At 38.9% G+C, this 72089-nt stretch overlaps 1 protein-coding gene across 1 annotated transcript; it reads right to left on the reverse strand.

The window, feature by feature from the left end:
• Positions 1–5145: 5145 nt before the first annotated feature.
• On the reverse strand, positions 5146–59670 carry ADAM28 (ADAM metallopeptidase domain 28; the record flags this gene model as incomplete). The annotated part of the gene is made up of 23 exons (XM_054716799.1): positions 5146–5269; positions 5824–5886; positions 6733–6798; positions 7281–7346; positions 8008–8086; positions 9464–9572; positions 13062–13140; positions 15788–15868; positions 17201–17360; positions 21246–21348; positions 29802–29997; positions 32558–32647; positions 34014–34191; positions 36732–36862; positions 38238–38322; positions 40432–40601; positions 44709–44780; positions 45709–45780; positions 48441–48633; positions 51337–51413; positions 52732–52810; positions 54245–54321; positions 59557–59670. Coding segments are annotated over 23 exons (2361 nt in total), but the record flags the coding sequence as incomplete, so codon positions are not given.
• Between the last annotated feature and the right edge of the window lie 12419 nt (positions 59671–72089).

A 72089-nucleotide genomic window follows, 5' to 3' on the forward strand; every position in this document is an offset into this window, starting at 1 on the left:
TCTTGAAGAGTTACTTTCAATCCCATGTTTGTTGATTCACAAGAGAAGAAATGTGGAAACAATGCAAATGCACATGAATGGATCAATGGATTTAATTAAATACTATGGTATATACATACAATGGAATATTATTCAGCCTTAAAAAATAAATGAAATATGTCAACAACCTAGGTGAACCTGGAGGGCATTATGCTAAGTGAACTAAGCCAATCATAGAAAAACAAATATTGCATGATTTTATTTATATGAGATATCAAAATAGTTAAACTCAGGGATTGGGAAGGGGAAATGGGGATTTGTTACTCAAAGGGTATAGCATTTTATTTATTCAAGGTGAACAAGATTAGAGATCTGCTGTATACATTGTGCCTATATATGTCAATATTGTATTGTACACTTAAAATCTATTAAAAGGGTAGATCCAATGTTGTGCTCTTACCACAATATATTCTTTTTTTAACTTTTTAAAAATTGATTTTAGATAGAGAGGAAGAGAGAGAGACACACACACACAGAGAAACATCAATTTGTTGTTCCACTTTTTATGCATTCATTGGTTGATTCTTGGATGTGCCCTGACCAGGGGTCAAACCTGCAACCATAGCCCATAGCATATTGGGATGATGTTCTAACCAACTGAGCTACTGGGCCAAGGCATATAATATATTATTTTAATTTATTTTAAAAATAGGATATAAGTTTCAATACTAAGTGTGAGAGAAAAAGAGTTCAATGCCTTCATGAATTACATACCATCATTTTCCTCTGCTTAGAGATTAAGTGTTCATGACACTCTCACTTACTTAGCTTAGTAATAAGAGTAATAGTATTAATTGAGCAACATAGCAAACAACCCAGGCTAATTGTTAAGCAGTGTCTAAAGTGGTCATTACCAAATAAAGGTCTTTTTCTAGAAGCAGCAGAAAAGACTAGGGAAATTCAAGAGCAAATGTGCCAAGATGGTTGCAAATTATATTGTTTGAGACTTTCCCTTTAATGAGTCAGGAGCTTTCCTGATGAGGTGGATCTCAGAATCACCAACGAGACTAAGCCACTCCTTGTCTGGCCCTGGTAGACAGATCTAGCCTACAAAGAAAAAAAACAATCTGGGCAGAGAAGAATATGCAAGATTTATTTATGAACCCACCTCTTCCTATATTACACTCAGAATGCTAGTGTACCAAAGTTCTTTAGCTCAGGGGTTAGCCTATATCATCAAATATATAAAATGTGAGAATATTTTACAGGTTAAAATAAAACTTTTAAAACACAAAGGTTAGCCACCTGGCAATACTTGTGTTGCTGAGTGATCAGGAGCATAGTACTCAAATGGCTGAGGAAGATATCATTTGGGAAAAATAGTTCCTTTGAGACACACTAATAAAGTTTAGACCAAATTTGCTTTGCTAATTTCATTTTAGAAGTAAAATTGTGGAAACAAAAGGAAAAAAGTTAATTGGAAGGCCTTTATAAAACTAATGTGAGAAAAGAAAAGAATGTTACTAAACAAAGATGAGAAACATTATAAAATGCCTTAAAATTAGTACAAAATGAGCATTGACAGTATTGAACATAAAATCAAAAACTTTGCAGCTAAAATTAAGGAACTCGTCAAAAAATGCCCCCAAAAATAGGTAAACAAAAGTGAGAAAGAACATGATATTTGAGAGACTGGATATCAGTGATTCCAAGCAGATAATCAGTACTCATAAAAAAGAGGAAGGAATAAATGAAAGAGAATATGAAGAAAGAAAAACATTTTTTGAGATGATGCAAATCCTATTAAATATAGTAGTTAAGTCTATGTAAACCAGTCTGGAATATTTGAAGCATTTGAACTCTACCCCATTTGTAGAAGTTATCATTTCCTGTACAACAAATTTCCGCAAACCAGAGCAACTTAAAAGAAAACATAGTTTTTATCTCATGGTTTTTGTACTTGTAGAATGTGGACGAAATTTAGCTGAGTCTTCTGCTTCAGTTTCTCTCCCAAGGAGTCAGTCAAGATCCAACAGGAATGAGAGCTCATTCAATGGATGTTGGCAGAATTAGATCCTTGAGGGTTGTTGGACTAGTGTTCACTTTCTCACTGGCTGCTAGCCAGAGGTCACCCTCAATTCTTTACCACATAGGTGTCATTATTACCAACTTAAATAATAGCATAGCTCCATCCTGATTGCAGCTAAAGCTTGCTCTCCTTTTCATGCATACTTCAGGATTTCATACTGAAGTATGTTAAAAGCATTCCCAAAGTCATAAAAGGCAGTAACTGGTTGAAGTGCTAAGGAGTATTTAGAGATACCCCATGGTATACCCGTCCTAGAGTACCTAGAAAAGACCACAGTTTAATCTGTTACAATTTTTAAAAAGTAGAGAAGGTAATAACACTTAATTATAAAAAAAGATTTGGTTGCATACATGAGGTGGTTAAATGTCATATTAGTAGAATTCTCTTCAAGTTAGTATGTTGCAGATCTAATTTGGAAACAGGACTGTGAAATCAAAGTCTTTGCTTTAAACTGTCTAAACTGGGCTACAGTTCATCCCACCAGGAAACTTTGTAAGGCTTCAGTTCAAAGCCTTAGGAAAAGAGAATGCTTTTTCTGTCATCCTCCTGTCTTCCATCTCCATAAACATCAAGGACCTAGTGCCATCATTTCAGAATCTATAGGAATGTCTGAGTGCCACTTCCTTAGAGCATATGTTTTACGTCTAGCTCAGGTTATGTAGGTGGCTGGTTGAAAATTCATAGGTTCAAGATTCCCATTTTATCAATCTTAAAAAAGAATGAGACAGGGACAGGAATGAAAACAAAACAAATAACAACAACAAAAACCAGCGAAGATTAATAGATCGATCACAAGTAAGATTATGGCTTTGCTGAAAATAGGAATTTATTTCTGGTTTAGGGCAGGGTCTTCTGAAACCTCACACTGCAGATAAAGCAATATGTTTAATGTGTTCTTGAGTAAACTCTCACATGGAAAGAAAGGCTGCTACAATGACAATGATCTGACAGATGGACTCTGGGATTGCTGGGGATTGAGCTTCACTTTTGAGGCCAGAATGGACTTATCTAGAAATTCACACTGCAAGGGCAAATGAGCTTCTTGTGGGCAAAATCCATCCTGGAAAGGAAGGCCAATAAGGGCAGATCTGTGCTCCAAATGGGTACAGCAGGCCAAGTATAAAAAAATATGCAACAGTATTGATGAAGTGGAAAGTATGGGCCCTAATAATGGAGCAGCTATTTTCTTAGTTGAGATGACTTCTGTTGCAAGTAAGAGAAAATTCCACTTGAAATTGCTTAAACAATAAGAAATTTTATTGATCATATAAATAGGAAGTCCCAACAAAGTATGGGGTGACTCCAGCAGTTACTAATCTACCACTTCAATAATCCTATCTAATAAAAGAGTAATATGCAAATTGACCATCACTCCAACACACAAGATGACTGCCCCCATGTGGTCAAAGATGGCTACCCCCATGTGGACACAAGATGGCCACCACAAGATGGCCAGCAGGGGAGGGCAGTTGGGAGAGACCAGGCCTGCAAGGGAGGGCAGTTGTGGGTGATCAGGCCAGCAGAGGAGGGCAGTTGGGAGGGACCAGGTTTGCAAGGGAGGGCAGTTGGTGGCCATTAAGCCTGCAGGGGAGGGCAGTTAGGGGTGACCAGGCCTGCAGGGGAGAGCAGTTGGAGGGGACCAGGCCTGCAGGGGAGGGCAGTTAGGGGCAAACAGGCTGGCATGGGAGCAGTTAGGCCTCAATCAGGCTGGCAGGGGAGTGGTTAGGGGGTGATCAGGCTTGCAGGCAGAAGTGGTTAGGGGCAATCAGGAAGGCAGGCAGGTGAGCAGTTGTGAGCCAGCAGTCCTGGATTGTGAGAGGGATGTCCGACTGCCCGTTCAGGCCCGATCCTACTGGGATCGGGCCTGAACGGGCAGTCGGACATCCCACAAGGGGTCCCAGATTGGAGAAGGTGCAGGCTGGGCTGAGGGACACCCCCCCCTGTGCATGAATTTCGTGCACCGGGCCTCTAATATTATGAAAAGACCAGGCTTTATTCTTTTAATCTTTCTGCTCTACCTTGTTCTGTATATCAGCCTTTCCCTCATAGTTGCAACATGGCTGCGACACTACCAGACAGGATATCCAGATGCCAACATCCAGAAGGAGGAACGAGGAGATCTTTCCCAGAAATTCCCCAGCATATCTCCTCTCTTGTCTCACTGGCTAAAACAAGGGGAGCTTACACTCACCTCCAAATCAACCACCAGTAAGGGAGATTAGATTCTTATGTTGACTTAGAATAGTAGAGATTTACCCATTAGGGTGAGTTGGAATTATTCTTTTAAAACATGGACAACTGAACAAATTGGCTGTTATGGAAACAAGAAAGAAGAGGGATATTTGGCAGGCAACCAACAATGTTTGCTCCATCACCAGCCAACTAAGCAGATGGTTGTTATGAGCCTGTGATTAGTGTTGACAGACCATTTGATTACTTTTAATAAGCTGGAAATTTGGATGTTTATACAAGATGTCCCAACTTTTAAATATTGGCAGTAAATTCCAAACACTTAAAAATACTTTGTGGCCCAAATTATTCAGGTCCAATAAGAATAAATCTGCAATTCATACATGTCTGGAAGGCTACCAGTTTAGAACCTCTAATTTTTTTTTTTTATTTAACTGAAAGTTCTTTACTTAGAAAGTGAAGCTCACTTTAACCTTGCCAGTAACTAAATTATACAAATTTCTATGAAAAATATTTTTATTAGTAAAGTTTATTCAATTGTAGTAAACCTCAAACTACACAGCTAATATGGATTATAGAAGATAATCTGGGGAAGATATTATATAAATCAGAAAATGTTTATATACTTTTTCTTCTTAAGAAAGGGTTCTAATTTGACAGGTTAATAGTTAAAACAATTTAGTTGTTGTTAGTCTTCTAATGATAAATGTACTATTTTCTCCCATCCTTCCCAGTTCTCTTCATAGCTGTATCTGTAGAATCATCTTCCTTCCCTATGGAGAATATAAATTTTAAATTCAAAGGTTCTCAAACGTACATCTCAAAAATTTTATTTCATGTCTTCAAAGTATAACATGAATCAAGAAATGTTAACCTCTTTGGGTATCAAGAGCAAATAGTCATGAGCTAGTCCATATATTTCTCCTGTATCCAGATTGTCCCACCTTTCAAGTTGATCATTTACCCATCGATCCTTGCTTTGCCGGTGCTTCAGACATTTGGATTGGAGCCCTAAAAAAGACAATACACTTAAATGATCAACTTTTTCCTAAAAGAATGTATAGACCTCATAATTTTGAAATATGAAGAAATTAAAATTAATTATCTGTAGTTGTACTTCCTACTTTATGGACTATTTGATATATCACAGGGAAGGAGTGGAAAAATGGGAGTGTAAGGAAAGAAGGTAAGAAAAATACCACACTGGGATGCAAATACCCATCTAGCTAATTAGCATAATATGGAGATGTGAGGGGAATCAGGAGAAAAGTTTTGAGATACTAGGTGATTATTATTCTATGGATACTTCCACAATCTCAATATCCCTGGGGAATATTTCTGAGAGAATGAATAATATTGAGATCATCATCACTTCATAGCTAAGACACATCCATCTTTTCCCTCTTGGTTATTGGGCAAACTCAGAAGGAAGACATATGCTAGCACCCATCCTATAATTATACAGATATTATTCTTAGTGAACATCTTCTAGGGAGATATGGCTATTCTCTCCTTGATACCAGAAGTGTTACACGATTATAATAGTTTAGCTATGGATCTCATACCTTAGGTATAGCCATTGGCTTATCCAAGAAAACAGTAGAGGAAAGGACCTTTGTTTCTTCATGCTATATTATGGACAAAAATAATGGTAAGACTTTAGAAATGCTATGCATTTCCCATCTTAGCTATACTTACTTTTTTTTAATCATTCCTGACTTCGTCAGCACTCATTTAAATTCTACCTAACTCTCAAATTCCAGTTCAAATTCCAGCTACTTAGTCAATGGATCCTCTTTCTGTTTTCACCACCCTGACCCCATTCATTTCCCCCTCACCATATTCTTTTCATCCGGATCACCAGCTTTGACATAAATAATATATAAGCAAATAAGTGCTTCATATATATTTGAGTTATTTTCCTACTAAAATTGTAAAATTTCTTTAAAAAAATACCTTAAGTTTTAGTTTTTTCATTTACCCACAGCAGAGCATCAAGTAGGAGGAAATATGCTCAGTAAATATTTGAGTGAATGAATTCTACCTTTTACTTCATGAGTGCCTGACTTTGATTTGATGTTGGCCTGTATGTGGTCTGTTTTCCATCCCCTACCTCCTATAGAAACTATGACTAACATAGGCTTTATTCTATTTACAACAAATAAAAAAGTAAATATATTTTATTATTAAATTTTACATCCTCAAAATCAACATCTAGACACTGTCCTTTGAGGGAGACAGTTTGCCTTCTATAGCAGAACTATTGATCATTTAACAATTATATAACAGAATTGTTTTTAATAATAATAAATTAATACTCATAATAATTTATAGATAATAATTAGAACTTGCTACGCTACCTCAGATTAGCCTAGGGAGCACATATCTTGATAAATAACCCATAGATTTAGAGATACTATTCACATTGGCACAAGAGACATTTTAAAGATCACTGGGGATCAATTGATACTTACAAGGAAGGAAGAATATGACACGGAAGTAGAAATCCGAGGTGGTGGAAAATCTGTCTTTGTAATTAGCTAGTAAGAGGTTAAAAAAAAATTCAAAGGTTGAAATGCACTTAATGGAAAGGCTTAAATTATTTTCAGAAATAATTTTCAGAGAATTTGTGACTTTACCCATGAGAATATTCTAAACCTGTAAGTTCAATTGTTTTCATTTAGGCGTACACATCCAATTGAAAAAATAAGTCCAATGCCAGTAGACATATGACTGGGAGGCCATTCTATGAAGCAGATTGTCACTCTTCCTGTAATGAGTTATCAGTTTTATAGACCTGCTAAATCTGGTTTAACAGTTAAATTTAGGAGTATAATGGACAGGTACACATTCTCAGATTTGACATTTTCAAAATGTTGTGTAAAGAATATATACTTTATATTACATTCACACAGATTTCAACATCCTTCTAAAGAAACAATTGGGCATTGTGGGTTATGTCTTTCACTACTACTTCCTTAAGGTTTGACTGGAAGTGATTTAAGAGAAATTGCTAACTCACAAAAGAAGCTGGAGGCTCACTGCCATCCACTGGCAGGTCAGGGGCATGAAGCTTCATCTGACTTTTCTAAAAAGAAAAAAAAATTTTTTAAATGAATTAATCAGTTTCCTATGTTCATCTTCCAAATAAGCAATCCTTTCAAAGCATTGGAGACCAAGACTATGATGACGCCAAAAGACCAGATGGAAAAATCACCATGTTCCAGCTGCTGCATTCTGCTATGTCCTGAGCTATCAGAGATTGGTAAGTCTCCATCAAAAACATTATTAACAATGTCATTATCACTAACCAACTTCTACTAAAATTTCTAAACTTGCAGGTCACAACCAAGGCATTAGGAATTATACATATTACATATATGGTCATACAAATACACACATTATTTTCTTTACTGGGATATTTTTAAAGGAATAAGAAATCAAGAAAGAGAGAGAGAGAAATCTGACATCTGCCCTCCTTGTTCTCTTATTCTGTTTGCATTTTGTGAATCCCAGCAAAGCAGCCTCTGAGTTTTTGCATTTTAGGGAGACCTTTGCATTTAACCAAAGGCAGAGGACAACTTTCTGAATGTGTAGTTACAGAGCCCACAATCATTGCTGCATACTCAGAAGTGTCATACATTCATAAAACACTGATGAGTAGAAATGATAGATAGGTGGTCAGCACGAGAGAGGGAGAAAATCACAAACTGGGGTCCATAGCAAAGACAGTACAGACTATGATTCACCTCTTTGCAATGAAGAGCCTTCATTGTCTGTGGTTTCCTTTTCTCTCTGGATGGCCTGGTGCCAGGGGCAGACAGTGACCTGTAGGTGAAAGGATAGCATACAAATTGACCAAGCAGTTTGTTCGCCATTAGGGGGAAACTCACGATAAATCTGCCAATTTCCTTTGCCTGTTGTGCCACAATTGGTGAATGACTGGGTTTTCACCTGCTCCCTAGGATGTTCTTCAGGTTTCTGTGTTCTGTAATTCATCATTACCACCACTGATTTTCTTTAAAAAAAAAAATATTTTATTGATTTTGTACAGAGAGGAAGGGAGAGGGATAGAGAGTTAGAAGCATCGATGAGAGAGAAACATTGATCAGCAGCCTCCTGCACACCCCCTACTGGGGATGTACCCACAACCAAGGTACATGCCCTTGACCGGAATCGAACTCAGGACCCTTCAGTCCGCAGGCAGATGCTCTATCCACTGAGCCAAACTGGCTAGGGCTGATTTTCTTTTTTATTCTCTTGCAGAGCCCTGAATCCTAATAATGATGGTGTGGAATACAACTTTTATCTAAATCACGCCATCTAATTAATGATTTGTTTTATTCCTTCACTATTTATTAATAGCGCATTTTAGATAAATAGTTAGTTTTTTTGAAAATGCAAGAAAGATGTTGTAGGGCCAAGACCATTTTCTAAAGACTGACTGATCTTGGTGCATATCAAGACTCCATCACTTACTTTGTACAACTTTGAACATGTTTATTGACCTCTCTGAGCTTCTGTTTCCATATCAGTAAAATTTGAAGTGCCTGTCCTTGCATGATTGTTGTAAAAATTTATATATAACATCTTTTCATCTATAGAATAGAAATAATAGTTACTACCCTCATGATATTCTTGCAAGGATTAAAAAAGATAATGTATGTAAAAGGACTTACTAAAAGTGTTTATCATAAAGATAATAATCAATAAAGATTATATATTGTATTATTATAATGAGTTACAAAATCTTTAATAAGGAGTTATTAATCTTATTATTAAATATATATACAGTAATTACAGGAGAAAAAGACAGGCCTTACTGTGAAAGTTTTCTCAGTAAAAGGAGTACCCAGCCTCTGATCCAAGCAAAATGTGTCTGCACTTGTTTTCTTGTACATGTTTTTTTTCTTAATACATGTTTTTATTAATTTTTTTTTTTAGAGACAGAGGAAGGGAGAGGAATAGAGAGATAGAAATGTCGATGAGAGAGAAACTTCATTGATCAGTTCCCCCCTGCACACCCCCTACTGGGGATGGAGCCCTCTTGGTTCCTGGGTCAAACTTCAACCACTGAGAACACCAGCCAGGCCTGTACTTATTTCTAAGTATTTGAAGTAAACCAAATTTAAATTTGAGAATTTGGGTCACATCTTTTAATTTAAAGTTCATTAGAGGCCCCAAAGTCCCCCCATAAAAGTCTACCTCTGGACTTTCTTCCTCTTTCCTCTGCTGCTTTGGTGCCGGAATACTACAGCACACACCACGAGTATGACAGCCACAGGGAACAGCACCCCGACCACAATGGAGAAGTCTGCAACAAAGAGGACCCAGGCTTAGTGAGGATCTGAGAATCCATACGTACATATCACATTAGTCCTTATTCTTCATTTTGCATAAATTCCATCTACCTTTTCCCTAGAGAAGATGCACTATCTGGAAAATCTCTCATAGCCAGTAAAATGAAGATGTATTTTGATTGAGATTAGTAAAGTATTATTTAGATAGAATAAATAAGGGGAAATCTATATGAAACATTTTGTATGAGATGGGTAGAGCAAATACTCTTGAGAAGTATTAGAAGCAATGATGGTTGTAATAACTGGAAAAAGAATGACTGGAAGATTAGAGAGAATATAAAGTAAGGGGGATGGCAGAAAAGGAGTGAAATATTTTTCAAACTCAAGGCTGAAACAAAACAGGAAAATAGAAACTGAAGCCTTAAAATAAGGTGACCAGATGTCCCGCTTTTGGTGGGACAGTCCCAATTTTTAATTTGTCCCATGTCCTGAGGCGTTTTAAAAAACTCCCGATTTTTGGAAAGAATGCACGACAAGCTAGGGAACGGCGGGAGAACGGGAAGGGAATATACGGTTTTCGGCGGCCATGTGGCTATTTAGCCAGGATATGAGTTTTATATTATTTTTGTTAATTTTATAATGTTAAACTTTAATAATAACAAATCATTGTTGAGAACTGCTTATCAAAGTTCACATTGTTGATCAGTTGTTAGAATTCGACCACCATTGTTGGGACTTAATGAACAATGCCATTGTTTGGGATTGGCAACAACGAAAACATTTTGTAACTGTCTCTCAGACGATACACATCGTACTGCGTGCTAGTAAGCTAGTTAAATAAGTGATGTCATTACAAATTAGCTATTCAGATTATTTAGGTAAGTAATTTATTTATTTATTTCATAAATACATACATTTTCTTGAATTTAGCAGACAGTACTCGTATTATTTATATTTTATAGTGGCGGCAAAAAATGACATGACTTACATTACAGCAAATTCAGAGGAAAAATAATACAAGTTAGTATTGTTATTATTTAGAAAGAAATATAGGATTAAAATTAAAATAATTTTTAAAATATAGTTACTTTATAACAATCAAATTAATTTAATTTATAAACTAACAATATAATAATTTCATGTAATTATGTACCTACTTACTGTGTTTTTAAGCAATATGTATATAATAAGTTATAATATAATTTTAAATTATTTTTTTAGATTTTTAACATAATGAGTAAGAAAAGAGGATGCAAATTCAACGATGATCTAAGAAGTGAATTTCCTGTTATTAAAAAAACCAAAAGCGATTACAATATAGACCAAATTTTTAATCAAGACCCTCCCCCCCCCCCCCCCCCGCCCCCGCTCCCAGGCCAAAACTGGTTTGGCTCAGTGGCTAGAGCATTGGCCTGCGGACTCAAGGGTCCCAGGTTCGATTCCGGTCAAGGGCATGTACCTTGGTTGCGGGCACATCCCCAGTAGGGGGTGTGCAAGAGGCAGCTGATCGATGTTTCTCTCTCATTGATGTTTCTAACTCTCTATCCCTCTCTCTTCCTCTCTGTAAAAAATCAATAAAATATATTAAAAAAAAAAAAAAAGAACCTCCCCCTGCCTCCAGTCAATGGTGGTCAATGGTGTCCCGCTTTACCAATGTTAAAATCTGGTCACCTTACCTTAAAATTATATTCCTGTCAGTAGCAAATAAGGAGCTGAGACATAAGGCAATTAATAGAGACACAACTAAGTATTCTACTGATATTTGCCCTATATTGGAAGAATTATGAACATAAAAGAAATCAAGAAATCATGTGAACTTGTAAGTTGGGGAGTGGTTTAAATAAAATTCTTGGTTCTATATAGTGCTTTTTTCTTTTACCTACTTATCTAAGTAATCACTGTAACTCCAATATTTTGCTATTTAAAATATTCATTTTTCTTATAATAATCAGAAACCACAGATACCAGGAAGTACAGCTTTGAAGAGAAAATCAAACAGGTATTACTCTCTTATTGCAGAGATTAGCAGGTCAATGAGATTATTTTTTTTTATATATAAGAAAAGTTCACAAGTGTAAACACACATAAATGAAGACAGCAGTAGTAGAATTCTAGGAGAGATGATAATTTCACTTCAAATATCTTAAACTTTCCACCCTTCATAAAAATGAAAAGAATTATAAAAATATAGGAAGTAAAGGATTTATGTGGACAGAAACAGAGTAGATTAAAGCTCCAAATATCAGAAGTAGATGTCATTCCTTCTTGGGAAGTCTAAGAAAGAATCAACAAATTAAAAACATAATTAGCCCAAACATCAGAGATAGATGCTATTTTTCTTGGGAAGTCAACAGAGGATCTGAACTTGGGACAGATGATTTATTCAGGCCCTTCCCCATCCCTTGTGTATATAGAACAAGAATGCCTCATGCCTCAAGACAAAGCCCTTCTAGAGAACTCTCTAGAAATAATGGGGTCATAAGAGCCTGAGAAACAGCACAGAGCTAATGGCAGATACCATACTAGATCGGAGAGAGAAGGAAGAGTCAAGGAGAAATTGAATGCAAAGAAAAACCAACTCTCTCAGGAAGTAAATGAAATAAAAACCTCTTTCCTCATGGCAAAGTACTCTTCATCACCCTAGCAACTAGAGATGAGGATCCCCACTTTGGCTGCTTCCCACCCTGATAGAACTCACAGCCAGATCTCCCATCAGGAGAGGTTATTAGTAGGTACAGCAAACACACACACACTCATGCAAAGAAAATCCATGTGAGCTAATTCAAGTTGACCTAATCCTATATGTAACAAAAGATCACATACCCTGAAGCAAAATAACACAATGAAATCCAAGAGACAGGGTGAAAAAACAGAATAGTCAAACTCAGAAGAAATAGAGATAGCCTGGCCAGTGTTGCTCAGTGGTTGAGCATCAAACTATGAAACAGGAGGTCAGGATTTGATTACTGGTCAGGGCACATGCCTGGGTTGTGGGTTCAATCCCCAGTAGGGGCATGCAGGAGGCAGCTGAGCAATGATTCTCTCTCATCATTGATGTTTCTATCTCTCTTTTCCTTCCTCTCTGAAATCAATAAAAATACATTTTTAAAAAGAAATCGAGATAATTCAGTACACAGAATTAAATCTACAAAAACAATCTGTCATATTCTTAGAGAGTTTTATGAGGATGTTATATCTATACTCTAAGTCAAGGCTAGCATGAAAATGGAACAATCAGAAAACAAGAGAATTTTGGAAGTTAAAGTAAGATTACAAATATAAAATTTGAAGAAATCTTTGTTTGTATGTAGAGTAAAATGCATAGGGATGAGGAAAATTGGATTAAAAACCTGTTAAGGAAACTTTGAAGATTAACATTGTGGATTATTTCCAGGACAGGAATTTCAAGAGGAGAGAAAAGAGGCAATGAAATCTTTTGTGATCTGAAAGAAAAGCTTGGAAAAGAAAGCAATTTCTCAGGTTAGGTATGGAATGTTACCTACGGAAGACCAAGGAGGAGTCATCACAGTCAGGAGGGGCCCAGCCCTCTTTACACTGACACTGGAGCTCATGGTCACACACCTGTGGAATCAATGATCTTGTCAGTTTCCATACTAGACTGACCACTGACCTAAGGGCCCACCCATCCACCATTAAGTCCATTCAAAAAATGGAATAACCCCGATTCTGCATCTTTCAGCTATCTACAGCACGTACAAATCAATAATAGGAATTTCATATAGACCAGGTTCTTGAAAGAAATTTTTAATTGAAACACCCTAGTGATGGGTTAGACAAACACAAGCTTTATTTTTTGGGTTGGTGGATTTTAAAAAAAAAAATCTTTATTGATGAAAGTATTGCAAATGTCAACCTTTCCCCACCTTGACCCCTTTCTGTCTGCTCTGTACCCTCTCCAGGCCTTCACCACACTATTGTCTATGTCCATGGGTTATGCATATGTTCTTTGGTTAGTCTCTTCCTGCCTTATTCCTTCCCTCTGATGTTAGACTGCTGCATGCTTCCATGTTTCTGGACCTATTTTGTTTTTCAGTTTATTTTGTTCATTAGACTCTACATATAAGTGAGAGCATGGGATATTTGTCTTTCTCTGACTGGCTTATTTAGCTTAGCATAATAACCTCCAGGTCCCTCCATGGTGTCTCAAAGGGTAAGAGAGACTTCTTTTTTCACACTTACTGAAACATCTATCTATATAAATAAAAATGTAATGTTCGTTTGTTCAAAATCTTAAATCTCCAAAAGTTCTTCACCAATTGCTTTGAAATTTTGACACAATGTTGCATTCTAATATGCGCATTTTTATATACCTTATACCTACTATTATATAGATATCACACCTGTGACAGGTAAAAACATGCTTTTTTTAAAAAAAACAGCGCCATCTGTTGGACGTAAAAGCAACACATGCTATACTAAATATTTTACAATTCCATTTCAATGTTTCCGATTTACAATCCATTTACGACTTCCAAATTTCCAATTTTACGACTCCATTTCATTGTTGATAATGATTGAAGATTTGTGCTTAGAAATCGCGAACAAAGTTCTCAATCAATTGGGAATGCCATCACCGAATCGATCTGCTGCTGCTTCGTTCGATGTAGAATTGCGTCGTGAACAAAATTAAAATACGGGTGATCTTTTGTCGTATATGCAATCAAATATTCCTAAGCTAACGCTTGAGCAAAAAGGCATTTATGATCAAATAATGCAAACTGTCAATAACGGGGTTAGAGAAATCTTCTTCTTAGATGCGCCAGGAGGAACTGGTAAAACATTCCTGATTAGATTGATTCTGGCAGCAATTCGATCCCACAATGACATAGCCTTAGCTCTTGCGTTGTCTGGAATAGCTGCGACATTGCTACCAGGTGGAAGAACTGCTCATTCCGCTTTAAAATTGCCATTGAACATGCAATTCATTTAAACTCCCACATGCAACATTGAGAAAGCATCCGGCATGGCAAAAGTATTGCAGAAATGCAAACTTATTGTTTGGGATGAATGCACAATGGCACACAAGAAATCGCTTGAGGTTCTTGATTGATCATTGCAAGATTTGCGTGGGAACATCAGACCATTTGGGAATGCATTAATATTGCTTGCAGGAGATTTCAGGCAAACATTACCTGTAATTCCTCGATCGACACCAGCGGATGAAATAAATGCTTGCCTGAAATACTCTACTTTGTGGCGACATGTAAAGACGTTAAAATTAATTACAAATATGCGTGTCCAGCTGCAAAACGATCGATCAGCTGAGATATTCTCACATCAATTGCTAGAAATTGGGAGCGGAAAGGTGCCGGTTGATCTGACCTCAGGACGAATTTCATTGCCTCATAAGTTCTGCAATTTAGTGGTGTCAAAAGAAGAATTGGTTGAAAAAGTATTTTCCAGTATTCAAACCAATTATAAGAATCACGATTGGCTGAGTGAATGAGCTATTCTTGCGGCCAAGAACAAAGACGTCTACGAATTTAACAATATTATTCAGTCTAACATTCAAAGTGAGGCAGTCACATACAAGTCTGTCAACACTGTTGTGGAAGCAGATGAAGCAGTTAGTTATCCAACAGAATTTTTGAATTCACTCGATCTGCCAGGGATTCCACCACATGTACTGCAATTGAAACTCGGCGTGCCAATTATCATGCTGCAAAATATCAACCAGCCAAAGCTTTGCAATGGCACGCGGCTTGCAGTAAAAAAAATTAATGAGCAACGTCGTAGAAGCAACAATCTTGACAGGACCTTTCAAAGGTGAAGATGTCCTCATTCCTCGCATTCCTATGATTCCAACGGATATGCCATTTCAATTTAAGACATTGCAATTCCCAATTCGATTGGCGTTTGCAATCACCATCAACAAAGCTCAGGGCCAATCTTTAGAATTGTGCGGTTTAGATCTAGACACGGATTGCTTCTCACATGGACAATTATATGTTGCGTGTTCTAGAGTCGGCAAACCAGACAATCTCTATATCTGCACAGACAATGGAACAACAAAAAATATTGTATACCCACAGCACTGTAAAATTAAACATATTAGAAATGTGCGCTTTCTCTTTTCTTTCTTTTCTATTTAATCAGACTAAGCCACAGCAATGCGTGGCTGGATACAGCTAGTTCTTTTAGATAATCAAAACTGACCTAAAAATTACATAAGATTCAGCAAGATTGGGCAAAAATTTTCAAAACTTACAGCATGTCCTTTGCACTTAGATGAGCAATTGGTCGATTTGTAGGCTTTCTCGATATCTACACATTCTGCATTAATGCAAACCTGAAAGTGACGGGAAAAACAAGAAGTTGACACTAATGTCCAATAGTATTGTTACAGAAGACTGGAAAAAAACCAAGCCATGCTTAGAGAAAAGGAGTTACATTTTATAAGGGCAGGGCCAGAGAAAAATGTGCCTTTCAAATTCTGGGCAACCCCATGGAGGAAACCTTTTCTATTTATACTTTTCCTAGCTCTTTTGTCTCCCAAATTTGGAATGAGACTTCCGGGTCTTCTGGGAAAGAAGGCCTATGTGCTGGGGAGGGGCCATGAGACCATATCTCAAGGCCTGGCCTGGTGTCAGCACTGACAACTCTGTCTGGGGCATAGTTTATGGCCTCTCTGGAATGGGAGTAGTCTTATTTTCCTTATTATTTAAGCAAGCATGCGTTTACAGAAGCCAAAATAGCAGGGTTAAAATTTCAAAGAGCAGTTTTTATATAAGATGGATGCTTCAGTATCAGTTCTTCAAATTGTTTGGAACTTGGTCTTATATTATTAGCCACTATTACCATTATTAAACTTACCTTTTTCATTAGGGAAATCACAGCATTCTTTTGAAAATAGGAAGATGGGATCTACGTAATCTTAGAGGGAAGGCAGAGTGGGTGAGTGGGAAGAGATCAACCAAGAACTTGTATGCATATATGCATATCCCATGGACACAGACAATAAGTTGGTGAAGGCCTAGGGCAGTTAGTGGGAGCAGGCTAGATGGGGTAAATGGGGGAAAGTGGGGACATATGTAATACTTTCAACAATAAAGATGCAAAGATATAGATATAGATGATATAGAGATAGAGATAGAGATAGAGATAGAGATATATAAAATAAAATATTTAGAGAGTCCTCTTTAAAGATTTTCTTACTTCACTTCATTTCTCAGGGGTCATCCCCTTAACCCACCTCCTCTCTTAAGACTGATATTTAGAATAGAGCTGAGCATAGCACATGATAAAAGATAACCATTCCAACAAAAAATATTATGGAAAACATGTTAATTAATATCACATCTTCTGCAATATTAACAATTATAATTTATATAAAAATAAATAATATTTTAATCTCTTTATTATTATCAGCGAGACTATCATTCATTGAAAACTTACCAATTTAGGGGCAATAAAACTTACCAAAATTTAACAATCTAGTGCTAAGCACATAATAGGTACTGATGAAATAATATTGAAGGAATACGTGCAGGCAGGCGTAAATGAATGACATAAGCATTGCTTTGAAAACTGCTCCTATGAAACACAAGGAGTCCTTGAAAAACTAAACAGGAAACTAAAACTAAAAAAAAACATTTGAATAAAAGCCACGATTTCAACCTACCTTCTTATTTCCACACTTAGTTCCATTGGCTACCATGCCTATTTCTTCACTGCTGTCTTCGGGATCAAATGTTTTACATGTCAGGAAAGTTACTATACGTCCTTTCCAGGGCAAATTATCTGACCCACCATGACAGAACAACTTCCCACATGTGGCATCACTAAGGAAAAGTAAACAAAAAGGGCTGCAGTTAAATTACCAGGACCCAAATTGCAGTTGATAGCTTCCCAACTATCCACATTGAACTAATGGTATTTCTCCCTATAGCAGAGACTCCTGGTTCTCCTTTATATCAAAACTAGAGGCCTGGTGCATGAAATTTGTGCACTCGGGGGGGGGGGGGTGTCCCTCAGCCCTGCCTGCACCCTCTTGCAATCCATGAGTCCTCAGGGGATATCCCACTGATGGCTTAGGCCTGCTCACCACGGAGGCTCCAGCCGTGACCGCAGCTTCTGACTGAGCAGCGCCCCCTCTGTAGGAGCACACTGACCACCAGGAGTCAGCTCCTATGTTGAGCGTCTGCCTCCTGGTGGTCAGTGCAAATCATAGCAACCGGTTGTTCTGCCATTTGGTCGATTTGCATATTAGCCTTTTATTATATAAGATTTTTCTTATTCCTCAGTAATAGCACCATTGAATATGGGAAGGCATATTGTTGCTGTAACAACAACAAAAACACATTTTCCATATTCCCATGCTGCTACTTTTGGACAATGGGAAAGAAGCAGAATCTTACTAGTAAGTACAAATTCTTGAAGGTGGCCTTACTCTGTTGTTCTTGTTTGTTTGTTTGTCATTTTTGCTTATTGGAAAGTGATGGCTGGCTCTGAAGAAGCCAACACAGAACAAGAGAAATGCTTGGGAATGGAGATCACATATATAATAGAGCTAGAAAATATAAAGAGAATGGATTTCTAATATAATGGAGAGTACCTAGGAAGTCAATTTCTATATTGTTTCAGTTAATTTTTCTTACTTATTTTCATGAATTGCAGTAGAATAATTTCCACGATGGTTGTATCAATATAAATCTTAGCCTTAGTTGATCCTCATGTGGGGTTACTGAAAGAACTATCTCCCTGCAAAGGCAGATGGCACTGCTCAGCACTCAAGAAAACCATGTGTTTACCACTGATGAGAGTAAAGTCACCGCCAATAAAAGTGCAGATGATTGCTTTATGCAGAATTCAGAGGAGGGCTGTGAAAAAGTATTCTGAGAGCAGGTAGAATCGGATCCTTCTGATGTCTTTGGTGGTTGTTGAAAAATATGAGTGAGCAGTAGAGAAAGGCATGCATCCTCTTCAAACTTGTTTTTCTTGAACCACTTAAGGGAAGTCTTATAATGAAGATTCTAGGATACAGGGGATCAGTTGCTATTAAAACATGACTAGAAAGGCAGCCTGTGGGGAGAATGAAATGCTTGTGCCTCTAGTTGTAGTAATTAGCCAACACTCATACAGATGGTTGCCGGGGTTCTTTTTCCCCAGCCTTACAAAGGGTTCAGCATTCTGGAGAAAGGGCTGCACGTAGATGATTAAGAAGGAGTCCGTGGACAAAAGATATTTTTGATAGGCATTGGGGGTCAGAGGAGCTTCCAGCTGAAGGAGCTAGAAGACTCTCCTCCTTGACCAGGGACCTGTGCTTTTATGAAACACAATTTGTCCCAAAGCAAGGTGGAAATATACACTTCAAAGGGTATGGTATCAAAGGGTTTACAGAAATTGTCAGTTTCGGGAATAGCCTACAGCTGTTCAGGTGTTTGGCCAACAGGAGGCAATAAAATGCCCTGAGCTGTCTGGCAGTTAACAATACCATTCAGGTTTGGGAGAGATACTTTGTAGCCACTTCCAACAGGTAAACTACATGTGACTCAACCCTGTTGAGCTCCCCAAGCTTCACCAACCTTTTGGTAAAACTCTTGCAATTATTACATACTGGAATTGGTTCTCGGCAATGGTGATATAAGAAAAGGGGATATGCACATGCTGTCAATGAAAAACCGCAACGACTCTGCTCTCTTTCCCCACTCACTACCACTCGTACTACATATTGCTCTCTTTTCCCAAAAATATTTCCTTTTACGTATTTCCTCCCTTTGAATCTTCCCTGATCTCCTATAAAGGAGAAAGCACAGAATGTGATAGTCCATCCTTTAGGCCTAACCTCCCCAAGAGATTATCCTATGTCTAAAATACATTTGGCTTAGAAAAATTAAAAAAAAACACAAAAAACACAAAATATAGTTTGCTTGGCAATATCTATCATCTAAAAAAATTAGTATTTAATAGAAAAACTTTGAGAAATGCTGATCTTGTTTAACGTCTTGTTGCACATTACTTAGTGAAAAATTTGGAGCAGGTACAAGAGGTTTAATCTAGTATAATTTGAATTTTTAATGTCATCTTAAAATTGCACAATCAAAAAAATCTTACAGAAAAATACCAAGTTTATTGCATATAATATTCTATGCTTTTTCTATAATCCTATCTAATAAAGAGGGAATATGCTAATTGACCATCACTCCGTCACAAAGATGGCTGCACCCACAGCTGAGGCCAAGTTCCCATAAGGAGCCTTAACGAGCAATCAGCAGGGACCTGAGGCTACACCCTTCCCGGCCCCCATGGGGCTTGACAGGGAACCTCAGGCTGCGCCCCCTACCCAGCAGGGCTTGACAGGGGACCTCAGGCTATGCCCCCCACCTAGCAGGGCTTGACAGGGGACCTCAGGCCATGCCTCCCGCCCCGGCACCAGGCCAGGGGACCTGAAGCCATGCCCCCTGACCGGCAGAGCTTGACGGGGGACCTCAAGGTGCGCTTCCTGTCCTGGTGCTGGGCTAGAGGACCTCAGGCTGCTCCCCCCGCCCCAGTGCCAGGCCGGGGGACCTCAAGGTGCACCCCCAGTGCTGGGTCGGGGGAACTCACGCCACACCCTCCACCCAGCAGGGCTTGACGGGGTCCTGAGGATGCACCCCCCTGTCAGTGGGGCTTGATGGGGGACCTGAGACTATGCCCCCCCCCCCGGTGCTGGACCGGGGGACCTGAGGCTGCACCCCCCTGCCTGGCAGGGCTTGATGGGGGACCTCAGGTCATGCCCCCACCCAGCAAGGCTAGATGGGGGACCTCAAGGCATGCCCCCTGCCCTGGTCTGGGCTGGGGGACCTCAGGCCACACACCCCCATCCTGGCACCGGGCCAGAGGACCTGAGGCTACGCCCCCTGCCAGATAGGGGTTGACAAGGGTGGGACTGGCCGGGTCTGGATCTAGCCCAATGGCAGGGGGGCCAGCCGGGTCTAGATCTCATGTGATTTTGAGGTGCATGTGGGTGGGCAGGGACTTGACTCTGGGTCCCGTGGTGTGCCCCAGACTCTGACAGGAGGAAGGTTTTCATATATATTTTACTAATTTTCTTTCATCTCTGACACTTCTATTATAGAGAAAAGGCAAATAGCAATATTAAATTATTTCCTCTAATCCCCTTTTAATGTGCACGAATTTCATGCACCGGGCCACTAATGTCAATATAAGATTAAAACATTCTTCAGGTGAATTGTCAATTTTTTCTCTTGCTGCATTATTTTTCTTTATATAATTCCATGGCAAGTTTACATAAAACTGTACAAGCACTTATTAATTATTTCTCTGAGTAGGTAAATATTTGTGCCCCTAGAATCATAATGAAAGATATCAGATGAGAAAGTACCTAAAATATCCTGGAAAATCAATGGACATTTTTCCAACCAGGACCATTTACCTTGCTTGTCCCATCTCAAACATTCATTCTTTTTAACAGTGATTGTACCTAATGTCATCTAAAACACCCACCAGGAGGGACTTGAAAAAAGACATTAATTCTTATTTCGCTTGTTAACTCAGTGCCTAGCTAGAAACATGGCACATGATAGTCACTCAATGAAAATCAAATGAATGATTTTCAAATTAACTTTTTCTTGAAATGGAATAAATCAGAACATGTAGCTGGAAGTGAGCAATTTCTCTAGTCTGTGGAGCAGGAAGGTTCAAAGTATTGTTTGAAGGCCACTTACTTTGCTTTACAGGGAATATGTGTGTCGTTCACTCTGTGGCAGTACCCATACTTTGACCCACCTTCGTTCCTCCTGTAGCATGACTTATCTGCAACCTTGGTTCCTGGGACCAGGCAGGATCAGTAGGAACATATTTGCAAAGAGAACAAAAAGGAAGTTCAATGCTGCAAAGGGTTAATAGAATATAAAACCAATAGCATAGGGAATATAGTCAACAATCCTATCTAATAATAGAGTAACATGTAAATTACCATCACTCTGCTACGCCCACGATTGGGCGGCGGGAGGCTGGGGGGCGGGATTTGGGGTGGCCTATCTGGCCATTGAGAGGCACGGATCCGCTGCCACTGAGGGGGGATACCCTGCTGTTGAGAGGCGCAGGGGGCAGGACTCCCGCCCCCTGTGCCTCTCAACAGCCAGATCCGCGGCCGCTGAGGGGGCCTGCCGCGGACACCCAGCTGTGCCTCTCAATGGCAGGGTAGCCAGGTATCTGCGGCAGCCCCCCTCAGCGGCCGGCCATTGAGAGGCGCAGGGGGCAGGAGTCCCGCCCCCTGCACCTCTCAACAGCAGGGTAGCCCCCCTCAGCAGCCGCGGACCATCAAAAGTGGGGCAGCTGGGTGCCTATCTGCTCCGGCACCAGGCCTTTCAGAAGCCTTCGCCGAGCCAGAGGCTTCTGAAAGGCCTGGTGCACCAGCGGACAGGCACCCAGCTCCACCGCGAAAAGCGAAAGTGTGTAGGGGACCCTACACGTGCATGATTCAATCATGCACTGGGCCTCTAGTATTGTAATAACTATGCACAGTGCCAGATGGGCACTTGAAATATCAGGGGGACCACCGTGTAAATTACATTAATTTCTAACCACTTGACTGTATATCTGAAACTAATACAAAATAGTGTTGAATGTAAACTGTAATTGAAAAATAAAATAAATTTAAAAACATAATGAGAAATGCTATTTTAGCATATAGTTATTCATTCCTTAACAATAGCAATGCATTATGAGAAATGCATCTTTAAGTGATCTTGTTGTGTTAATATCATAGAGTTTACTTACACAAACCTGGATAGTATAGCCTACGATACACCTAGGCCATATGATATAGCCTATTGTTCCTAAGCTACACACCTGTACAGCATGTTACTCTAGGCAATTGTAACACAACGGTAAGAATTCATATATTTAAACACAGAAAAGGTACAGTACAATTATGGTATAAAAGATAAATGGAACACCTGTGTAGGGCACTTATCATGAATGGAGCTTACAGGACTGGAAGTGGCTCTGGGTCAGGAGGGAGTGGTGAGAGAACGTGAAGGCCTAGGACATTACTGTACACTGCTGTTAACTTTATAAACACTGCACACTTAGGCTACACTAAATTTATAAGAAGATAATTTTCCTTCTTCAATAATAAAAGAAACTTAGCCCACTATACTTCTTTACTTTATACACCTTTTATATTTTTAAACGTTTCAACTACTTTATAATACAGTTTAAAACACAGACTCATTGTACAGAGCTGTGCACAATTTTTCTTTATATACTTATTCTAGAAGTCTTTCTTTATTAATTTTTTTTTTTTTTACTTTTTAAACGTTTTTGTTAAAAACGAAGATATAAGCACACGCGTTAGCCTAGGCCTGTCAGGTTCATCACTATCACAGTCTTCCACCTGCACACCTTGCCCCACTGGAGGGTGATCAGGGGCAGTAACTCCTGGAGCTGCCCCGCCCTGTGATGGCAGTGCCTTCTCCTGGAGCTCCTCCTGGAGGACCTTTCTGAGGGGGTGTCATTGTTTTCAGAAATATGTCCATGGTGGTTTGTTTGAATTATTTGTTTCATCATAGATTTGCTTGTAAGTAGATAATGCACCATGAACATTCCTCTCTATTAATGAAAACCTTTTGGTGCTGGTATCCATGTTTTCAAACTTTTTAAGGAGTTTGTCCAAGTCTGCCAAAGCTTCTGTTAAGCCCTTCACTGTGAATTTTCTTTGGGTTCTTCTTTTCTCTTGTGATTTCTTTTTCTCTTGCCTCTTATTCTACTACTAGTATCCCGTTTGCACGAAGATTCGTGCAATAGACCTTCATTCACCTGGCTGCCTGCACCAGTTTTCTGCCGGCACCGGGGACCCAGGCCTTGGCTGTGGCCACTGCCTTCTACCTTCTTTCAGGGTCCCGGCTTGGCCCTGGGCGGTGGCCTTGGGCTCGGCTGCACCCAGCGTCCCTGCGACCCGATCGCAGGAGCGAGCCGACCCCCCAGGTCTGCTCGCTCCTGTAATTGGAGCAGGCAGGGCTCCGCCGAACCCCAGCATCCCTGCAACGGTTTCCTGGTGGGCGTGGTTGACGGGCGTGGCTTGGTTGGTGGGCGTGGCTTGGGCGTGGCGCAGGTGCGGTCAATTTGCATATTTGTCTATTATAAGGTAAGATGTGCTCCTGTTCAGTTCCAACAACTCCTCCTTAGTCAATTCCTCAGCAGCCACCTCCAGGAGCTCCTCAATGTCATCCTCATCCACACCCAGGTTAAAGTTGTTTGCCATCCCAAATACTAGTAGAGCTCTGTTGATTTTTACAACCTCCGCATCCTTGACAAATCCTTTGAAGTCATGGATAAACCTCCTGAGTCTCTTTGCAGATACCATGTGTACAGCACCTGGTGACCACCTCATGCCTAAACAAGGTTCTTGATGCAGTCCTAGGTGTTGTAATCCTTCCAGAATTACATCGGTGTCTTCTTCAGTTGCAGCAGAACCTGGGCAAAGGTCCTCCTCACGTCTTAGGTCTTAAAAGATGCTGTAATTGCTTGATCCATTGGTTGGATCAAATAGGTGGTGTTTGGAGGGAGAAACATCATGTTGATGTTGGGATGAAGATCATCAATAAAAGGAGGATGTCCAGGAGCATTATCAACAACAAGCAAAGTCTTGAAAGGCATACTATTCTCCAAACTGTACTTCTCCATTGCATTGGCACAGCAATTTAGGAGAGCATCTTGGAACAGAAGTTGGGACATCCATGATTTCTTATTGTTCCTGTAGTACAATGGCTGCTTGTGCTTACCGATAAGCTTGAAGGCTCTGGTGTTCTCACTGTGCCAGATCACAAAGGGTTTCAATTTGTAGCCTGCAACACTGCCCCCAAGCAAGACTGTGATCCTGTCCTTTAAAACCTTGAAACCCGGTATTGAATGGCCTCTTGTGATGAAGGTCCTTTCAGTCATCTGCTTCCAGAATAAGGTTTCATTCACAGGGAATATTTGCTCTGGCAAGTAATTTCCTTCTACAATTACCTTATCTATAGTTTTCAAAAGTTATTTAGCTGCCTTCACATCAGTAATTTGCAGACTCATTACTCAGTTTCACATTGTGTAATGAATAAGGATTCTTGGAAGATTTAAACCACCCCGAGCTGGCAGTAAATTCAACATTGTAGTCGGGAGCAGCCTTTCTGTCAACATAAACTTTTTTGCTTTGGCTGTAATTGTCATGGTGCTGAGAGGGACATGCTCCTGTGTCTGGTCTTGAATCCAGGTCATTAAAACATTCTGTATGTTAGATATAAGCCTTTTTCAATTTTTTTCAATTTTTTTAAAATTTATTGGGGTAACATCTATACTAATAAAAGGGTAATATGCTAATTAGACCAGCCATCCTTCCAGATGTCCTTCCAGACAAAGCCACAGTAGCAGGGCCAAGGCAGAGGCGGTTAGGGGTGATCAGGCAGGCCAGCAGGGGAGAGCAGTTAGGGGGATCAGGCTGGTAGGGGAGAGCAGTTAGGGGGAATCAGGCAGCAAGCAGAGGTGGTCAGGGGCAATTAGGCAGGCAGAGGAGCAGTTAGGGGCATCAGGCAAGCAGGCAGCATGGTTAGGGGTGATCAGGCAGGCAGACAGGTGAGTGGCGAGGAGCCAGCGGTCCCGGATTGTGAGAGGGACAACCCACAAGGGGTCCCAGATTGGAGAGGGTGCAGGCCAGGCTGAGGGATCCCTCCTCCATACACGGATTTCATGTACTGGGCCTCTAGTTGGTTAATAAAATTATATAAGTTTCAAGTGTACAATTCTATAATACATCACCTGTGTGTCGTACTGTGTGTTTACCACCCAAAGTCAAACTCCTTATGTCACCATATATTTTAACCCCTTTTATCCTTTACTACCCCATCCTCCTTTCTCTCTGGTAACCCACCATGCTGTTGTCTATGTCTATGCGTTTTTGTTTGTTTTGTTTATTGGTTGCTTTCAGCTTTATATTCCACATAGTAGTGAAATCACATGGTTCTTAAATTTTTGTTAGTCCATTGCCTTCAATGAAGCTGATCTTTAACAGCTTCTGTCACTTTGTTCTTATTCTTCAAGATAATAGCTGTGGTGGAATGGGACATGCCTGACTGGCGAGCAAAACCACCATTTTAAATTTTATTTCCAGGCCCATCACTCAATGTGGCCTCTTACTGTGGATTTTGTATATCTAGGGGTCATGATGAACAACCTGAAATTAAATCTATAACAAGAAGATGATGCATTAACAGACATAGTATACATGAGATGTATGAGGCTGCTGTCAGCATAACTGGACATACTGTTTTACAGCAGAAATTTTTTATGTAAGTAGAAAGACAGCATTCAAAAATAATGAATAAGAGGACACTAAAGTAAATAAACAAACCAATAATATAATTGCTTATTTTCATTCTCAAGTATTATGTCCTGTACATAATTGTATATGCTGTACTTTCATACAATGAGTAGTGCAGTAGGTCTGTTACACCAGCATTGCTACGAACACATGAGTAATGCATTGTGTTATGACATTATGATGGCTATGACATCAATATGTAATAGAAAAATTTCAGCTCCATTATAATCTTGTGGAGCCACCACAGTATGTGTGGTTTGTCATTGATGGAAACGTAGTTATGCAGCACAGGATGGAATGCTCATTCTCAGAATGATAGCCTGCAACAATTTGATATCAAGAGAGCTGACTGGAATTAAAAACAATGTCTAAATATTCTCTTTCTGAATAAATGGTTATCTAGGTATTTGAAAACATCTGAATTATTTTCTTATAGTTATAAGAAATCTATATAAATATGGAGATAGAACCAGGAGAGCCACAGCCATTACATTAACTCACAAGCAAACACTGGAATGCTATCCTGCTGCTATGTGCTCCTACTGCGGCAGCTAGTGCTATGCTTGGTCAAACTCCTGTTTTGCCAAGAAGAGCAATGAGCATCACATATTTAATTTCTCGTGTAATCTTCCTCAGATCCCCGTCAGATGGTGGTTAGCAACTCAGGTATTAAGTAAACTGAGCAGCTGTGTGACCTCAGGCACGTAGCTTAACCTGGCAGTTTGCTCAGCTGTAAAATGAGGATATATAATAGTACCAACCTCATAGAGCTGTTCTGAGGATTAAGTGAGTTAGTATATGTGAGCCAATCAAAGAGTGGTCAGTCAGTGGTACATGGTTGAGAAATATTAGCCATCATAATGGTTATTATCATTCCCATATTATCAACAAGGAAGTGGAGAATCATACTGTCTAAGTCACCGAGAGAGATAAAAAATCAGACTTCACACCCAGTTCTGAGTCTAAGACTTATGCTCTTGTTCTGTATGAGATGACCCTCGTGAATATCAATAAATAACATGGGAAAAATTTGAATTCAGTCTTTCAAAAAACAACAAACTAGGCTAAAATAATTAAAAATCCATGAAGATATTGCACTGGTTTCAAGAAAAATTATCCTAGCCCTAACCGGTTTGGCTCAGTGGATAAAGCGTCAGCCTGAGGACTGAAAGGTCCCAGGTTCGATTCCGGTCAAGGGCATGCACCTTGGTTGTGGGCACATCCCCAGTAGAAGGTGTGCAGGAGGCAGCTGATCAATGTTTCTCTCTCATCAATGTTTCTAACTCTCTATCTCTCTCCTTTCCTCTCTGTAAAAAATCAATAAAATATATATATTTTAAAATTCTATTATAATGATTTGTAAACTCAAACCATTTTATTTTATTTTTTAATTTATTTATTGATTAAGTTATTACATATGTGTCCTTGTCCCCCCATTACCTCCCACCCCCCCACTCATGCCCTCATCCCCCTGGTGTCTGTGTCCATTGGTTAGACCTATATGCATGCATACAAGTCCTTTGGTTGAACTCTCCCTCTTACCCCTACCTTCCCTCTGAGGTTTGATGGTCTGATAGATATTTCTCTGTCTCTGGATCTGTTTTTGTTCATCAGTCTATGTTGTTCATTACATTCCATAAATGAGTGAGATCATTTGATATTTATCTTTCTCTGACTGGCTTATTTCACTTAGCATAATGCTCTCCAGTTCCATCCATGCTGTTGCAAATGGTAAGAACCATTTTAAATAAATTTATGTTTCAATGTTCAAGATGATAAAATGAGTTTATTACCATATTTTCTTAATTGATATCTTAGTAGCATTTATTAGTCCCTCATTATAATAAAATGGCTACACTAAAAATTGGAATAATTTGGCATTAATAATCTGGGAAAAGCATATATATCTCCACAGTTTACATGCAGTAGCATTCCACACCAGTTTCAGATGTATAGCAAAGTGGCCAGAAAACCATGTACTCTACAGAGTGGCCCCCTACTCCCTGAAGCACCTACCTGCGCTATACCCAGTTTTCTAGATGTTATTGGCTATATTCCCCATGCTGTAATCTGCATCTCTGTGGCTATTCTGCAATTGCCAAGTTGTACTGCTTAATCCCTTCAACTTTTTTACCCAGCCCACAAAACCCTCCCCTTTGACAGCTGTCAGTCTGTTCTCTGTATTATGAATTTGTTTCTATTTTGTTCATTAGATCCCACATATAATTGAAATCATATGGTATTTGCCTTTCTCTAACTGGCTTATTTCACTTAGCATAATATCTTCTAGGTCCCATCCATGCTGAAAAAAGCATATTCTTAATCCCCAAAATTCAGAGTTACTACTGCTAATATTGCGGAAAGTATCATTCATATACCTGGTATACTTCTTCATAAATTACTTTTCCTAATTGTCCTTTCTCCAGGCATTAAATGTTCTACAGTATCATAGCTGTAATGAAATCACTGGATAGGTACACTATAATGTATTTGACTAATCCTTATTCTTGGACTTGGAGATATTTCCCAAATATCCACTATTATTTTTAAAAGTGCTGGGTAAATACTTGTAAGTAAATATTCTCAGATATAATTTTTAGGAAAATAAGTACTTTTTTTAGGGTGTATATGCATTTTTCCAAATTCTCTCTGAAAAGATTGTGCTGAATCATATTCTTACCAGAGTGTGTGAACCTAGATGTTTTATCACATCTTCACCAACATTAGGCATTAACTGTACCCCAGCTTTGCCAGTTTAACAAGTGTAGAAGATTAACTTGGTATCAAACTTTGCTCCTCAAATTGGGTTTCAGCCCATGCTTTCCTGACACTCAGGGTTTTACTGAGGAATTTTTCTAGGTTCATGTCCATTTATTCCCCAGGTTTCTTTTATTTTGGGTATACTGTGAATCAATAATTACTTTTACTTTCCTTAATATTTTATCTTGTATGTTTTTAGAAATTATAAAATGTTTCTGACATGTGATAATTCTCTTAAAATAATTTTAAGAATATGTATTCTCCCTATTTAAAAATTATTCCTTCAGCCAGTTAAGTAGGCATCTGGGAGTATGGCAAAAGGGATGTGAAAATTATATATATACATATATATATGTGTATATATATATATATATATATATATATATAATATTTATGCAATGCATTATATCCAGGAAGCCCAAAGAATTGATATTTTTAAAATTGCCTTTCTAATGAAGTTATTTAGAACAATTTAAATTTTGGTTTAGAGTTTTTGCAGATTTTTGAGTTATGCTTTTATTTTTTATTTCTTTTTTTATTGTATAATTCGAGAATATAGCCTCTAAAATTCTGGTATTATGTACAAAGTAAGCATTAAAGAGTATTCACTTTTCTTCATTGCTCTTCTGCATTCCAAGTGTCTTCCTTTTCTCTTCTCCCCCTTTCTTTAACTCTCTGTCCACCTCTGATCACCTCCACACACCTACACACACACATGCATACACATGTGCATGTACTAGTATGCACATACATGCACACAAACTTCCAAGGGTTTACTTATCTGAAAAAGATCTTGGTTAGGGTTACCAGATAAAATACTGAACCCAGCAGTTAAATTTAAATCTCAGATACACAAAGAAAGGTTTTTGTTTGAGTTTTCCTCAAATATTGCATGAGACATACGAATACTAAAAAAGATTGTTAATCTGAAATTTAAATTTCACTGGCCCAATTCTTATTTTTATTTGCTAAATCTAGCAAATCCCACACTGACCTTTGGTCCTAAAATGCAGTGATGTGGTTGCTAAGAAGGAAGATTGGGACAGAATGCCACTTTGGCCATGACTAAACACTGTCGCTTGCAATAACATGTTTTGTTTTGCTGTGTGTGTGTTGAGAGAGGCAGGAATGCCAGCGCCACTGGGATGTGTCCTCCTACCTGCTCCCCAGAGCTCGGTGCACTGCTCCTGCAGTGTGGGGCACATCCCCATCAAGCAGTAGCCCTTCCCATCCTGGCAAGGGAAGCCATTGACTTGGAATCGATCAGCAGGGCAAATACCAGATTTACCATCACACATATCCAGCAGGTCACACTCATCTTTCGCTGGTCTGCACACTGTACCGGCCTTTTTAAACTGCAGGGAGAGAAATTGAGAGAAGGCTGTATTCCACCTGGCTTACCAAATATTTCAAATGAACACAAATAATATTTTCCCTGTGGCCCTTCGTTGCCAAGATAGCTAGGGGCATCATTCTATTCCAGTTTACATTTACATGGTATAAGAAGCTAAAGCCATCTCCTATTATGTCAGTTCCATTGATTTTGCCAACACCCTGATTCTTTAAGCAATCAATATTTCTGGATTTTTAGTAGAAATGTTATAGAAATATCGAGAAAAGTACCAAAGAAAACCAAGCAATATTCTAGATGCAAAGAAGGAAGTTATTTCTGACTTTATTGAATACATCGTTATCAAGACTTTCAAGGAGGTTTCAATCTGTAACTTCAGAGGATCTTCCATCTTAAGGGAGGTAAGTTTACAAGCACCAGGTCCGCATGCTCTGAGACTTTCCCAGGCATCCTGTTTCCTAATTCTTAATTCCTCTTATTGTGTGTTCAGATATTTCTTTTCAACTCACTTCTTCTTATGGAACATTTTATAATGAGGGAGAAATACCCAAATATTCGTTTGGTATATTAATTTCATTGCAATCTACTACTGCAAATCTTGCTCTTATTTCCAGTGTCCCACACAGGTGTTTTATTCAAATCTGAAGAGGCCTGTGTGGACCCTGGAAGCATAGCTTCCCCTAGCTGAAGTGAGCGGGCAGGCTTTCAGATCATCAGAACACTTTCAATATCTTTATGCTGGTGACAGAACATGATGCAAATGTAAATTGGATCATATGAGACCCTCCAAATTCAACCCCCACTGCTACAGCTGGCCTAGCTTTGCAAAGTAGGCTTCTACCTGCTGTTCTGTCTTTGTTCTTTCTCTCAGCCGCCTTATTTAGAAAAATTCTCTTTCCATCTACTTCTCTAAAATCTACTGATTACTTTACAGCCAAGTTTGAAATCCTCACTTTCCATGAAAGCTCCTCTGATTTCTTCCACACATATAGCTGTTCCTTTTTTACTTCTGATTGATTGACTGACTGAATTTATTGGAGTGACTGTGGTTAACGAAATTCCACAGGTTTCAAGTGCACAATTCCACACACATCATCTGTTCACTGTATTGTGTACTCACCACCCCAGGACAAGTTCCTACATGTGGTGGGGAACATGGCCTGAGCTCAAATTTGGAAGCTGCAGATTTGAATCTTGGCTCTGCCAGTGCTTAAGTGTGTAACCTTAGAAAATGAATTTAATCTCTCTAAAATCCATTTTCCCGCTAAGTTTTAATTTATAAGTTCATTGTGAAAATGTAAGTGAAAAGTTTTACACAAAGGGCATATGCCATTATCATATCTACCTGGGCATTCAATCATGCATTATATTTTCATCTGTTTTAGGCATGTATATCATTGCCATGAGGAAATTGTAAGTTCTTTGAGGTAAAAGACAGCCTTTTAAATATATATATATATATTGTTTTGGAGAGCAAGGAAGAGGGAGAGATAGAAGCATCAATGATGAGAGAGAATCATTAATTGGCTGCCTCCTGCATGCCCCCCACTGGGGATTGAGCCCACAACCTGGGCATGTGCCCTTGACCAGAATTGAACATGGGACCCTTCAGTCCACAGGTCAACGCTCTATCCACCAAGCCAAACTGACTAGGGCCGGCTTTTTTTTTTTTTTTTACATCTCCCATAATAGTTAACAAATAGAATGTAATAAACACTTGTTGAATACTACTTAAGTTCTCAAATTTTCTTCCTTTTGGCCTCCTCTATGTCTTTCCTCGTCCTCTGACATAATAACAACACAAAAACCCTATCCCAAACATTACCCATAACCTGGTATCCAATCTACACATTCCTTCTACAAATAGCTATTGAGCATTTGCACTGAATGGAATTCTGTGCTGGGTAAGGATGTCAGTCCCCTGCCCTTAGGAATCATTCTAACAAAGGAGACAGGCACATAAATAACTGATCATTACATAGAACTCTAGGCAACAATGGAATGTAAACACTAAGTTTTAACTTGAAGGAAAAGCCAAAAAGCTGCCCAGAGAAAGAGACCTGGCATCCTCATTTTATGTCTTGTTTTCTATGAACTTCACCCTGAAGTGACTTCACAGGTTGAAGATAGGGGAACCCCAATATTATTCAAAATAAAATTTTTACCACCAAACTAATTAATAAAGGAATTTATAACTAATTATGAGATTTGGTCCAAGAAGTTCAGGTAGTATCTTAAGAAGCAGTAGGTAGGTGTATTGGCTGTGGAACCAGTAAATTTGGAGTTTGCAATTTAGTGATTCTATTTTTCTGCACATTTTCTGTTCTGAGCCTCTTTTCCCTCAAAAGCAAAATGAGATAATAATACCTAGTTCAAAGGGGTGTTGGAGGATCAAATAGCTCATTTTGTCAAGCACTCAGGGAGGACTTGATAAGTGGCAGGTAGCATTATGTAGAGACAGAAAAATGCTGTTTTGCCTATTTCATTTAACACAACCCCTGAGATGTTAACATGAAAAAATAAAGCATAGTCATAATTATTAAGACAGAATAAAAGAATCTTACCTGGCACTTTTCACAGCATTCTCCTAATGCACATTGCAAACCTGCCTTGATTTTACATGTTTTAGCGTCACAACAGATGTTGGTGCATTCCTAAGGAATACCAGAAACAATTGCAAATGCCAAATTACTTGTTGGTCTCTCTTTCAGCACAATTCATAATACAATTTGCTCATTGCCCAGACCTCATTTTGGTATAGTCTGAACATAATTTTCAGGAAAATAAAAAACAACAACAAAGCTGAACATTAGAAAAGCTGAGATTTTTAGAGCAACCAAGGGATTGGTATTTTTCTGAATTCTACTTATATATTTTTTTAATTTGAATATCTTTTCTTTAGTTCAAGCAAACAAACACACAAAGGACAGTTTATTAAAAAATAACATTTATCTAAATAAAGAACATAATTAGTTCAACTGATCAGTTATATACCTATCCGGCAGTAAATTTAATATCTAGAACATGTAACTGAAAGCCTAAAAATATAGTTCTTTATTAAATTTCTACATTCAATTCAACTCTACATAAAGCAGTATACTTTGTTTTGTTGTCCTTGCCTAGTTTTTGAGAAATCATGCCCCTTTCTCATTGTAGCAATTGAGATTCCCCAAGACGAATGGTATATTCAGAATTACAATATTTTAAGCTTAAAATTCTTACCCAATTTCAAATATAAGTATCATCTGAAAAAGTTTGCTCTTTCTCATAGAATGAATAGATCTGAAATTCTACTTAAAGTTACTGAGAAGCTGGACCCCTGAGTGTTTGACATGTTACTTATATTAAGTGTTAATAAGAGCGAGACAAGGGTCCTATGCAGAATCCCGGCTGCCCTGTGAACAAGGTGGGATCAGGCCAGGCACTTATAATGGTAACAAGTCCTGAGTCACCAAGGGGTAAACTGTGCAGGGTGCTGTGGGACTGCTGAACAGCACACCCGAGTCCACACTGTTGCTCCTTCATTTACCAGCCCGGTGACCTTGGGCAAGCTACGTCCACTCTCTGAACACAGTCACAGTGCTCTGTCTAAAGTGACTGCTCAAGAAGTCATAGGAAACGTTAAGAGATGCAAAGTACTTCTGACAGAAAGAGAGGGATAAGGACACAAAGCCCAGGCTGGTGAGGGGTATCTAAAAAACTAGATATGGGGAAGAAACTCAAGAAAGTCTGTTAAGCATTGTGGGATTCATTGTTAGAAAAGCTAGCCTGGCAAGCATTTACAAGTGAATATACAAAAACCACAAGAAACATGAACTTTTATAGTGAACCACATTACATTGTTTTAAAAAATATATCTCAAAAGTGTTTCATTTTATTTTTAAATGAAATGCATCAGGGTGATGTTGGTTAATAAAATTAAATAGATTTCAAGTGTACAAACACTATAGAGTTTTATAGTTTATCTTCTTGGCAATTGAAAAACAAACTAAACTTTTTTTATAAAGGACTCATTTGTACCTCAGAAGTCCCACAATCACAGTCCTCTCCCATTTCTACCAACTGATTCCCACAGATCGGGTTGGATATGATATCTGTACGCAACGGAACATTAAAGAGGCAATTTGATAGTTTATCTTCAAAAAAGTTGTCGTAGCTGACACGGCTGCAGGAACTGAAGTCTGTAGGTATATGGAAGCTGTGAAGATAAGGAAAGAGAAAAGAGAATGCAGTCATGCTGAGCAGGTAGGGGACAAATATCAGACATTGGGGATGATACACCTGAAACTTTCCCCAAAAGGGCAAATCAGAGCCACTGATCACCTGCCAAGTCATAAGCTCATTTATGTACCTAAATTAGCCCACCTGAATGGACATAAACACCTCCAACTAAATTAGCAAAATACAGAATCCAGGTTGCTGTTTAAAAAAACAAAAATGCAGCCAAGCTGGTGTCGCTCAGTGGTTGGGCATTGACCGATGAACCAGGAGGTCAGGGTTTGATTTCCTGTCAAGGTACATGCACAGGTTGTGGGCTCAATCTCTAATGTGGGGCCTACAGGCGGCAGCCGATCAATGATTCTCTCTCATCTTTGATATTTCTATCTCTCTCCCTCTCTGAAATCAATAAAATATCTATACTAATAAAAGGATAATATGCTAATTAGACCAGGAGACTGGACATCTTCCTACTGTCCGACTTCCTTCGGGACAAAGCCATGGTGGTGGAGGCTGAGTCAGAGGCAGTTAGGGGTGATCAGGCTGGCGGGGAGGGCAGTTGGGGGTGAGATCAGGCTGGTAGGGGAGGGCAGTTGAGGATGAGATCAGGCCGGCAGGGGAGAGCAGTTGGGGGCAAGATCAGGCTAGTAGGGGGGGGGGCCCTTGGGGGGGAGATTAGGCCGGCAGGGAGGACAGTAGGGGGCAAGATCAGGTTGGCAAGGAAGGGCTGTTGGGGGCCATGATGTCAGCAGGGGAGGGCAGTTGGGGGCCATGAGGCTGTCAGGGGAGGGCAGTTAGGGGCCATGAGGCCAGCAGGGGAGTGGTTAGGTGGTGATCAAGCCAGTAGTCAGGCAAGTGGTTAGGAGACAGCGGTCTCGGATTGCGAGAGGGATGTCCGACTGCCAGTAGGGGCCTAAACCAGCAGTCGGACATCCCCCAAGGAGTCCCGGATTGGAGAGGGTGCAGGCCAGGCTGAGGGACGCCCCCCCCACCCCCCATGCATGAATTTTGTGCATAGGGCCTCTAGTGCTATATAATAAAAGCCTAATATGCTAAGTGTCCGGTTGTCTGGTGACCATTCAACTGTTCAACCAATCAAAGTGTAATATGCTAATGATATGCTAAGGCCACTCAACCACTCCCTATGATGTGCACTGACCACCAGGGGGCAGACAGTTGACCAGTAGACCAGTCACTATGACGTGCACTGACCACCAAGGGGTAGACGCTCCAATTGGTAGGTTAGCTTGCTGCTGAGGTCCAGCCAATCAGGACTGAGTGAGATGGGCTGGACATGCCCTGGAACCCTCCTGCAGTCCCTCCCCGGCCCAATTGTGCACCAGTGGGGTCCTTCGGCCTGACCTGTGCCCTTTCACAACCCGGGACCCCTTGGGGGATGTCAGAGAGCTGGTTTCAGCCAGATCCTGCAGGCCACTACCCTCAGGAGGGCGCTAGATGCAGGGCTCATGGCTGGCAAGCGCTACTGTGGCAGCACAAGCTTCTCCCAATTGGGACTGATTGGGTGCAAGCCCACGGCAGGTGCAGTGGGGATGGGATGAGAGGGAGCAGCAGGTAGGAACTGCAGGAGGCGTTGGACTGCGGGTTTCAGCCTGATCCCTGCAGGCCACTTAGAGGGGCCCCACACATGCGTGAATTCATGCACCAGGCCTCTAGTATATAAAATGCACTAATATTTTGAAAAGATAGCATCAGATATATTATTGGCATGCAGCCATATGCTATTTTACAGAATGGAGACTAATCTTATATCGAGAAGCTTAGAAGAAAATGAAAAAGTGAAAATGAATGTGTAAAAGGGAGTCTGGAATTTTTAAAGATAAAATTGCCTGGTAAGTTTGCCTAAGGCAAGGCAGAAATGAGTAATCTCTTTTCACAGACTCTCTCTTCATCTTCGGGTAAGAACTTTCTTCTTTTGATTTTTCGCCTAGAACATTTTCCTTACTGTCACCCCATCTAAACTTATTTAAAATTTGATAAATGCTAATGATTTCATAAAGATGAGGATAAAATGACAAGTCCCCCCAAGAACAAAGAGTCAATATGTTTAAACTATGTGTTAGTTAATGAAAAATATTAGCATATAGAGGAGAGATAAAATAGTTTGGTATAGATACACATTCATGACTGTGCTATGTAATAATTTAAAACCTTGACCACATTATGGAAGATGACATAAAAGAGTAGCACATCCCAGAGAGAATTAAAAAACAAAAAACAGCCCTAACCGGTTTGGCTTAGTGGATAGAGCGTATGCCTGCAGACTGAGGGGTCCCAAGTTCGATTCTGGTCAAGGGCATGTACCTTGGTTGTGGCACATCCCTAGTAGAGGGTGTGCAGGAGGCAGCTGACCAATGTTTCTCTCTCATCGATGTTTATAACTCTCTATCCTTCTCCCCTCCTCTCTGTAAAAAATCAATAAAATATATTAAAAACAAACAAACAACAACAACAACAACAACAAAAAACAGGGGAAAATAGCATCTTCCCAGTGAGCCTTACCTTAGTGCATTGTACATCACACAAATTGTAGAAGGACACTTGCAAACTTCGGAGTCATGAAACATTCCAAAGTTATGGCCCATTTCATGGGCCATTGTCCCTGCAACTCTAAGTACATTGTCACTGTGGTCCTAAGGGTGAGAACAGGAAACAGATTTAGTTTGTAAACTAAATTATCACTCAGGGTATAATTAAATATTTTTACTGTAGCCAAGTGGAGAGGCTGATGTTAGCTTCAGCCTACTCACCCTACCCATCATCTGTCCTCTGTCCTTCTCCTAACCTCTCCTCCCCTCCTCTCTTCTCCCCTCCCTTCTTCTTCCCTCCCTTATTCTCCCCTATTCTCTCCTTTCCTTTCCTCTCCTCCCCTGTCCTCTACTCTCCTCTTCTTCCCTCACCTCCCCTTCTCTCTCTCTCTCTCACACACACACAGACAGACACACACACACCCCCAAAAATAAAATAAAACAAAAACTTCAATACTGAATGCCCATCACAGGTCATATTATCTGCTCTTTTTTTCTTGTGAATGGGGAATATTTTAATGAGAAAGATATTAATGGTTTCCTGCCATAGAGATAGCAAGATGTATTCAGTATGATAAGGAATCAGAAATATTTTAAAAATAATCTACCTCCACTCCCCAGCTTGCTTTTTAATACCTTCTAATTCAATTGGAGGGCTTTGATATGTTTAACTAGTGGAGCTTTAAAAGTGTTGGTTAACCTAGAACTTTAGCACATAGGTATCTTTTTCAACTCTATTACTGCCAAGACTAGACATCGATCAATTCCAGACTTGCCCGATTGCATGAAGTCCAACCAATGGCCCACTTCATTACCAGATTGTTTCTGATTAGAGGTGTTAAACTGGGGCTCCAAGTTATCTAGGAGCACTTAAAAACACTAGAAAATCATTGCTAGTTGTAATTTCCCAATGGGGAGACAAATTTGCTGATAACACCGATCCACAGAAACCCAATTCCCTTACCTTCTTTGTTTCAAGGAACCAAATAAATAGATTCATAATGCACAGTACAAGACTGGCAAACAATGAACACTCGTGTAAGATGAAAAGTTAATACCTACCATTCACAATATTGTTTCATCCTGTTGAAATAAATATTTTAAACCTTCCTATCTAGTAAGATAGAACTCCCCAAATGGAGACAAAAACAAACCAAAAAAATTAAGTAGAAATGTGTTTCAAGATTGTCCAAATTGCTTTAAGATTTCTTCAAATTTAGGGTATCCCTTTAAAATATTTATTTGCATAACTTCAATTTTTTTTCCCCCTGGAATAACCCTATAAACAAGATAATACATTATGATCATGCTGGGTGTATACTGGATATGCAAGATACATTCAACATTTAAAATTCAATCAATGTTAATCAGCCATGTCAAGACACTGAAGGAGAAAAATTATACTATCTTCTCAATAGATTCACAAAACAGAGCATTTGACAGGCTTGAACATAGAATCAATTGATTATCTTAAACAAACCTGAATGAGGCCAACAGAATGGTAAGGAGAGCACATTGTGGACGTGAAAGCAAAACCCACAGTTGTTCCAGAAAGTTCTGTTGCCCTGCAAGAAAGAAAGAAATTGATGTGACAACTTATGATTCTAAGTTTTACTTTCTATACTAGTAGACAGTCCATCCACAACTCTAAATGGTTAACAGAGAAACTCACATTGTGAATCATCACTTAAATATTTCCTTTAGTTTTTGTTCCTGGACTGGTAGTTTAGTTGGTTAGAGTATTATATCAATACTAGAGGCCCGTTGCAGGAAGATTCCTGCAAGAATAGGGCTTCCTGTGTCGGGAGCAAAGCAGAGAAGGGAGCAAAGCCCTCCAAGGCGGGCTTCCCTCCTGTCTCAGCCACCACCTCACTTCCCTCCTGTCTCCACCGCCTCACTCCCTTCTCCTCAGCTTTGCTCCCTTCTGCAGTGCTTGGCTTCCTTCTACACTATCCTCAGTCTTCATTCCGCGCCTGTGTATGCAAATTAACCGCCATTTTGTTGGGTTAATTTGCATACTCACTTTGATTGGCTGGTGGGCGTAGCAGAGGGACAGGTTAATTTGTCTTTGAACAGCTGTGGAGTGTTCAGATATCTGTTATTTTGAAATTATATTGATCTTTTAAAATTTATATTGTAAATTTACTTATACTTAAGTCTACATTTGTTTAGGTTCAATAACTACTGGCTCATTTATAAAAAAATAAAATCTTTTTCCATCTTGGAGTTATCTAGTTTGGTTCCAATTTTTAGTGACTAGGATATATTTAGACTCTAAGGTCCCTACCTGGTTACACCAAGGTGCAGGTATCTTTTGTTAATTTGTCAGGTAAATGATAAACTTTCTATTTCTAAACTTTCTATTAAGTGAATGGATAATTATTTCCATCATATATTTTAGTGATTTTATTCTGTTTATTTTAATCTATTCAAGAAATTTACACGACATTTGACTTCCAATTTTTTATTTATGCACCTGTTATCTTATGTATAATTTGTATCTCTCTATCCTACTACTTCACATACAGGAATATACTACAATCAAGGATGGCCCTGGAGCCAGTCTGGTAAGTTGGATTCCCTTACAACTTACTAGTTTAAGATCTTGAAAAATCATGAATTTTCCAAAAATGATGTTTTACCTTTGGTGGGCTCTTGAGTCTGGAACTGACCTTCACAAATGAAGGAACTGTGACTGCTGTTCTTCAGAGATAACCCCCAAAAACCAGCTTTGCAGTATTCACATCCTGTAGTGCCTATGAATCTGGATAGGTGTATGTATGACTTGCTCTTGACCAGCAGAACAAATCATGTGACCATGTCATTTCTGAAATTGGGTCATAACCAAGCCTTAAAGCTCTCTCCTGGGCCTCTTAGAATGCTTCTTCTGGGAAAAGTGAGTCACCTTCTAAGATATCCAAAATCCTGAGACTGCCATGTTAGAGGCAGTCCAAGTTAGCCACATGAAAAGCTGTATATACCGAAAGATGATCAAGCAGCCCCACTTCTCCAGCCACACCAGGCAAGTTATCAGCCATATAAGTGAAGAAAACTTAGTTTAAGTAAAGAGGTTGTGAGCTGATGTGTTATGCGGTAATAGATAACCAGCAAACAATATTAATTCTGACAAAATCTAATTTCTTGCTGCTTCCTTCTATCTGATACAGCTTCAAGCCATCCAACAGAATTTTTGTAATCTTTTTTGAAGCAAATGCTCAGCACTTTTTGTATAATTTACAACTGTTAGATTTATTTCCCCCTGTTTTTTTAAATTAGTCATTTCAGCAGATGGTAGCAGTGTGTAATTAGAAAGAAATATTCAATTTATCGTCTATTCTAGAAGTTTGTCCTGACTAGTGCTTTAAGCTAATCAATTCTTTTTAAATAGTAAATCTAAATTCATCTTACCATCCTCTAAACCAGTCTTTCCTTTCTGAGCATCCAATAAAAACAGACAAACTTCTTGTGAATCATTATTAAATCATTAGCTTCTTAAAAAAGAAAAGAGCATATTCAACATAAGGTCCTAATGAATACTTTTAAAACTTTTCACCTTCTATGTGTAAACCATGTCCCCTTACCTAATACCCTGAGATAACACTTGCTTTGCCCATGCATTAAAAAATTTTATGCTAAAACCACATAACATAAAAAAAGGGGGACTCTATACATACGTGATTAACTGAGCAATATCATGATGCTTTCTACTAAGGAGGACATCCCCCCTCCATTTTGAAAAGTTTTCCAAGGTGAAGCTTGCATTTGGGGTTATCTTTATTTTATCCTCATCATTCCAGATTTCTAGCCCCACTAAGGCCACATTAGTATTGAGCTTTTTATAAAGCTGTTCAAAGAGAAAAAATGACAAAACATCAACTTATAATGGTGACATCATCATTTAATATTCTCAATATACTTTAGATTTCAAACTATTTATAACACCACTGTAAAAGCTTTCTTTGTAAACATACTTGTGAATGAAGTTACCATTTCTTTCATGCAGAGGCTGATATCCCCATTCTTAGGCAAAACAAACACCCTTAGATATTTCAGGTCTGTAAATTCCCTTTTTTTTTTGAGGAAAGGTTCTATTGAGACAAACCTTTTTTCTGTCTGCAACCTCAAGAAATGTAATTTTCTATTAGTGGTTCATTACTATGACTTCATTTAACTCAAATGCCTTGTAACATCTCAGAGTCATCATATTTCAGAACTTAGCAAGGTTGAGTCAGTGCTGGTTTGGACAGTAGTAAAGAAACATGCTATGTGGAAAAGTCCTACATCTGGAAGTCACAATGAAATAATGGTCCTCTACTTCTTTTAACTGGACTAGAAACCAAATACTCTACAATGCACATAGAATAACCTTTGGAAATAAGTTAAGCTTATGAGACAATATGCTCACTCAAAAGAAAAAAAAAAAAACACTTAAATAGCTGCTATAGTTCATAAAGCTATAGTGTTGGTCAAAGGGTGAAAACTGCCAGTTTTATGATGAATAAGTTCTGGGGATTGAATGTAGGGCATGGTGATTATAGTTAATATTACTATATCATATAATATACTTGGAAATTGCTAAGAGAGTAGATGTTCAATGTTCTCCTCAAAATAAAGAAATGATAATTATGTAACGTGATGGAAGTGTTGGCAAACCTATAGTGGTAATCATTTCACAACATATAAGTATTTCAAAGCAATGCTTTGAACACCTTAAACTTACACAATGCTATATGCCAACTATATCTCAATAAAACTGAAAACAATCCACAGTGACAGGCTTTCTCATGGGGCAACATTCTGCTGAAAACCCAAACAAATTCTTTTTTACAAGTAGTTTGTAAAATAATAAAACATTTAGGAATACAATTATCGCCAAAAGAGAAGTAAAAATCTAACAAGATTAAAATCCTCTCTATTATTCCCTCAACTTCCTTTTATTCCTTTTTGCTTTATTTTAGTCACCTGACAAAACTCTAATACTGGTTAAAGCTCACTCCCCACTCTGTCTGCCCTGCATCATGCCTCAGAACCCTGACAGGGAAAGCACACCATGCTGACTGCTTCCACATTGAAACCATGACTACGGACCTCAAGTGGCCTTTCCCACACTCCAGAAACCAGCTGCATTTCCAAAATCCATTCACTCTGCACCTTTTTTTTTTTTCATACTCACTCCACTTTCTTTGAAATTCTGACACTTTCATTTAAATCCTCACTTTAAATGGATGCCCCTGCTTAACATATTCACTAAGCATCTAGAAGCAATCAGGAGAGGACTTCCACCAGCTCCTACCACCCATCTACCCGCTGGCCTACACCTGCTCTAACATCCCATGCCTCTCCTTTATTACGATAGGCATGACTGTTCTGTGAACTGAAGGACAACTCCTCTATTCATGCACTCTTCCATCTTCCTTCTATGGAATTGTTTCCCATTAGCAGCAAAAAAAGGGTAATCCTCGTAAAGGGGGTTAGAGGGTGAAAAGAGAATTTCTCTTTATGACACTTCCCCCTCCAACATAGGCTCCCTCTCTCTGTTCCCCTTTATAGCAACTTCTGGGAAGAATTTTCCGTATTTGCTGTCTCGAATTTCACTTCTCTCATTGCCTCTGGACTCACTCTAACCCTGATTGACTGTTATACTCCACAGAAACTTGCATCTCCAGGTGACCAGTAACCTCTACTTTGTTAAATACAATGATCAGTCCTTAGTGCTCAAAAGCATCTACAATCTTTGATCATTTTTTCCTTTATAAATTTCTGTTTCAAGTAGCTTCTAGAACAGCTCTCTCCTGGTTTTCCTCCTACCTCACTACCTCCTCCTTCTTGGTCTCTATCCATGTTTCCTCCACTCTAATCTCTCCTCTGAGAAGTACTTCAACGATCTGTCTTTGGGTTTCTTTTCTACTTATCTATGCCCACACCCTTGGTGAGCCTGCACCAGGCTTGGCAAACTTTTTCTAGAAAGGTCTAGATAGAAAGTATCTTAAGCTTTGAGGCTGTGTACTCTGGGTTGAAACTATTCACCACGTCTGGCATTGTATCCGGAAAGCAGCAAAACAGACCTTGTGCAAACAAATGAGGGTGGCGGTGTTTCACTAAAACTTTATTTTGTAAAAAGGCAGCAGGATGGATTTGGTACACAGGCTCCAGTTTTCTGACCGGTGCCTTATCTATATGTGCTGAGGACTTATAGATTTATATCTTACAGATTTACATAAGAACTCCAATCTTATATTTCCAGCATTTCTACCTGGAAATCTTTATACAAAAAGGTATCTCAATGTTAATTTGTCCAAAATGGAAATCCTAATCTTTCCTCTGAGTCACCATCTCCTACCATTTTCCCCCATTCCTCGTTCGTTATGTCACTTGACTCCTCTCTTTTATATTTTTGTAATTCTTATCTCCACACATCTCACAACCTTACCAACTCTATCTTGAGATCAGCTGTTCTCAATAGACCCATGATCACTGCTTTTTCTCAAACCACCATCATCTCTTGCCTGAATTATGGCATAATTCCCCTGTCTCATCTTGTTTCTGCCCTCGCTTTCCTTCTGTTTATTTTCAACACAATGGCCAAGATAATCTTTTAAGAACACACATCTGAACATGTCATACTTCAGGCACCCAATGTTCTCCTCACTCATGAAATTCTTACACGGAACCACCAGGCCTTCAGGTTTTGGCCTCTGCTACCTGTCAGATGTCATCTCCTCTCACCCTTGCTCTGGTTTGCTACCTTCTGGCCACAATGGCTTTTCCACTGTTCCTCAAACATGACAATCTAGGTTCTGCTCTCAAGTCCTTTGCTCTGCTTTGCACACCTCCCTTTAGGGTCAGAGACATTTCCTTCAAGTCTTTACTCAATTGTCACTTTATTAGAGAGGCCTTCCTATTTAACATAGCACTTAAGATGAATCTCAATTTCTCTCTCTCTCTCTCTCTCTCTCTCTCTCTCTCTCTCTCGCTTTATTTTTCTTTATAGCAATTATCACCATCCTACATATTTTTGTATGATTTATTTACATTTGTCTCCTTAAACAAAAATGTAAACTCCCTTGAAGCAAAGGATATTTGTCAATTTTGTTCCTCACTTTATTTCTGTAATCTCAGAAAGTACCTGGCACAAAGTAGATGCTCAAAAAAATATGGCCAGTACTTGGGGGTTTCCTTAAGAGGGGTCACCATGATCTTTGTGATAAGAAGACAAAATAGGACCTTGGTCACTGAATCCACCTTTATTTTCTTTCTATCCTTAGATGATTTGTAGGACACCACAAAGTGACCAACCCTTTTCAACTAACAGGCTAACTATATGTTCAAGTAATAAACTAAATATTAATATTTAAATCTTTTTAAAAGGTTAGATTATAAAATCATGTTTAAAGAACGGATCAGCAATTATGTAATCAAAATGGGCTTGAAATCTGACCAATCTACATTCAAATTTTATTTATATCATTTTCTAATTTTGTGATTTTAGACAAGTTACTTGCTTCTCAGAATCTGATTTCTTTGCTATAAATTAGGTTTGATAATATTTTAGCATTGTGTGATGATTCAATGATATAATGTATTGAAAGATGTTTCTGTGCCACAGCTTGCCTTCTTTTGCTTGTTCTATTTTCTTCCCGTGGTTGGCTTTCCCTTGAGACTTGTTTGTTGGAATTTTTATACTGGGCTTTGGGAAAACAAAAACCATGCAAACACCTTGTATACCTTCATGGAGCTGTGATTAGTGTGACAAGTAGGTGAGAAATGTCTCTGTCCTGTAATATTAATATTTAATTAAGTAGCAAAGGTCGTGGTCACCCTTCAAGAGGCAGTCATCAGTATTAGTCTTAAGAGTGTTGACTTCCTTTCCCTGCTTCATGAGTCCTCACAGAAACACCCAATGATACTGCCTAGCAAGTGTTAAAATTACATTGAATGAAATATATCATACCATGTTGACGTAATTGGCCATCTCAAACACCCTCTTTCTTATTTTCTCTGGATCTTGATCGTACTTTTTAAACTAAAAGATAACCAAGACAGAAAAAAAAAAAATGGGCATTGATGGAAATGAACATAATGGGAAAGTTTAAAAATAAAGGCATTTTCAGTTTATTTTACTTATCAGTGTTTATAATCCATGATCAGCTACAAAAAGTTAGAAGTTAGAAACAAATGCTTTCTTATTTTTCTAACCATATTAAAGCACTTAGCAATAGAGACGATGTTTCGTCCCCTAAAGTACTAACTCAGTGTAAAGCTTTAACGATTTATTACAAATGTATTTCAGCTTAAATACATGATTCCCTAATCTGTGCAGAATCAGTGCCAGGAATAGTTTATTTATTTAAAAAATATGAACAGTAAATGAATTTAGTATAATAAGAGAGGTCAAAGTTTTAGGGTCTGAACTAATTAACTTGTGTCATCAAAGTACAGAATCTTTCCTTTGAGATCATACATGTGGGCTACAGATTTAGAACACACAATGTATGAAAATGCATTCTTATAAAAGAAGTTAGACAATGAATATGACAAGAAAGTGCCTTTCTCTCCCCCACCCCCCCGCCAGAAGATCCCATTCATTAGTGCTTTATATTTATCTCTTCCTTATGAGCATAAATTGTAATTTACCAACGGTTTAACTAGTTAACAGAAACTAAAATGACAAAGAAATTTAATTGGAAACAGAGTTTGGAGCTTTTAAGATAAAAAGAAAGGACATTAGAGTATAAAAATGTATTATATGCATATCATATCCAGTGCCCATTCCTGGAAAGATGAAATCATATCAGTCTAATTATATATCAAATTTTTCATAGGTTCAGAACAATTGGTAAAAAGAATTACTCATAATCATGATTTTTAAAAACCAATCCAGATAGTTAATACTCACATAATAAACTTAGATAGGAGAGGATTATAAAAGACACATTTATTGATATAGTTACCTCACCATTATCCAGGACCAAATAATATTCTATGTATTTCTTTTGTTCCCAAACCTTCTGGTCATTTGATTTCTGCAATCAATATAAAAAGAAACATTACTAAGACAAGACCTTTCTCTGCAAGAATCTTTCTTTTATTAGAAATGTGTCATTTATAAGAGATTGGTTGTTGTCTGGGAATAAAGGAAGATAAGATTACGATATCAATTCTAACTAATAAGCCAGAATTACCTATAGCCAGGCTCAGAATGTCAGGCTAGGAGAGATGTCAGTGATATGCTAGCCAAACCCCTGTTTACCAAACAGTTTAAGTGATTACACAACTAGTGCATAGGGATGCTGGAGTTAAAAGTGTTCAGAGACTTTTGAACAGTGGACTTTCCCACTATCCTGCTGTGAAATAGACAAACTTCTTCTTCAGTGTCCTCCTTGTGTTTTTGTTGTTTAGCGTCCTTTCATCCTGTTCCAGTGAACACCCCCTTCATTAACAATGGTGCCACGCCCAAAGCCGCCAGGACACCTAGTCTGTTCTTTTCTTCCCAGAAAGAGCTGGATCTCTTTCCCACATCCTAAGCTCCCCAGTTCTCTGCTCCTTTCTCTCCACAATAAAACAAAGCAACAACAGTGAAAACATATTTCATAGGGATTGCCCCATTGAAAAGTAGCAGACATTATTTGTATTAAATAATAAACCATCAAGTTTATTATGCTGCACTTCTAGAATTGCTTGTCTTTTAACAGGTAAATAAGTTTACATTAACAAAAAAGAGTCCTGAAGGTAGACTTTTAGCTATTATCTAATGGTAATACTTACCTCCCACCCTCCACGGGAGCAATAAATTTATTAGCAATTACTGTGCACCAGCAATGCTCTGGGCACTAGGGATAGGGCAGTGAAATAGACATGGTCCGTGCACTGAAGGAGCTCACAATAGGCAAATAAACACCGACATATCAGATGGGCATTAGAGCTATGCAGAGGATTGCACACGGTGATGTGATATTGCATGACAAGGTAGTCATTTCAGAATAGATGGTTAGAAAGAGCCCTAAAAAGCTGGCACTGAAGCTGACACATTCATGAAAATGAGAAGCCAGGCAAGAGAAGATAAATTGAGAAATAATTCCAGCAAAGAAAAAAATGGGCAAAAAAGACTCCAGGGTGAATTGATCCTGGCATGTTAAAGCACAGAAAGTTTGTGTTTGTCAGAAAAATAATGGGGGCAATCCCTGGTGGATGGGGAGTACAAGATAGGAAGAGATTTGAGAGGTCGTTGGGGCCCTAGCCATACATGGGTTTGTAACTCAGTCAGTTTTTGTTTTGTTTTTAGATTTTGTACTAAATGCAATGAGAAGCCATTAGAGGGTTTTAAACAGAAAAGTGACATGATGTGATTCAGAATAAAATAATCATTGCAGCTATTGTGTGGGGATTGGCTTTTACTGAAGCAGGAATGAGAGTGCGGAAGTCAGAAGCTGTTGCAATGGTTATTGTGAGAGGGATGGTGCCATGTGGTAGTTGGAAAAAGGAAGCAAAGTGACAGATCTGGAATATGTAGAGGCACTTGCTGATGAAGAGGGATAAACAAAACAGGAATCAAGGATGCTTTCTGGATTTGGGCCTGAGCAAATGATAAATGGTGGTACTGATACAGGGGAGAATGAGGGAGAAGCAGGTCTTGTCGGGGTTTGGAAATCAGTAGTTCTATTTTGACCACATTAAGTTTGTGATATTAGAGCTTCAAATGGATGCATGAAGTAAGCCATTAATTAGAACAGTCTGGCCTTTAAAGGAGAGTTCAAAGCTAGAGGTGTATATTTGTTAGTAATTACTGCAGAACTCTTATTTAAATAAAATAAGGAATAGCACAGGATAAGATTACCTAGAAAGAATGTGTAGATAAAGTAAGGAATAGGACAGACTCAGGATTTAGTTTTATGAGGGCCTCCATTATTTAGAGGAAGGATGACAGTGAGAGGAACTGAGTAGGCATAGCACTGGTGAGGTAGGAGGAAAAGAGAGAGAGAGAGAGAGAGAGAGAGAGAGAGAGAGAGAGAGAGAGAGAGAGAGAGAGAGGTCATGAAAGCATAGTTACACATGCTTAGATGCACATGATTAGATGATTAGCAAGGAATTGAGATAGAGACAAGAGGTCTGTACCAGCTAAACCAGGAGATCAGCATTCACATAAGTAAGAGTGGTTCTTCTGGCTGGCAGCATTCAAACATCCAGCACATTGAACCCAACAGAGATTTTATTTTATTTGGACCAATTCTGCCCACTGCTTATGGGTTCTCTAAATGTTTATAAGAGATGATCTTTTGTAACTGAAAGCTGGATTCCATATATGAAAGCACATTCTAAGCTGCTGTGGGCAGATCCTATATTTACTTTTTCCTCACTGCTACATCCTCAGCACCTATGGCAGTACTTAAAGAAAGATTGGTTGAATGAGTTCATTCATGAAGACCGCAGGATATTTTACCTCAAAGTAATAATAATACTTTACACTGTTGTATGTTAGAGTATTGTGAAGGTTGCCTGCTCCTAGTTGATCATAAGTACTTATTAAATAAATCAATGTAAAATAAGGTTTTAATGTCTCTATAACCTATTAGTTTCAAAAATGATTGTAAAGTTTCAGCAATGTACAGTTGCTAAGACTAGAACCCAGGGCAGACAGGACAGAATACATGAGAGTGTCCCAAATAAAAAATAGAGGTATGCATACGAGCAGACTGGTGGCAGGTGGGGTCACATTCCGCCGAGATGTATGTGCCCATGATATGTCATCCATCCCACAGGTGCTGTTAGCCTCCTTTTCATCGGGATCCTGCTTGAAGAGTGCATGCTCCTGTTCATCCTGATTTGTAGAGCTTAAAGGTTCAATGAAGTACCTTTCCTCTCCCTGACTGAAGTAGCCCCTAAAAAACATGAGAGTCCAGGCTCCTTAAAAAACATTCCTGCATTTTAGTGTGACAGACTTAGAGACTCCAAAAAGTTACTATTGCCAAAACATTTTAAGCTCATAGCAGTAGAACACAGTGTAACATTACAGCTGACGATCCCCTCAGAAATTATTTAGGCACATTTTCTCTATGAGGAAATGGAACCTATTGGGTAGAAATGGCCCCTGCAATGTCATATAGCTAACCTAAGTCAGAGCTGGCACTAGAATAAAAGTTCCTGACTCTTGGTCCAGTGTTCTTCCAATTCCCTTTCCTTGTCTGTTCTTAGGTATGCTGAAAATGCTGAAAATGAAAGAGATTTTCTAGTCTTATAGATAAGGGTTAAAACTCTGGGCCTATCACTGATTAGTGGTGATACCATGGGAAAATAATTAAACTCACATAGCTTCATTTTCTCTGTAAAATGAGAATAATAATACATACAAAAGAATGGTTATAAAAATTGAAGGAGATAATATGCAAAGCATATGATCAATGAATAATGCCAATTTCATCTTAATTCTCTCTGCTGAAGCCCCAAGCTAAGATTCATTGGACCATATTTAGAGACCTTATTCATTAAGCATTGGATTAAAGGCAGGTGGTAGAAAGGAGAGTCATGGTCTCTCCTCTCATAGAGCTTATATTCAAATGAAGAAGATAGATGTTGATTAAATAATTACATTTGGCCCACAAATATATATGATTATATGACATATATGTAATGTACATAATTACAACAGATAATTTCCAAGAAGAAAAACACAAGAACATACAATAGGGCAAATGGATTTATTATAAACTAGAGGCCCAGTGCATGAAATTCGGAGTTGTTCCTCAGCACAGCCTGCACCCTCTCCAATCTGGGACCCCTCGAGGGATGTTCAACTGCCGGTTTACAGGGATCGGGCCATGGGGGTGTGGCCAGCCTGGGTGAGGGGCTGAGGGCTGTTTGCAGGCTGGCCACACCCCCCAGCGACCCAAGCTCCCAGCCCCTCCTTTCTTTCTTTCTTTTTTTTTTTTCAGTGCCTCCTTGAGTGGAGGCCAGGGTTGGCTGAACACAGGTATCTGGGATTTATTTATCTTCTATAATTGAAACTTTGTAGCCTTGAGTGGAGGCCAAGGCCAGCCAGGGCAGGTGGGAAGCTTGGCTTCCTCCATCACGGTGGGCAACCCAAGCCTCCTGCTCACTCCAGCTCCATGGCCGCCACCATCTAGGTTGGGTTAATTTGCATACTCACTCCTGATTGGCTGGTGGGTGTAGCGGAGTGATGGTCAATTTGCATGTTTCTCTTTTATTAGTGTAGATAGAATTGGAAGAGTAAGAAATGACGTGGAGAGATAAATTTGGGGATTGATTGCATTGGTCTGCATAATGTGGCAGTAGAGAGAGAATGTAGTGAATAATCTCAGAAAATATTTAGAACATATAATCAATAAGGCTTGATAATGGATTAAAATAGGTAGTTGAAAGGCAATAAGTCATCAAGAACCTAGATTTCTGGATAGGGCAAGTAGTTGGTTGATTATTTATTGAGATAAGGAACACTGGAAAAATACCAGATTTTAGAGAAAATCATTAGCTTCATTAAGACTTCATTAAGATATCCAAATATGGAAGATATATGGAGATAAGAAGGAAAAAATTAGATATTCAAGTCTGGGTACCAGAAGTCTGGATATCTTATTATTGACAGACACATGGGTAGTCCTTAGTACAGAGAAACAAATGGACAAGCATGGATAGGACAAACTAGAGATTTTAGAGTAAAGAGAGAAGGTGAAAAAGAGCTCTCATTTCCTAAAGGTTCAAACTTTAAAATTGGGACTCAAAACCTATATTTTGAAAGCAAGCAACCAATCAAAGAAAAGCAACTCAGAAAGCAATTCAGGTTTTTAATTTATAAACTACTATCAACAGGGGCCACATTTCCATCAAACTTCAAAATTTTTAGCCCCTAGAATTCATATTTCCCTATAATATACATATATATGTATATATATCCTAAATAATAAAAGGATAATATGCAAATTGACCCTAATGGTATAACGACCAGAATGACCGCTCGACCAGTCACTATGAGGCACACTGACCACCTCTCGGTCCCTTATCCCAGCCAGCAGGCTCCGATAGCCCGATGGCAAACAGGGAACTGGAGATGGGTGGCGGGGGACATGGGTGGTGTCAGGCCAAGGCCCCAGCCCCACCAGTCACCCCACACACAGAAGGCAACCCGCAGTGGGGGCGGGGCTGGTGAGCAGGCAGGAACGGCTGACCTCTTGGTCCCTTCCCCTGGCCGTCAGGCTCTGATTACCCAATGGTGAACAGGGAACTGGAGTGGGTGGTGGCAGGGGGTAGGGGTGGCAAGCAGGCAGAACGGCTGACCTCTCAGTTTCTCCCCCCAGGCCAGCAGGCTCTTATCACCCAATGGCAAATGGAGAACAGGGGGTGGTTGGAGGTGGGGGGTGGGGCTGGCTGTGGGCAGCCGGGGATGATGGCCCTGACCACAGGTTAAGCCTAGGACTGTACACATACACGAATTTCGTGCGCTGAGCCTCTAGTGTATATATATATAATTGTTGGCACTATTACAGATGTCCCCCATTTATTTGGGCTTATTAAACACACATACACACCCATTCATCAAAGATGCAAACAAACTATTCATGAAGTCTTACCGTAGACCCCTACATGTGCTGATGCTAGCTTCAGAAATTTTTGCATTAATAATATGTCCTTGATAATAACAGTCATCCTAAAGAAAAGAGAAAAGGGAATTTAAAGGAAAGTGTGCATGTTTTTTAGACCACTGCTACATTTAAAATTAAAATATTGAAATAGGATCTATAATGCTTTAAAGTCATTTTATGCTGAATAACAATCAACTTAAAAATAGTAAAAACATTTTTAAGTTTTTTATTGTTGAAATCTTTAATATTTAATGATCCCAAATGCTTACAGATTGCTAACTAAATGTTGGTGTAAATGTCTGTGTTGCAGATAAAGGAAAACAGGTTGAATACATGTTTAAAACCTGAGCTCCCAAAACATTAGACATTTCTTTCTTTCTTTGATTGCTCATTATTTTTTTCCTAACAACTAGGAGTTCTTTCCAATGAATGTTTTATTCAAATTGTGTTATTTCTTGATTTATCTAAAGAGTTTCACCAGACTAATTGGATTAGTACAGCACCCTCTGCCTACATCAGCAAAATGCACAATGCTAACTTTTTCATCTGTATGTGTTTCTATCAAGTAGACCTTTCTACTTTTGGAAAGATGAAGTATTGGACTATGTAAACCCCTGTGCCACTGCATAATTTTATAGAAGAGAAAGTCTGAAGGCCTTCCAATAGAAGACAGACCTCTGAAAAGTTGGCAATGATAAAATACTCCTGTTACTTCACACTGTTCTCTTCTCTGAGTAAGAGTCAAGAATGGAAATTATTTAAAGACAACATAGAATTTTATAATTCTACTATTGAGGAAATAGTCTGGACTTTGAGAAATTAGATGATCTAGAGAGGTGATCATATGTAATTTCCCACTCTTCTAATGAAAATAAGGAGCTCCTTCTGTCCACTTTCCTATACAAAGCCCTTAAAGGCTGGAAAGGGCTACTGTGTTTGTAAAGGAATGACTTTGTTTTTGTCAAGCTCTCCAAATGATGGAGGATCAATCAAGAAATTACTACTAGCCTGGCTGGTGTGGCTCAGTGGTTGAGCATTGACCCAGGAACCTGGAGATCTCAGTGTGACACCCAGTCCTCCCCCTGACCCCCTACCCCAGTCAGGGCACATGCCAGGGTTGCAGGCTGGATCCCCAGAATGGGGCGAGCAGAAGGCAGCTGATCAATGATGTTTCTCTCTCATTGATGTTTCTATCTCTCTTCCTCTCTCTTCCTCTCTCTCTAACAATCAATTAAAAATATTTTAAAAAGAAAGAAATTACTATGAAATAAAGCACTGATGCTATACATGCTGCTTCCCTTTCACTGCTTGTTTGGCAATGACTGCATTTGGATGTGTGGGTCATACTCCAATTAACAATAAATCTAGGATACTCCATCTTACCATGATCTGTGGGCTGGAGGTGACCTCCTTTCCTGTGGAATTATAATGTGTTTCCGTGTAACCTGGTGCCAAGAGATCCCTGGAGACAAAGGAAAAAGTCATAGTTACTCATGCTAATTACAAAGTTCAGTGATCAAAGTAAGAGCTTTCACTGGGTGTGCAGTCAAGTTCTAATTCCTGAGCTCCTGGTCCTAACCCCTTACAAGTTCAGGCATTCATGAGTAGTAGGGAACAATGCCTGCTTTGTTGTCTGACTTTGCTTACTGGTCTGAGGAAAGACTTGAGGAAGAAATGAAACTGAGGGGAAAGTTAGTAAAAAGTAGCTGAAAAGAGTGCTGTTCCTCACCAGTTTAAGATAACTGCATTTCCACCTAGCCCTTCAGTCACCAGTGACTGTTCAAGTTTATTGAAAATTCCCTTGCATTTGGCAGTTAGGGTCCCCCCAGCATTTCTGTTGAGCCTTCTTAAAATTCTTTCAATTATTCTCTAGAAAATATAAGCCTGACCTATATTTTTTAAAAGAGGTAGGGCAAAGAGAAAAGGAAGTAATGAATATATATTAAGTGCTATCTCTGTACTGGCCACTGGGTTAGACTTGTTACATGAGTCATTTCATATCATCTTTTCAACAATCCTACAAAATAAATATTATTCTCTATTGTTTAGATGAGATTAAATAGTTCAAGTGGCATAGAATCATGTTTAGGCCCTCCTTAATTCCAAGCCTGTATTCCTTCCATTCCAGTACACAATTTCCAGACTCCAGACAGTTGTGATTTTTTTTTGCAAAAGGGGATAGTCTATTTGTCTATCTTGCTGTCCTATATAGAACAATTGAGGGATTGAAAGAACTTGAAAGCACAAATTAGGAAATTGCTTTTGAAATAGTGTATTTATAGGATAATCAGGATTTGGGTGAGAGCTTAGGCAGTGAAATTTAAAAAGAAACATTGAATTTTGATGAACTGGATGGAGAGGATGGAGAGGTAAGAGCCTAATGTAACATATGAGAGAAATGGATGGGTTAGTGGGCAGCTGAGTAGAAAGGGCATTGGTGTTGAAATCAGGAGAGCTCAACTCTAGTTTTACCATTGACTGGGTTCTTTGGCCCTAGAGTTTATTTAACTTTTATATGTCTTATTTTTTTCCAGTGAAAATGGTTACAGATTGTTTCAAAATCTAATCTTTCAGTGTTAGAATAATAAAATGAAATAGTGTAAGGAAAGAGTTAAAAATCTATAGTTATTTCATCGAATCTGATAAAATTTATGTCTGCTTGTACCTCGTTTAATTTGTTTTATTCCTAGAAGTATAAAAATACTAGTAAACTGTTGTTTTATCCAATGTGTTCCTACTACTTTAGTAGGAATAATTATTCATTGAACCTCTTGGGCCAGCTGAGAGCAAAAGCTGAAGGTTTACATGGGACATAAGTAATAACAGACTCAATTAGCATATTTTTCATGTGCTAATTTGCTGTTGGTGAGCATTATATCAGAAGAAAGACACTTACTTGGATTTTTTCAAATAAAGCACTGCCATTTTTCCGTTAACTGTCATTTCATACTTCAATTCAGTTTCATATTTTTCCTGCAAAAATATAAAAACATTTGCTGGTAATTAAAAAAATCATTTTGATAGGACTATCTGTTTAATCATTAGCAAACAATGCCTGCTTTTCCTTAACAGTAGTGTATATAATGCCAAATGTCTGCTTCTGCCTCTCTTAACAAATCTAACAACTTTGCCAACTAACTAGATAAATTACATAAAGATCTTTATACCCATCCATCTTTTCCTCCATCCATCCATTCGTTTACCCATTCATGCATTTTACAAATATTATTTGAGTGCTGGTTATTTGCAAGATAGAGCTTGGTTCTGGAAATTCAACTCGAAGCAACAAAAATTGGTACTTGCTGTCAGAAAGCTTATAATCTTGTAGAAAAACAGACAATAAATGTGAATTATGTCGTATGATAAATGATATAAATATGGACGCAATGTGGGATGTCTAACATCTTAAAGGAAGGAAAGGCTTTCCTGAGGAAGTAATGTATAAGCTGAGGTATGAATTAGCCAGGTGAAGCAGGGTAGGGAAGTTATTTGAGAAGGATTAGTTTTCACACAGACCCAAAGACCTTACGGATCTCACTGATTATTTTTAGTGTGAGATCTTCTTAAGGCTAAGCGGAGGTCAGAATATGGGCAAAAATAATAAGAATATGTACCCTAGGGGCAGGAAGAAGCCACCAGGAAGAAAACATAGTCTCAAGTATTCAGAAAGAGAAAAATATCACCTCAAGTAAACCTTGTGGATTAGGAAAACTGTCTTGTTTCAATTTATGTATATGGAAAGAACTATAGAGGACTATACAGGGTACTTTAAAGATCACATTGGGTATTGAGTTTTGGATTTGTTGTATAAAACTAGGTTACTAGTCATGGTTACACACAACACCTAAAACTTCACTGGGAAGTGCCAAGACATTGCTATTAAAGACATCTAAAAATGGCGATGACATGTGATTGAGAACCACTTATGATGGACTGAGTGCTCTTCCCACTGCTGTTTCACCTAAGCCAACTTTTCTTCTCTCTTTTCTCTTCTCTCTCCCGGCCACAATAGTACCAGAGCTCATCAAGGAACAATAGTGAATTAGACCCATCAGGTCAGGGATATCATGCAGAGATTTATCATTGCCAAGGTCAGATATTTTGGCCCATATTTCTTATTAATAATCAATTATTGATGTCTTTCCTGGGGTCAAAAGCACATGACTATAAATATCCTATACTGTGGGCCTAAATGTTGTGAGGCTGCTGTAATTTAGTTCATTTTCATAAAGAACAGGAGGTGGGAAAAATCCTGAGGATAAAAAATAAAATCCATGGGGAATTGCTCTAACCACTGGTTAGAAAGGCCACACAGAATAAAAATATTAGGAGGACACAATATATGAGCTTCTAATCAGAAGAGCCTTCCAGATATCTGCTTTTATTAGCAATAGAGTTTTAGTGAATCTTCACGTAAAACATTATTTCAAGGCTGTTTTAGAAAATAATCATTTCTTTTGGAATGGAGTTTTAGCTGACACTAGCATATAGATTATGGATGAAAGGAAACAACAGGGAAGAAAACAAGAGTCTGTATGAAAGAGGGTGCAATGGGTGAGGTTATAACTGTACTTCTCAAATACAAGTCCACAGTGAAGGGCAATGCCTGCTAATAGGAAATGTGCCCAATTTGTGTTCTATCTGGGTTCTAAACTAAGGGTTAGGAGAGGAAAAATGCACCTTGATTTGGAGAGCATCCAATAGAAGGAAATGATGTGAAGTCTATTGAATAAGTTTAGTTGGTCACAGATGTGTATGTGAGTAAATTTTCTCCAGAAAAGAAATGTCATGGCTATAGTTTAGAGTGTGGACTAAGAAGGCCATAGTCCTGGATGATACAAAATATGAGCAGATGTGTAGATCTATGAGATCAAGATGGTGTCCATGGGCACACATGAACTAGCAAAAGAAACCCTACGAGTTCCAGGGAAGATCTTAATTCAAGCCTTGCCACAACATACAGAAAATCTGAGACTTTTACAAACTCTGGTGGACCTAGCTAAGGCCTAAAATTGTTCCTAATAAGAGGAAGCATTATGCTGCCAGATATTTTATTTTATGGCATGAGCCAAAAGCAAGACAGTTTTGGCCTCTGGGGAAGTGTGTGAGCTGGAGACTGAATTCTAGGAAGAATAGTGACCACCTTTTGAATGTAAGTTCCCAACATCAGGGACTTTGGTTAACTATTTGTTGAGTAAATGTTTATGCAGCTGTTTGGGCAATGTACTCCAGTTATACTCCTTTATTCATTTGTCCACCTGTCTACTTATTCACTTGTTCATTTATTCAAATACTTATTTAGTTTCCCTATGCTGTGTATATAAAATACAATCATGAATATAATCTATAATCATGAATAAAACATTCAAGGTTCTATCCTGATGTGTAGTGGCCCCTCCAGAAAGTTTTCAAAGGATTATTTTATTCCAACTCAAATTGTAAGTCACATAGTCAGTCATGACAAACTTAGGAAAATGGAGCCAAGCTTTGGGCACAGCTGACAGGTAACACTGGTGCCTGAGTCTCTGGTCCAGTAGAGGACACAGCTGTATAATAATAAGTACAAGAGTCCTCCTCTTCTGAGGCCCTGAGACATGGTTAAGTTAGCTGAGACCTAGGGGGCATCGACGGGATGCAGAGATCCCCTTGGTCACATACATTATGGATCCTGGATGTTTCAATTAACTGCTCATTAGTTCTTTGCACAAGAAAGACCAATAGTCTCAACACAGAATCCACAAGAATAACCTCCAAGACCTTGGCTTATATCAATGGCAGTATTTTTATTAGTCATAATCTGTACTTGAGCAAAAGAGAATATTCTCTATGTTAGGGAAAAGAATATGCCTGCTGTGTGGCAGACAGGATGCCACCAGCTTTTCTAGACATGTTTGGTAGACAAGTGTGATATGGCAGAAATCAACAACCCCAATAGGGCAGAATTGAAATAGCAGACATGCAGCAGTATGGGGTCTTATATTTGTAGAGGGGACAAGGGCTGGAATCCCAGCCCTTGGTATGTTTCTAGATGTTCACAGGGAGATACTAAAAGCCACATGGCATGATTGCCAGATAAAATACAGGACACCAGTGAAATTAGGATGCCAGATAAACAGTGAATAATGTTTCAGTATCAGAATGCTCCATATCATGCAGAATATTTATGTAAAAAAGCATTAATGGTTTATCTGACATTCACATTTAAGTGAGTAGCCTGTATTTTTATTTACTAAATCTGTAGGACAGGGACTAAGAGATGAGAGTGAAAGAGGGACAGAGACATGCCAAAGACATAGAAAACACTTTTCTTGCTGACCTGGGCAGTTTCAAACCAGAAGACAAATACATACATTCTCATAGAAACACACACACTACACACATCACCACTAAAATAAAATCGACAGGAAAAAAAAAAATCCAGAGCCAAATGGTATAACATTGACCATGACTAAAGCATGACTTTAGAAAAGGGACCTAACTATTACAAAGAATGTAAGATGGCCTGGCCAGAGAGGCTTAGTTGGTTGAGCATAGTTCCATGCACTGAAAGGTTACTGGTTCAACTGGTTCAATTCCAGGTCAGCATATGGAATTGAATGGGTTTGATACCTGGTTGGGGAGCTTTGTCTTCTCTCTCTCTCTCTCTCTCTCTCTCCATTTCTCTCTCCTTTCCTCCCTCTCTCCCTCGTTTTAAGCATATCCTCAGGTGAGAAGTTAAAATTTTAATTTAAAAACTTTAATTCAAGAACTCCATAAGAAAGGGCATACAAGTTACGCAAGCATATTTTTAAGAAAGGCTAAAAAGGAAGTTATGCTGAGAAGCTGGAAGACAACAAAATGGCTTAATAAGCCATAGAATTAAGTATAAAATGCCTTAAAAGTTGGTCATAAAAAGTAGAATATGATAGGTTACATAGGATAGCATCATAGCATAAACTTGAACAGGAAGTTAATTATTGCATCCTGCTTTGATTTTTGTGTAATCACCTCAAAATAGCCATATGAGATAAGCACTACTGTTGTTATCTCACTTTTCACACAAAGAATTTGAAGTTCCTGTGTGCCTAAGTTTACACAGGGAGAATTAACAAAGCTAAGACATGAACACCAACAAGCCCTCTGAATTCACATCCTTTGCACTTTTTCTAGGGAACAGGAAACCATAGGTTCATACCTCCAGTTAACAGAACAGCTGACTAGATAAATATGTATTTGCAGTAAATATCAAGTGCATTGCATTCATCTACTCAATCATTTAACAAATTGGTTGAACATCTAGTATGTGCCAATAACTACTTTATGGTTTTTCATCAAGATAGATTATTCGGAAGCTTAAATTTATTTTCGTAGTTATGAGGAACTCGCTATACAACTGTGATGAAAAACACTGGACACGTACTCAAATTGTTCTCCAAATATTCAGTGAAGAAAGGTATCTGGCATGATCCAGGTGGGAAATATGAGCCTCCATCTCACAATGGATGGTGCAAGTTATTATTTATGTCTCATATATCTGGACTTTCCTGACTCCCCACAAAAGAGTTCCAGGTGTAGGGAATTAGAAAATTATTGTTGAACGAATCATTATGTTTTAGCTTTCCTCTTTTGACTGAGAATGTGTCATTTCATTAATTAGTAAGAATTATACAGACTTTAATAGCTGATTTTTCAGAAGGGACAGAGGTAAATGTCATGTTTAATTAAGGTAATTAATCTTGGTATGCATATATGCGTGCATTTATCCACAATACTTTATTTTCTACATAAGTTTTAAAGTTCATGATTTTGTTTATATGTGTGTGTATAAATAGAGAGATAATAAATTATATCAAATTTCTTTCTAAGTACACAGAATAAATTATATATTACCATAAGAATGTTAAATTTTCCTCTCTCTGTGACCTTGGACAGTTTAATTTAACCGTCAAAACCTTAATCTGAAAAATAAGGTAGAATATTACATTATTTTAAAGATTAATAAGTATAACAGGTCAAAAAATCAAATACAAATGTGTACATATGTGTATATGTATTTCTATATTAAATATAATATATATTTCTATGTACACCATGTGCATTTATATATTGTATGTGTATTTTGTGTGTATATATACATATACATATATATATATATATACATATATATGTATATGTATATATATATATAAATTCAAGATTTTTTTGTCTCTGTTAAATCAAAAGCTGTACCTGTTGATGTGGCTTCTTGACCTCTCGTTTATACAGTGGATGAAGTCTTCTGGGATAAACCACTTCATACTTCTTTACTCCATGGAGTTCTATAGTATTTACTAAAACAAGTAAGAGAAGATTTAATTAATCAGAACTAATAGGCTGGTTGGAAATGGTCATCTTTAATGCATTTCTGGTGAATGGTGTCTCCCACAGAGACTTTGAGTTATGTCAGAGAGTGATTAAAGTGCAGACACCAAAAGAGATCCACAAAATCAGAGACCCACTCTTCCTTTCAAATCTTTACTTTAACTTATCCCTTTAAATATTTCCCCACTGAGAATATTTCTTTTAAGTTTTCCCACTTCTCTTTGCTATCTTGGATCCCCACAGAGGAATAGAGCAAACAGTATAGACAAAAGCTAGTCAAGGAAGGCAGAAGCCGAATGAATCCTCTTAAGAAGCTAAATCAGCATCAGAGTGGTAGAATTGAAGCACTGTCAAAACTACAGTGTTAGAAAAATGAAATAACTAATGGGTGTCATTTCAGATTCTAAGATATTTTCCTTGGGTTTCCCAAAAGTAATGTTTTACATGATTGAAAGAAACAAAGTCAGTAAAAAAAGGCTCCAATACCAGGGCCATGGAATGGGCAGGCTCTTTGTAGTACAGACAAACCTGCATTTTTGCATACAACACATAAAATAATATTTTAAAAAATTAGAGAATAGACAATTAGAACACTATTGCTGGCCTGGAAGGAAATTTCTGAGCTTGCTGTTACCTTAAAAGAGAAGACACTGGGGGGCGGAGTGTGGGGGGGGGGGATGAGGGCATGCAACAGGGGCTAGGGGAGGTTGGGGGAAGGTCAATGGGGGAAAAAAAAGGAGATATATGTAATACTTTAAACAATAAAATTTAAAAAAAGAGAGAATTGAAAAGTTTTCTCATTCAACCTCCTATCTGCATCTTGAAATCTTGTATCTAGAAGTTATTTTTGAGAGATATTCAGTTTTTCCCAAGCTAACACTGGAATTTCTATTTTATTTTTCTACTAGAGGCCCAATGCACGAAATTTGTGCAAGGGGCTCGGCCGTCGCAGCCCTGGCTTTGTCTGGAAGGTGGTCTGGAAGGATGTCCGGAAGGTCCTTTGGCTGTTCAGTCTAATTAGCATATTACACTTTTATTATTATAGATTTACCCACATGGTCCAGTCCCTGTTCTGTGCACAGTGGAGCCTGAGGAAATGTCAGCAGATCTGCTCTCTGGCCGCTGAAGAGGCCGCAGGTCCATGCAGAATGTAGATGCAGTAGGAACCAGGGCCCAGCCCAGCGATTGACTGACACTAGGACTAGAAAGGCCTTAGTGTCTGTGTAGAGTAGGAGGCTCTCTAAAGGTAACCCTAGCTCATTACATTACTCAAACCTAGGTCCTATGATAATACAAATTCATGTTACCCTGGTTGATCTTTTAGCAAATAGAACTGAGGATTTTTGTTATTCACCTTGAATGACTGTATACTTATCCCAATATGTTCCAAGAATAAAGATTTATTTTTAAAACATTTCCTTAGAAACTAAAGCAGAAATTTTCAAAATTCCTCGTGATGTCAATTTTCTTTTATTATTTTAGGATGTCTTTATTTCATTTGATCACTCAGGAGCCATGTATATCTAACTTTAAAAGATAGAAAAAGTGATAAAATTATCTGCAAATTCGTTGGGTCAAAAATGAGGTGTTAACGTGATGAAACAGTTTTTTATTCAGTGGCTTGAGATTTACTCTTAGCAAGATTTCAAAAGCACTGAAAGCTGTGGCATCAATACTAGAATGCCTTAACTTTGGGTTTAGTTTGGTTTTTTAATTATTTGAAAACAGAGGACAGGTTAAGTGATCTCTGGCCAGTTCAAATAGTCAGCAATTTTATGCAAATAAATTCAGAATCCCCTATAATCTCTTCAAAGAGGCAATGCTCATTTGAATAAACTTCTAATCAGTTGATAAAATAAGTCTGGTCACATAGTCACACTTCCAGAACCACATCTGAGGTTCCCTCCGTTACTTACTTCTTGCTGTTACACAGATAATCACTGGCCATCTTTTATTTCTATTTAATTAATTTTGGGTAAAAAACAACACATCGGTTATAAACAGTTTTCATAACAGAGGTCCAAAAGCCTGAAGAAACATCTCATCAAGCATTGTCTTTTCAGTAAGTGAATATTTCGGTAATTATCACACTTATTTCAAAATAGTATGATGTTAAGAGGTAAGAAAATTACTCCTGCCAGAAAGTAAGTAATGGTATCAGCACAATTCTCCACAGCCTCCTGTAACTCTGTGATGCCAAACAAGCATTCCATAAGGCATGCATGCTGGCGGGTGGCTTGTGTCCAATCAGTGCAGTTAGTCCCATTAATACAGGCTCTTGAAGCCATATATTCACCAATGTTGCAAACAGAGTAACTCTTTTTAAAACGCTATATGAAAAATCCTTTTCATCCATAATACACATCATTTTGACAGGAAATATTACCCAAGCTGCCCTCAGGTCATAAAATAATACCTACCCAAATAATTCTTTCCATAAATGCATAAAGTAATAACACATACACATTCCCCGTTCAGAAGTGGTGAGTAAGGAACAGGCCAATCTGACCAACACAAGTTTCCTTGATACACACTGATTAGTATCTAATCACCATGCTTCTAATTAGTATATAAATTCTAGGGTTTGGTGAAATTCGAAATTATCAGCTGATTCAAATATGGAGTTGAAGTATGTAAAATAGTGGAGAAATTTATTCTCCACTATTTTTTTGACAGCAGATCACTTTCCAATGGCAAGCAAAATAAATCAAATAAGCCAGAATGTATTTAAAGGTCTTTGGAACCTCTCACTTTCTTCAGTTTGAAATGAATGATTTCTAGCTCTTCCCAAACTCTTGCAACATCATACAATCTCTTAAAAAGCAGATAGAATTTCTCTTAATGCACTTGTTTTTCTGAAACCATGAAGGTCCCAGGATGAGTGTGACTTGATATATAATAAATTACACAGCAGCTAGAGAGATGCAGCAGACCTTAATATTCTCTGGCTCATTCACCGAAAGGTGATAGGGATAGTTAAGCCTCCTCTCAGCAGAATTACAGGGGCTGATTATTTTGAAGCCTGTGGAACAAACGCAACTAACTGCCATCCAGGGATTACACAAATTTGAGCTGTAACACGGTGTTTCTATTCATTCATTGGAATACTTGCTTTCTCTCCTCCGCAGAACTCACGTGCTAAATTAATTTTGACTAGCAAAACAAAAAGAAATCTTAGTCTGGTTTAGATTCAATAATCCTGTTATGTTTTAAAAAATAATCCTGTTGATAAGATTATTGTAATAGACATTGGTTATGTTTTGGGCCACTTTGGATTATAGGACATTTGTACATAACATTGACATTTTCATATATATTCAAAACCATTTAAAGCAATGTCTTCCCAAATTGAGCACATGGCGTGAAGTCCTGATCAGGGTTCATGCCATGACACTGACTTGAGTTCGGGGTTCTCTGAACCCCCTCAAGCCATCTGGTAATTTCAAACTTCATGTAGGAAAAGTGAGCACAAACACAGAGGGAAAAGAAAACCACATCTTAATTAAGTCTATCATTTGACTATTAAGATGAAATTATATGTACTCTCCAGGATCTTATGGTCACCTTATGAAGGCAAGAAAGAATTTCTAATTGGAAATAAAATTATTTCAGATGTACTGACCCCCCTGGGTATTCTGCTGGAATATAGTAAAGACCATTTTCCTTTGTCAGTGCACTTAGTTCTTCACTCCCAAGCCCCTGGCACATCCTTTTAAATATTTGTGTGGTTTTTTTCCTGTAATGCAATCCTATAAGTTGTTTTTCTCAGGAAATTACTAAGCTCACTACAAACAGTTGGCCTGCTTTTACCCCCTTCTTTTATTTCATGTATATGAGAACTTGGTAAATGTCAGTGTCTGAGCCACACCTATTTATTCTTTGGTTGATGGAAACAAAGAAACAAAATAAGAGATAGGGAAATAAAATTGCTTTACTTCTTGCATTCTGGCTGGGAAATCAACCTACTGGAAAAAAATATCAGAGTATTTCACTGACAGGGGAGACAGTCTTGAAAATACAAGATGGCAGGTAATATAAATGGGGCAGATTTCTGTTCCCGGTGGAAAATAAGGTGGGCAGCTTTCTGTCTGTCTCCTCATTCTCACAAGAGCCTCTGTCTTCACCACCAAGTACTCAGAGATGTCATGCTTGTAAGCATGACTTCTAAGGGAATTGCATCTCTGAGGGCCATGTAGTGAATGCAGACACAGGGGGAACAGAGTCAGTTTATACACCCAACTTCACTGAAAAGGCTGAAATATGGATAAACTCCAGTGTTAGTTATGTGATTCTATTTATGGATACAGCTTGATCTTTATGCTGTGGGATAAAGCTAGTACCCAAGCAATTCTTATGTTTCACCCAAACAAAGGCTTCCAAAGAGTTTGTAGTGATAGTATTTTTAGAGACTGTAGGGAAAGAATATTTTTATTAAGTTTGACTCAGAAAGTAGAAATTTTAAGTCAATAACTTAAATGCCTAGCATAGTTCTATATTTAAAGATATTAAGTAAAACTTTCAAAAATCTGGAAAATAAATCAGAAACCAGCGGGAAATGAAAAATCACTTTTAGTGACAAAGTACAGAGCGAGTGCAAGGGGAAGAGGACAGCTTCTTCCCAATCCTGTACTTGTTGATAATTTGTTCCCATTCCTGGGTCCCAGGGAGCATGCTAATACCCAAGAAAAGATTGGCCAAGGAAGAATTCCCAGGTTCTAAAGTTAATGTGCTTCCCTAAGCTCTAGAAATATAAATAAGCTAAGGCAATGTGTTAACCAATCTAATTTAACCCAAATCTAATAGAAGAATGTATGAGCAATGGACAGAGATAGTAGACATTATGTGTTACTAAGAAGTAGAATTCCTCTACTTTCAAGTTTGTAAATGCTTGATATACCAGCAAAATAGAAGTAAGTGATCAAGTTAGGTTTAGCAACATCATTACTTTGATCAATATAACAATGCTTTATAAAATGAAATTGGTCAAGTATTTATTTCCAATTAGTCATATTTATTATCACCATAAATGAAAGAACTAAAAATGCGAGCTCAAAAGTAACAGGACAAGCCAACTCGTCCCAATAATAATAGAAAATATGTTCCAAAGCCTTCTGCACAGTGATAACCAGTCAAATCCACCGCATGGGCACTGCTCTAAAAAGGACAAGGTGGGTTTTGATGAATTTCACTTTTTGACTTGCAGATCATATTCATTATTTTAATTATGCTGAATGAAATCTTCCATTTGATTTCCATATTCTCAGATCAGGTATGTAAATATTGGTTAAGGACATCTCTTTGCCTCTCATTTACATTGAGTTTTTATATCAGTCACTTGCCTTCCCCAAACAACACATTAAAATCTGCCCAACTAGTTAGTAAAATTTGTCCAACAAATATATTTGGAGAAGATAAAAAGCAAGCAGCTCACTGGTGTATTTAAAATAACCTAAAAAAAAAAGGTAAACACCTACCTGGAACTGAAGAAAGAAAGAACATGGTCACCTGAAGAAGCCCTGGCAACATCCTGGCCGGTCCCAGGAGTGTGGTGTCTGTCCTTCTCACTCAAACAGAAGTGCACTGCTCGGTCTTTCCCTGCCACCTCTCAAGTGAAACGGAATGAGACTCCCAGGCTCATTCTCCTCTCTGCTTCAGGAAGTATTTACTGAAGGTGTTGCACAACCTTGAAGCTGTGGTCCTGCAACAATGGCACAAGCAGGCGGAAGTTCTGACTGGCTCCCGGTTCTAAGATTACTTTGTTATGAGCTATGGTTTACCTTTTTTTTCTCCCCAATGTCCCCACTCAAAAGTAGTGTGTTTCTAATATATTACCACCACCCAATAAGCCACCATGAGATAACAGCTTAGATGTGTCTTGAAAAATGTGTGTATTTATTATGATACTAGAGGCCCAGTGCATGAAATTCAAGCATGGGAGGGGGTGTCCCTCACCCTGGCCTGCACTCTCTCCAATTCAGGACCCCTCGGGGGACATCCCTCTTGCAATCCGTGACCGCTGGCTCCTAGCTGCTCGCTTGCCTGCCTGCCTGATCATCCCTAACCACCTCTGCCTGCTGGCCTGACCGCCCCTAACTGCCCTCCCCTGCCAGCCCAATCACCCCTAACTGTCCACCCTGCAAGACTGATTGCCCCTAACTGCCCTCCCCTGCTGGTCTGATTGCCCCCTAACTGCTCTCCCCTAACCACCTCTGCCTTGGTCCCTGCCACCATGGCTTTGTCCAGAAGTACGTCTGGAAGATGTCCAGTCTAATTAGCATATTACCCTTTTATTAGTATAGATAGATGGATGTAAGTAAGGGCATTCCTGCTTTGAACCAGTGTTCCAATTGAGTAATCCCTGTAATTTCTGAGATATTGGGAAAGCCCCTTCCCTTTACTATATGCCTCATACCATCTAAATCTTGGGACCATTGGATACAGGATCTTCATTATCTGTTTTTACTTAATTATATGTTTCTAAACTGCCATGCTCTCACAATTGCATCTGGAATGGGCAGAGAGGTACCACTCCTTCAATCCAAAGATAGCTGTAGAGTCATTGAGAACTGAGAACTGCCCTCTTTGCTTTCCTGTACCCAGTAATGTACTGCACAGAGTTGGCACAGATTCAATGCCTCCCGTGTGCTAAAAAGTATGTGTCATGGAGTTTAAGAAACTCAAGTTTAAACATAGTTGAACATATTCTGTCTCTCTGCCTGATTCACCATGTATACATATTGAAAACTTATCCGATCAAATCTCTACCACTACTTAGGGTAATGGAACAAACAAAAGCACAGAGTTTTGTACCCTCTAAGAGAAGACTTGCCATTTCAACTTCAAAAATTTTAAACATTCTTCATATGTAAATAAATAATTCAACCACTGAGAATCATTCTAAGAAAATTATCTAAAATATAAAATGAGTTTTATGCCTCAATATGTCAATTACATTATGTATAAAATATAAAACTAAAATTAATATCCAAAAATAAGAAGATAGGTATGTAATCTTCTACATACCTACTCAATGAGATATTAAGTCAATATTTAAGCTAACCTGTACAATAAATTTGAATATTATGGGAAAGCTTTACATCATAATATCAGGAAAAAAATAAAGCAATAAAATTATATACAAAATAATCAAACTTAAATAAAAACTTTGAAAAGCTATTCAGAGTAAAACACAGAAGCAGAAAAAAAAATCCAAAATATTTAGAGAGGCTTTTTGTGTTTGTGCTGGGAAGATGTGCTTTTATCCTTTTTCTTTCCCATTTAAAAAAGTATTTTTATTGATTTCAGAGAGGAAGGGAGAGGGAGATAGAGATAGAAACATCAATGATGAGAGAGAACCATTAATTGGCTGCCTCCTGCACGCCCCCTATTGGTGATTGAGCCCATAACCCAGGCATGCGCCCTGACTGGGAGTCAAACCATGACCTCCTGGTCCATTGGTCGACACTTAACCACTGCGCCACACCAGCTGGGCTCTTTCCTTTTTTAAAAAAATTTAAATAGGGTTAGCATTACTTGTATAATTTTTAAATAATGTAAAATAAACAAAAATATATAATTTTTTCACGGAATTATTGACTGGCTTTTCTATTAGAAAACAGTAGCTACTGAATATGTGGGTTTTTAAAAAGTATATTTTTATTATTGATTTCAGAGAGGGAGAAAGAAGGAAAGAGAGAGAGAAACATTAATGATGAGAGAGAATCATCAATTGGCTGCCTCCTGCAGGCTCCAAACTGAGGATCAAGCCTACAACCCGGGTATGTGCCCTGAATGGGACTCAAACCGTGACCTTCCGGTTCATAGGTTGACTCTCAACCACTGAACCACGCAAGCTGGGCACTACTGAGTATGTTTGCACACTGAATTAATGATTGAAAAAGGACCACTCTTAAAAAAACAAGCAGAACCCTAGCTGGTTTGGCTGGGTTGACATAGCCTGGGGACTGAAGAGTTCCGGGTTAGATTCCTGTGAAGGGCACATGCCCGGGTTGCGAGCTTGAATCCCAGTAGGGGACGTGCAGGAGACAGCCAATCAATGATTCTCATCATTGATATTTCAATCCCTCTCTCCCTCTCCCTTCCTCCCTAAAATATATAAAAATGTTTTAAAAGAAAACCAAAAAACAAGCAGAATCTCTGAACCACAAGCATGAGCAGCTGAGTCTTAGAAGAAAAGAAGGAAAAAGCGCTGTTAGTCTTTTAAAGCCAAAACCAATGCAAAGACTTAGGGTTTCCTATTCTAACTTACCATGTTCCCACCTGTGGTAAGTAGATAATGTAACACAAAGAAAGGAAAGCTATTTGCTTTTAAGCTTGGTAAATACATTTTTACATAAGAAAGTTGAGAGATTTTGTTATTATCTTTCAGGTACTTTTATGTAAAAACAAATATTTACATAAGATTTTACTTTCTTGCTTAGATGCTAATTTTATAATCAGCCAATAACCCTTTTACCCCTGAATTATTAGCTATGTGCTTAATACATGTTACATTCCATTAGGTTCTTTGTAACAGGAGTGGCCTTCCCTCTCATTTTACATCTAAATTAAAAGCAGTAGGTAATCAGCAGAGATCTATTGGCTCCGATCAAAATGACGCAACATCTGATGTACTTAACTAGCTGGCAGAGCACTCTGGGTTCCAGGTAGAATAAGGGTAGACATTTTATAATTTTATAAATGTAATTCCTACATTCTCTGTGCTCCATTGCTTACTCTTTCTGGTATAAGAACTAAAATTAAGACCCAATATTATGTGTGCCTTTACAAGAGGGCATGCATTGGCCTAACCACAAGTTTCCCTACTCAGCTCCCATGGATAAGGTCCCCCAGTCAAACACCTCTTCTTATCACAGGCACCAGGCACAGGCCCTGCTTATCTCTGAGTAGTTGCTTCATTTTCCTGCCACCCTGCAGAGTCACTCAAGCCCAGCACACACTCCCATGGGGACCAGGGGCATCTCACCCCCTTGGTGGCCTCCCAAAGCTCTTGGTTGTTCACTCTGTTCCCAAGTGTAACCCTTGTGTTTGGGCATGGCATGAGCATTCTCCAACCCTGGGCTGTGAGTATATGTGACATAAACTTTTTCAATCTCCTCTGACCAGTGACAGGTGTGTATTCAGCCATAACCCTAAAGTTAGAAACTGTCCCTCTCCAATGGAATAAGTAGAAGACAAAATAGGATACCCCAGCACATACACCTCCAGTAGCAGCTCCATATCCTCAGGTGGCATTTTGTTTACATAACCTTTGATTTATTATGTTTTGATTTCACAAACTCCCACAGGGAGATCTCATTCCTCTTATTTATGATCATGAATAGAAAGTGCTTTCCTATGTTTACTCCCATGATCTGTCCACACATAAAAATTCAGGCTGATTGAAAATCTTCCCCATCTCAATTAAAATCAACTCCCTCCAGTATGATGACCTTCAGTGCCATACACGACCCACACTTTGATACTCTGCACTCACTGGTCAGTCCCTTCTAATCTCTGAGCTTGTATTCTTGTTCACTCTAATCAAGCTACACTGGATTACTCCATAGTCCTTGACTATGTCAGACATATACTTGCCTCAGCATTTGCTGTGACTGTACCTTCTGCCTGAAATGCTGTTCCCTCAGATATCTACCTAAATAGTTAACTATTTTAAGTATTTGGTCTGACTTCCTGATATGTAACCTGGTCAGAAATTTCCATTGTTCTCTCCTCTAGCACAACCTATACCTTTCTGTTTTATTTTTCTTCATTGCACACTATCACATACTAGCATTCTATACTATACAGGGATGGGTAAAAGTAGGTTTACAGTTGATAGTGTGTAGAACATGGCATATTCTTGTATCATAATTTCTTTATTATTCTTTTAATCTTTATTGCTTAAAATATTACATATGTCCCCTTTTTCCCCCATTGCCCTCTCCCCACTCCCCCTCAGGCCCTATTTATCTGTGTCTATGGTCTATTATTTATTTATTAAGTACTAGAGGCCTGGTGCATGAAAATTCGTGCACTCAGGGGGTCCCTCAGCCTGGCCTGTGCCCTCTCATAGTCTGGGACCCCTCGGGGGATGTCCACCTGCTGGCTTGAGCCTGCTCCCTGGCATCAGACATTCCTCTAGTAGCCCAGGAGCCCTCAGGGGATGTCCGACTGTGATTAGGCCCACTTTCCGCTCTGCCGAGGAGGTGGGAGAAGCTCCTGCCACCGTCACTGTGCTTGCAGCTATCAGCCAGGCTTGCAGCTGAGCAGAGCTCCCCCTGTGGGAGTGCACTGAGCACCAGGGGGCAGCTCCTGCATTGAGTGTCTGTCCCCTGGTGGTCAGTGTGCATCATAGTGACTGGTCCTTCCCAGGCATTCCACCATTAGGGTCAATTTGCATATTATCCTTTTATTATATAGGATTATAATATTTATTTTTATGATTTCTTAAAAATAATATGATTTCACAAAATTCATGCACCTGGGGGGGGGGTCCCCTGATCACCCCTAACCACCTCTGCCTGCTGGCCTGATTGCCCCAACTGCCCCCCTGCCTGCCTGTTCACGCCTAACTGCCCCCCCCCCCCGCCAGCCTGATCACCAATAACCACCTCTGCCTGCCAGTCTGGTTACCCCTCACTGCCCCCCCTTCCAACGTGGTTGCCCCCAACTGCCCTCCTCCCTGCCGGCCTGGTCGCCCCTCACTGCCCTCCCTGCCAGCCTGGTTGTCCCTAACTGCCCACCCTGCTGGCCTGGTCACCCCTCACTACCCCCCCTGCTGGCCTGGTCACCCCTCACTGACCCTCCCTGCCGGCCTGGTCACCCCAACTGCCCCCCTGCTGGCCTGGTTGTGCCTAACTGCTCCCCTGCCAGCCTAGTGGCCCCCAACTGCCCCCCCACTGGCCTGGTCGCCCCTCACTGCCCCCCCTGCCAACCTGGTCACCCCACACATCCTGCTGTTCGTTCGACTGGTTGTTTAGGTTTTCATGGTCACTGCCTTTTTATATATATATTGATTGCTATTATTTCAGATCCTTACTTATGACTTATCTTTTAGGTAATGATGGTTGGTAATTTGACCTATTTCTGCCCATCCCTGTATGTTTATTTGTTTATTTTTATAGTCTGTCTTATCCAATTGAATGTAAGTTCCATGAGGGCAAGTAATTGTTTAATAAAGTATCTCCAGCATCTAGAACTGTGAATGTTTCAGAGTAAATGCCCAATAAATATTTGGTAATAGTTTTCAAATTAATGAATTTAAAGATTTTGAAAAAATTTTTTAGCAAAATTATTATTTATTAACATAAAAATTCTGATATATATTTTAACTTTAGAGAAGTTTTTAGTAATCCACTTGAACACACATAGAACACTATTAGCAGGGAATCCATTATATTCTTCTGTATTCCCTTCCACTCCAAAATCATTCAACAGCTCCTACAGGCTTACATAGTTGGAAAATGTCATGCCTTTTCTAGATATTAAGCAGGGAGTGAGAAGTGGATTCTGCTGGTCTATTATAGCAATTATTTTGTCGCTGGATGGAAACTAGCTCATAATATAGAATTATTTTTACAGTCTCTGAACCTTCCCTAGACAGTAATGGTGCCCCACACAGAACACTAAGGCTCTTCTTAGTTTGCATCAGCTTGGTTTGCCATTGTTCATAGTGGCTTGTTCATGGCAAGGTAGCTAGATCTCAAAGAAGTGACAGCTGTCTACTGCTTTAAACCTACTCTTCTCAATCAAACTCAAGCCCTTGTCTAGAGCCTAGTTCTCCAGCTAATCTTACCTTTTCCCACACGTTATTTAATTTCTGTCTTTAGTCATCATACGCTGAACAAAATTGCTTCACACAGTTGTGGAGGCAGGCAAGTCCAAAACCTGCAGGATGGCCAGCAGGATGGAAACCTAGCTCAAGTGTGAGGGCCATCTATTGGCAAAACATGCAGTTTCTCAGGGGAGGTTGATATTTTTTCTACTAGGGTCCTCAACAAATTGAATGAGATCCGCACTGTTATTACCCCCAACAGCAATGCTGCTGAATGTATCAGGAATCTGAGCTAAAGAATAACTTGTCTGGTGGGAAGAATCTAGTGGGCCTTCTAGCCAAACCCACTAAGATTCCTAATAAGAAAGCTGAGGTCAGCAAGGCCAAGTTCCTTTTTTTTTTTTTTTTTTTTTAATTTCCACTCTTAGTTAATGCCAAAGCAGGAAATAAACTCAGCCCTTCTTGTCTCTCAATCCCAAGCTTTAATTGTTGCTGACGCAACCTCTGATCCAGTTTAGTATTTCTCATTTGGTAATTTATGCAGAAATGAACCAGGCTCAGGGCAATAGATGTGTCAGTGTAGACTGAGAAATTGACACGCCCCAACAGTGGGATAAAGAATTTG

The sequence above is a fragment of the Eptesicus fuscus genome, chromosome 6, assembly GCF_027574615.1.
Source record: "Eptesicus fuscus isolate TK198812 chromosome 6, DD_ASM_mEF_20220401, whole genome shotgun sequence".
Classification (NCBI taxonomy): domain Eukaryota; kingdom Metazoa; phylum Chordata; class Mammalia; order Chiroptera; family Vespertilionidae; genus Eptesicus; species Eptesicus fuscus.